We start from the raw sequence: 72,089 nt of genomic DNA, 5'->3' as shown, positions 1-72,089 counted from the left end.
TTTACTGTACACACTGTGACAAAGAAAAGGGAAGATGGAGCCTCCTTGTTGAACACGCCTGGCCCTCAGTTAGCCCTGTTCTATTGACACAGCTGCCAGCATTCACCATACAAGCTTTCAGCTTGCTTATCTATGTTTGCAGTTTGATTTTCTGGGCTGCCCTTTGTTAGAAAAGAAATGACTTAGGGGCTCCCTTTTGTTAAAAAGGGAAGCCTTGCCAAGGACTCCTTTACCCTCACTGTCTACCTAAATAATTTCTTTCTAGCTCCTGTTTCATTTCCTTTATATATTTAGGTGTTCTGAATGTTGAATGTGTATATATATATATATATTTATATATATATTTATCTTGATGAATTGATCCCTTTATTATTACATAATGACCTTCTTTTTCTCTTTTTACAGTTTTTGACTTAAAGTCCATTGTATCTGATATAAATATAGTGATTCCTGCTCTCTTTTGGTTTCCATTTGCATGGAATATCTTTTTCCATTACTTCACTTTCAGTCTATATGTGTCCTTAAAGATGAAGTGAATCTCCTGCAGAAGGATAGAATTGGGTCTTGTTTTTTTATAATCTACTCAACCATTCTATGTCTTTGGGGTAGGGAGTATAGAAATATACCGTTTTATTACAGTGTCTCACAAAAATAAAAATAGTATCTCAAAACTCCCCCAATTCTGCAGGTAGAGGAGGGCAGGAGACTAGCCTACCATCCTCCACCTGCACAACTGGGGGAAGACAGATGGCAGTCAGTGTGAGTTTTTTGGCTCACTTGAGGCCAGTGAGAAGGTATGAGAATGGAACCAAACTATAAATGGCTGATGTTACTTTAGGAGCCTGAAAAGAACAGGGCATCCTTGAAGACCCAGCCACCCCTTTTAGAATGCGCAATAAAGGCACCTTTCCAAAGCTACTAAGCAGGCACTTGGCATTTCAGTATTTTGTCTCATGTTTGCACAAAAGTATTCCTTTCACCCAGACCTGGCACCCTTTATGCTTCGGAGTTAAGACCTGCAGAGGGATGGGTGGCAAGGCAGTTCCTAGAAGAGATCACCCAGCACAGCTGCCCTGGGCTCAGGGTCTTGATTTCTGTCTAGTCCCTGGAACTATTTATATTTAATAAATTTTATATGAATACCTGGAGAAATAGAAAACATAAAATCTGAGGGTTTGGGAGAGAAAGACTGGGGACTAGGCAGGAAGCCAGAGCTGGAGAGCTTCCCTCAGGCCGGCTTGACCTGGTCCTTGACTTCTTTGGCTCCTGGCTTCTTCTCCTTTGTTTTTCTCCTCTTCTGTGAATTCTTTCTGCATCTCCAAGTCTCTCTTTCTCATCCCGTTTTAACCCTCTTGGATTTTCTGAAGATGGGAGAGATCTTGCGGCCACCCTCTCCCTCCTCATCAGAACCGAAGAACTCTTCCTCACAGGTAATTCGTCTGTCAGAGAAACAGATGGAGATGCCTGTCAGGGTCTTCTTCATTCTCAATGCCACCCTCTTGAGGGACAGCATCCTCAGGAATCACCTGCATTTGGACTGCAGGTGGATGGGGCTGCATTACTAGGTTCTCAAACAGCCATTATTTAATCTTCTCCAGGTACTCATTAGTGTTCTAGTTAGTCATATTGGAAGGACTGATGTAGGGCTTGAAATATGGTCTGAAGTATTCAAAGTAGTCATTGTATGAAGGCTCATTAGAAATCTCCATATCCAGAGCCACAGCTATTTCTTATTTCCAGCACTGAGCAACATTATAAATGGTGTAACCACCTTCTGCCATCAACAGTATAGGCAGGTTGAAGCTCTTGACAAATTCCATACACTTGGCATGCGCTTTGATGGTCAGATTAAAGCAATCTAACTGATCCCTAAACAAGGCATCTGAGACATGCCATAAGACCACCACACTAGACAGGAGCATCTCTATTACTTTGGACATGACCAGTTTGAAAATGGCCTCAAAGGACTCATCATCAGTCCCATCTAGGAATAGACAGTTAACAGCATAATATCTGCCTTTGCCAGTCCCAATATCCCATAGGTCCCCATTTCCTGGGAAGTACTCTCCATATTTATGAAAGGACACAGTCCTGACCTGGCCTGTAATATAGAAGGTCTCTTCCATGCCATCATCATGGTGAATATCAATGTCAACATACAGCACCCTCTGGTGATATTTTAGCAGTTCCAGGGTGGTCCAGATTGTATCACTGACATAACAGAAGCCAGATGCCTTGAACTTCTTTGCATGGTGCAGGCCCCCAGCCCAATTCATAGCAATGTCCATCTGCTGCTTATTAAGTTTCACAGCACTTGCCACAGAGCCACCAGTAGACAACTGACAGAAGTCAAACAGGCCATTAGATACTGGACAGTCCTCACTAAAATTAAATCTCCGCATCTGCTTGCTGTGCTCGGACACGTAATCTGGACAGATGGAGCACAATAATTTAATGCAGTAATCACTGTGGTACTTGGTCATCTCCTCGGCATTGGCTTTGTGAGGGTGAGGGTTTCCATTGTTCAGTAGAACCCATAGTTGAGCAGCAAACTGTGAGTCATGCAGAATCAGTGAGGCTTCCTTGGGTGGGCTTGTCCATAATAGTAATTTCCAATATCCCTATCATAGTAGTAACAGACTTTCCTCCTGGTGCCCTGCCTTTGTGCCATCTTGCTCACCTCCTGTCCTTCTGCCCCTCCCATCAGTCAGTCTCCATTCTACGTCTTTTTATTGGATAATTTAAATAACATTGATAATAGTATGTAAATAAATATTGAAAATCATAATAAGTAAAAATGACAGGAACAGGAACTAGGAACAGGTTAATTTCATAGCATGTTATACTTCCTCTCATTTCAGCTCAGGTATGCTCTAAATTTATCCATCTCATATCACATTTACTGTCATTTCAGATTCGGTCTGCTCTAAACTTATCCATCTCCCTCCATCACTGGAACAATTCCATAAAGTCCTTATTCCTTAAAGCACCACTGATACCATTAAAGCCACTAACAGAGACTGAACTCAGAATAAAGGAAATCATAGAGAAACTAGATCAGCAAATCCCACCTAGACCTTTCATCCACATGAACACCACCACCAGCGCCACACACAGCACAGCCACCATCCTCAACCCTCGAGATATGTACTGCAGGGGGGATCAGCTGGACATCCTGCTGGAAATGAGGGACCACTTGGGACACAGGAAGCAATATGGTGGGGATTTCCTGAGGGCCAGGATGTCCTCCCCAGCCCTGATGGCAGGTGCTTCGGGAAAGGTGACTGACTTCAACAATGGTACCTACCTGGTCAGCTTCACTCTATTCTGGGAGGGCCAGGTCTCCCTGTCTCTGCTGCTCATCCACCCCAGTGAAGGGGTGTCAGCTCTCTGGAGGGCAAGGAACCAAGGCTATGACAGGGTGATCTTCATTGGCCAGTTCGTCAATGGCACTTCCCAAGTCCACTCTGAATGTGGCCTGATCCTAAACACAAATGCTGAATTGTGCCAGTACCTGGACAACAGAGACCAAGAAGCCTTCTACTGTGTGAGGCCTCAACACATGCCCTGTGCTGCACTCACTCATATGCATTCTGAGAACAAGAAAGTTTCTTATCTTAGCAAACAAGAAAAGAGCCTCTTTGAAAGGTAAAAATAATTACTTCTTGAGACTACGTGTGCAAATATTGTAATTTGGCCTATATACTGATCCAAAGAAAAGTCTTGTGAGTGCATCAATTTTGGGTGTCTTTAGTAAGAGCCTTTTGGGAAAGGATCTGTGAATTCATTTAGAGACAGTGCCCATTCTCTAGTAATCCACAAACTTTTTGAATATTTAATTCTTATCAATGAGATTAAAATATATACAGAATGAAAACTAAAAGAAAATGAGAAACGCACATTTGTATATGTGTGTGTGCTCTAATACATTTTTTCTGCATCTCAATAAATCCTCTTACATACCTTCTGGGTAACTGTACCGCATAGCCTAATAGGCAAAGAAATGGAAATTTACTAAATGGCCTGAAACTGTAGGCATAATAATTGACTTATCTCTAAGAAATAACTGAGGCACTGGATAAGCTAGTGTCTGTATGTTTCCTGATTTGAGGCCACCTACAGATTAATTTCTGTATTTGTGTCTTTAAGGTCAAATGTGGGTGTAGAGATTATGGAAAAATTCAATACGATTAGTGTCTCCAAATGCAACAGTAAGTACTCCTGTGTTTGGTGGGTGGTGCCTAGTTCTAGACCCATTTAAAGGGTTTCTTCTTTCTACTGGATTTGTTCACTGTTTCAGTCCTATCAGCACTCTGTTCATTTGGCTTATCTAAGGTTGGCCAAGACACCAGTTATCTAGGTGAGTGAATAATTGAATCACCGGGATATCATAAGCGTATTTTAGTAACTGTAACTCTCATCATCAGTCTATTTGTCAGTCAGTGAATTCCCTGCCCAATTTATACAATAACCTTTAAGCGTTAACTCTTTCCCAATTCTGTACCTAGTTCTTTACCTCACCACAACACCCCTCTTCATATCACTGCCATCACCTCTTCCCACATCACCACTAGCCCATCACCATCTAGAGGTTTCCAACCTGCCATCTGGGCGTCAATTTATTATAATCCTTCCCTCTGGATCTTTGCCACCTTTCAAACAATTGTTAGCATACAAAATAGAACTTCCACACTTATATTAACTAATTACTCTCCAATTTCTTTGAATCCAAATAGCCTAGGAAACTCCTATCTAAAATGATTCAAGGCAAGAGCTTTTATGTCTCTGCAAGTTCAGCATTAAAACCTTGCTAATCACACAAAAAAAAGAAAGAAAGCCTTGCTAATCACTAATAAACCTATCTACACTGAAGTGTAAATACATACCTACATGTAGAAATGTTGTTTTTCACTACACATACACAAGTACACTCATACCAGTTATTAAAATATTAAACTACTTCTCTCGGTTGATTAATAATCATTGCCCCAAACCTGCCATGGGCTCCTCACCATCATGGCTTCCTCACCATCATGGCTACCTCAACACTTGGATTCCAAGACTCTTCTAAACCCCTCCAAGACTAAGGGGTTAATCCCTGGCCCATCTTGGACCTCCAAGACACTGTCCAGCCTATAGCCATATTCATTTTGATTGGCCAGTTCCCAAGTCAAACTAGTTGTTAGTATTTTTTATATCACCTTTATTTAACTCAAAGGATTTGTATTTTGATGGTGGCATTTAAGACACTTACAGTGTGACAAACTTAGGGGTAAAGTGAGCTAAAATGATAGGATAATTGAGCTTCCATTCCTATGCAAGAATTGATGACTTTACTTTCATAGAAAGGCTAGAAAATACTTAAATTTTCCCCCAGAAAGCCATTTTTTTCTAGGAGGAAACATATACTCTTATAATGAACATTAATGCACATTATTTAGGAAATTCACATCACAGAAAAATTTTTATTAAAAAAAAATCTGTTCCATTAAGAGAATACTTCAATAAGACTTTTTCCACCATTACCACCACCCTTACCCCTCTTAGGATACTTAGAGGATAGAAGGCTCTTAGTAAATACTGATGGGTAATTTGATGTTTTGGACGATCCTATCTTACTGATTCTTTGGCAGAAGAAACAGTTGCAAAGAAAGAGAAGTGCAAGGTTGGAATGACATCCACAATCCCTAGTGGGCATGTCTGGAGAAACACATGGAATCCTGTCTCCTGTAGTTTGGCTACAGTCAAAATGAAGGAATGCCTGAGAGGAAAGCTCATATATCTAATGGGAGATTCCACGATCCGCCAGTGGATGGAATACTTCAAAGCCAGTATCAACAGTATGCCTCAGTCTAAGTTATAATTCTTACCCCTTTCAAAAACTTCTTTTCCATTTCAAAAAGGAGAAGGGAATATGGGAAATGCCTCTTTATTTTTCATATTCCTCAATCACAACACACCAAAATTTTTCACAAGGCATTGTTATCTTTCCTTAAAAAAAAAAAAAAAATACAGCTATCTAACTGGAAGGAAACCCGTGTAGAAAAAGGTTTACTATATCCCTATCTCTGCAGAATTCACACTTCAGTATGTACCCAGTAGGCTCAGAAAACTATTGATGGAGCCAAAGATAACAAGATATTAAATTGTCCAGCTTCTAGAACCAGCATAATGATTAAGGGTATGATTCTAAAACCAGACAGCCTGGGTTCAAAACCTGACTTCCCTACCTCCTATCTGGGTGACTTTGAACAAGTTACATAACCATTCCATCTGTCAGTTTTCTCATCTGTCAACTAAAGATGAAAATAATTTCTATCTGGTAAAATAAGGTAATGCATACAATGTATTTAGAATATTGCTTCTCACATGGTTAAGTTCTCTTTTGTGGAAGGTATCATTACTGTCATCATTACCTAAGAGAACAGATGTCAGAAGTGAAGTAGACTGCATCAGGTAGGCACAAGTAAAGCATGGGCTTGGAGTCTAACAGACCTAGGCTGTGCTATTTAGAAACAATGACTTTGGGCATGTTATTTATTTTCCCTGCCTGGTGTTTCTCATCAATCAACCAGGAATAATAATAGTGATATGGTTTAACTGATTGTCCCCTCCAAATCTCATGTTCAAACATGATCTCCAACACCAGAGGTGGGACCTAGTGGGAAGTGTCTGGGTCATCGAGGTGAATCTCTCATGAATGGCTTGGTGCCCTCCCCATGGTAATGAGTGTGTTCTTGCTCTGTCAGTTCATGTGAGAACTGGTTACTTAAAAGAGCCTGGCATCTCTCTTGCTTCCTCTCTCACCATGTGACACACTGGCTCCCCTTCCCTTCCGCCATGACTGAAAGCTTCCTGGCCTCACCAGATGCTGAACAGATGCTGATTGTACAGCCTGCAGAAACATCAGCCAAATAAGCCTCCTTTCCTTATAAATTACCCAGCCTCAAGTATTCCTTTATAGCAATGCAAACAGACTAATACAAGCTTGTATAGAAGATTAAATGAAGTAATGGATATAAAGTATTTAACACATTATAAGGTGTAGTGGCACATAGAAAGTACCCCCCAAAAAAAAATAGCCGTTGCAATTGTTATCATTACTTAATTTAAGGGTCAGGGATAGAATCCAATTGCTAAAATCCTAGTTCAGTTGCTCTATTTACTAAACCAAGAATGCACCAGTAATAACTCCGAATTTGCTAGTAGACCTTAGCAACCTCACCTACAAAACCACTATTGGCTGTCCCTCTATGACCCCAGATCCTGGCTCTCATCACTGAGAGAAATGCAGTAGCTGTGGTTCCATCCTGGCCTTCCCAAAATGAGGCCACTCATGATCTCAAACTTAGAAGGAAAGTTGATCCAATAAAAGTAGGAAAATTGGTAGGGCCTTAGTTCTAAGTTATAAGAAAAATTCTCAACAGAAGGGAGAGCTTTAAATTGTGATCTCTGGTAAATGACTAAACTCCTAGGGAAACCTCAATTACCTCATCTACAAAATTCAGGGTCTAGTAACAGCCTTTAGCATCATATTCCATAACAGTGATTCTCTTAGGTCATATAAAGGACTGAGTTATGGAGTGACCTACCTCTTCAACTCATCTTTTAATTTGTCATAGAAAAAAAACTGTTGTACATTGTGTTAAAAGTTCAATTCTATGCCCAGAGTATGATTTGGAAAAGAAAACTGAAGTAAGTTGGAAGCAGAGTGAAGAAAATAGCTCTGCCATTTTCCTCCAACTTACCCTAGAGCATCTCTGTTTTCCAGCCTCACTGGGTTAAGTCTTCAAATGTAGCCCTTTGCTTCTAAGACCATCCCATGTTACAAAGCATCAATAATCCTTCTCTGCACATTTTCCTCAAAAGTTCTAACTACAAAGCAGTTAGCCCTGATGTTCTGGTAAAAGTCTAATTAATATGATGAAAATGGAAGAACTTCATTTCATTCTATTCATGTGTCAATTAAATATACATGAATGGATCCTTGAGGTGAATGGATAGATCAGTCCAAATAAATGCTTTGTATATTGTAAAGGGTTCCACAAATGACTAGCAGTACTTATTATTATAGTAAGGCACTTAATATTATCCCATGCATATGTGAAGGAAACACAGAAGTACAGAAGATAATTTCAGTCTTGAGGGAATTTAAACAGTGGCTGGGGAAATAGGGTTTACATTTTTTTTATGAAAAGACCATCAATTAGTACCATTCTCTATCCTCAAATGAGTTTAGTCTACAGTCAACAAAATGTACAAAAATAACATCTACAAAACTGACCACATAATCCTCCAAGGAAGTTACTTCACTACCTTTCCATCCCCACTCCACTAGATTCCACATGATTCTATAAGGTAGCATGAACATAATCTCTCACATTTACATAACACTTTTTTAATTTTTAATTTTTTTATTTCAATAGGTTTTTGGGGAGCCAGTGGTGTTTGGTTACATGGATAAGTTCTTTAGTGGTAATTTCGGACACAGTGATGCACTCATCACCCGACCAGTGTACACTGAGCCCAGAGTATAGTCTTTTATCCCTCGTCAACCCTGAACCTTTCCTCCGAGTCCCCAAAGTCCACTGTATCATTCTTAGGTCTTTGCATCCTCATAGTTGAGTTCCCACATATGAGTGAGAACATACGATGTTTGGTTTTCCATTCCTGAGTTACTTCACTTAGAATAATAGCCTCCCATTCCATCCAGGTTGCTGCAAATGCCACTATTTCATTCCTTTTAATTTAAGTTGGACTTCACCTTTCTCTGGTGCCTCCTTGATTAGTTTAATAATTGACCTTCTAAATTCTTTTTCTTACAAGTCAGAGATTTCTTTTTGGTTTAGATCCATTGGTGGTAAACTGGTATGATCTTTTGTGGGAGTTAAAGAATCTTGTTTTGTTGTATTATCAGAATTGGTTTTTGGGTTTCTTCTCATTTGAGTAGACATGTCAGAGGGAAGATCTGGGATTCAAGGGCTGCTATTCAGATTCTTTTGTCCCACGGGGTGCTCCCTTGATGTGGTTTAATTCTCCTTCCCATAGGAATGGGGCTTCCTGAGAGCCAAACTGTAGTGATTGTTTTTGTTCTTCTGAGTCTCGCTACCCAGTGAAGCTACTGGTCTCTGGGTTGGTACTGGAGAGTGTCTGCAAAGAATCCTGTGATGTGACCCATCTTCAGGTCTTGCAGCCTTGGATACCAGCACCTGCTCCAGTGGAGTTAGCAGGGGAGTGAAGTGGACTCTGTGAGGGTCCTTGGTTGTGTTTTTGTTTAGTGTGCTGGTTTTGTGTTCGTTGGCCTCCAGCCAGGAGGTGGCACTTTCAAGAGCACATCAGCTACTGTCCTATAGGCAGGATGCAAACTTGCCCTAGGGACACAGTTTTTCAGCATCTCAGAGAGGCTGCAGTGGTCATCCTGTTCGTTCAAAGGGTCTATGGATTCTCCTGACTTTCCTGGTATGTTCCTGTGGTAGTTACTGGAGCAAAAGTTCATGATGTGAGTCTCCACATGCTGCTCCGTCTGTCCAAGTGGGAGCTGCAAGCTAGTCGTGCCTCCTATCCACCATCTTAATCCAAGAAACTACGTAACACTTTTGACTGTTCAAATAATTTTCAAAAACATCCCCTCATCTAAACCTATAATAAATTAGACATGATTAGCTTATTTAATTATACCAATTAAATCTCTTCTATCTTTATATCTACTCAATCTTGGTAACTATATCCTCATTTTATTTTGGGATTGCCTATTTGTTATCAGCACTGAAGTCAGTGGATCTGCATGAATCTGGAAAACTGCAACACCAGCTTGCTGTGGATTTGGATAGGAACATCAACATCCAGTGGCAAAAACATTGTTATCCCTTGGTAGGATCAATGACCTATTCAGTCAAAGAGATGGAGTACCTCACCCGGGCCATTGACAGAACTGGAGGAGAAAAAAATACTGTCATTGTTATTTCCCTGGGCCAGCATTTCAGACCCTTTCCCATTAATGTTTTTATCCGAAGGGCCCTCAATGTCCACAAAGCCATTAAGCGTCTTCTTCTGAGAAGCCCAGACACTGTGGTTATCATCAAAACAGAAAACATCAGGGAGATGTACAATGATGCAGAAAGATTTAGTGACTTTCATGGTTACATTCAATATCTCATCATAAAGGACATTTTCCAGGATCTTAGTGTGAGTATCATTGATGCCTGGGATATAACAATTGCATATGGCACAAATGATGTACACCCACCTCAACATGTAGTGGGAAATCAGATTAATATATTGCTAAACTATATTTGTTAAATAACACAAAAGTCTGAAATTCATTCACTTAAGTAAAAAAATTTATTGACTGTCTACTAGCAGGCCAGATGCTAATTTTGGCTCTGAATTCCCAACTAGCAAGAGCAGAGAATCTACATTATGGCTGATCCATAAGCCACCAATTCAGCTAAATGAGATGTTTTTAATCTGGGCTTTCACTTAAAAGTAAAACTAAAAATACTCATGAAAAGAGCCTACCCTTCTTGATCAGAGCCATACCACTCTTCACCAATGGGAAGTCAAGATACCTATGGGTAAAAGTTCTCTCTGATGCATGAAAATTCAGAGTAATAAAGTAATTTTAAAATAAATATTTGGAGAAAGCAGTCCTGTTTGTTTATTTCTATCACTAAAGACAAGCTCTAGATGAATTTCCAAGTCAGAAGAGAAGTCTTATGAGGCAATTCTCCCATAGCCATAGAGAGGATTCTAAGCAAGGACACGTGGGTCCTGAAAACCTTTAAATTTTCTCTCTCTGTAGGAACCCCTGATACTAGGCTCTAATCTGATTCTATAGTACTTTTCATCCAGGTTTATAGGATAACACAGGTAAAAGCATGGGGTATTAGAATTCAGGAAGTTTGTCTTTAGTCTTGTTGCTGTTGATCATTTGAAGACTTTGGAGGGTTGGGTGCAGTGGCTCACACCTGTAATCCTAGCACTTTGTGTTGCAAGACAATCAAAGACTGGAGAGGCCAAAAAAGGTTCAGAAGAGTTTATTAAATTAAGGTGATCATAGGCTCAGCCAGACATATGTCCAGAAGGTCTGAGCCCTGAACAAAGGGCTTTTCCTACTTTTAAACACCTTCAGGCGGGAACCATGTGAGGCAGGAAGCGAGTTACAGAAGCAAGAAACAAAGGCAGCATTACAACATTTCTTACATCTTGAGAGAAACAGGTCTTTCAACCTAAACTTATCAGTCTTGTGACCCTGCAGCCATATAGGAAGGTAAGCAGGAACTCTCTGGGCCTGTAATAAACTTTGAGGAATGTGCAGTTGGGGAGTATAGATAAGATCCACTGTCCACAGAGAGAAGACAGGCTGTTAATATTCCCTTTTAACTTGAGTGTGGGGTTGGGGGGGGTCACACTTTGCAGCAGCTTTAAGAGGATTTTAAAATTGCTAATACTACTATTATTAAGTTGTAGTTGATTCCATTAATTCCTTCTTCATTTGGAGGCTGAGGTGGAAGGGTCACTTGAGCCCAGGGGTTTGAGGCTGCAGTGACACACCCCTACACTACAGCCAGAGTGACAGTGCAAGACCCAGCCTCAAAAAACAACAACAAAAGACTGGATAAGTAACTTCAGCTCTCTGGCCCTCATGTGGTACTTTGGGTACTACCTGGAGGGGCAGGAGTCAGGAGAGGTACCCCCATGGGGCAGAGTACTAGTTCCAATACCACTGCTTCAGCCAGAATATCAGTCACTCTTACCTATATGTATATGGAATCCTGGGTCAGCTTTTTGTTTGAAAAAATTCCACGGCTTAAAACATGTTTGAGAGCTGCTATTGTCTGAAAACGATTATGTAGATAATCAATAACAATGGTTCCCATAATCTACACATGTAGGTTAACATTTTAATCACTTTCATTTGCATTTTAATAGGCCTTCCCAAGACTTGATCAAAAAAGAGGGTTGGATATGAGAATTTCAGTTGAAGAGAGCAATGTGATTATTGTCAAGCAGTTTGGTACCATATTCTTCCTTAATTTTCTACTCTTCACCGTGCCCCAGATACCACTGGGCCCCTGACCGAATAGACAGAATGGCAAGAGTAGCTGCATCTGGAAAAAAACAATTACAATAGGGCAGCTTAAATATGTTTATCCAGGTTTTTTCAGGGGGTCAGGAGATAATACATTTTCTATTTATTTGCCAATAATCACAGTTCATAGTTCAATGCCCCATATACACTCAGATGGTCAAAATTTTTTTTAAAAATCCCTACCATATGCTAGAAATTGTTCTAGTCTTTAGGTATACAGTCATCAAAAAGACAAAGATATCTCACCATCAAAGACTTTATATTCTAATAAAGGAAAAAGATAATAAACAAAAAAGACATAAAATGATTCCATAATTCATGATAAAGTCATATGAACAAAGAATATCACATCAGTGACAGTGTAATAGCATGGTGGTAATGGAGGTGACTAGATATTTAGAAAAGCATCTCAGAAGAGAAGCATTGTAAGCAGGACAAAAAAGATTTAAAAAGGAGGCAGCCAGCCATGAGACAAAATGGAGGAAGACAGAGGCTTGAGAAGTTAGAGAAATAAGCAGGAGCTAGATCTTATGTGGCCTTATTACCTATGGCAAGGAGTTTAAATTTTATCCTAATTACAATGGGTAGGTAGTTGAGGGAGGAAGGAAGGGGAGAGGGAAAATAAGAAAGAGGGAATGAAAGAGAATAAGAGAGTGAAGAAAAAAGGAGGAAATAAAGGGAGGGGGAAGCAGTACCTTAACTCAAGAATCACCAGGGACTACTATAGCTGCTAAGATAAGAATGAACAAGGGTTTTGAAGCTCCAGGAATGGTAAAACAGCACCTGCTTTCTTCTATTAATACAGTGATTTTCCAATACCCCTTTCTACTTGAGGTAAGGATGGATAAAAGGTATTGAAGATCTTGCAAAACGGGCAGAATGTTTAAAGGGAACACAGAGCACTATAATTTTAGCACAGAAACTGAAATTTGAATGTGACCCAAAGATTTTTTTTTAAGAAAAGAAAAAGAAAATATATATTTGTAATACGTGAACTCTAAGAGGGAATGTAAGCTCAGATAGAAAGTTACATTCAGAATGATGATTCTCAGAAGTTAGCACTTTCTAGGGGCAATCCATGAAGGTTTGATGGTTCTTCTGAAAACCAAACCAACATACACACAGAGTTAGCTGTGGCAATGTCTGTGTGATGTTTTATATGTTTATTTCCTGTCTGAGATGATTGGCCAGTATATATATATGGCAAGTACAAGTTGCTCTTCCAACAGAGGGGAAAAGTAAAAATGACTGACATATAACCCTTGGAGGTGAATGGATTCTTCAACATTTTGGATAAATACTCCACAAAGAAAAAAAATTGTAAAAATGTCCAAGGGAAACTATTAACAAGAGGCAAGCATATTAAAGAATATACTGAAAAGAAACTGACAAGGTGAGGTATTTTTTTTCAAGAGAGGGTATTTAAGAAAATAAAAAGTATATTCTAAGTACCAGTTTGTGTTGAATTCTTGCAGTTATAATCTTTCTCATCATTGTAACTAACAGTCTGGGTCCAATGAGGAGGTAGAAACCACCCAGTGGGCCAAACAGGGGAAGTCTGATATAAAGAATTACTAAACGCTGATAAGTGAGTGACTATCAGATAAAAGAAATCTCTATGTGGTATGCCTAAGGCTGAGGGATGGTGTCCAAAAGGAACTTGGAAGAGGGTCCCTCCCCAAGGCTGCAGTTCAGCCTTATTGGGAAATGTATAACAGAGAAGATCGTTGGTTTTCTCAGGCTAGAGCTGGTGTGCAGTTGCTGGACAAGCAGAAGGGAATCCTCTGTAGTCCAGGCAGGGTGCAGGCAACCAGGAACCAGGGGTGTGGACAAGTGGGTGAGGGCCCAGGACAAAGATGAGCTGTACAGGGGGCCTGCATGGGGAATCGAGTGCCCATGCAAGCAGTAGGCCTTCACAGAGAGTGAGTGCTGGGGTGCTGTAGCTAATGTGGAAGGCCAGGAAAGGTTATTGCCAGGCCAGGATGAGGCTGCAAGGTTGCCAAAAGATTGCTTATTCTGGGAACGTGGCTGGGGAAGAGCCCCACTGGATGGCCCTATACCAAAAACACTAGCCCACTGCACCACCACCAGAAACAGCAGGAGAGTTCCTTCTTTCTGCAATGCCCCTCCAAAGTCCTCTACTGAGAAAGGTTAGCAATGTGCTTACTATACAGGAGGGTACTCAAGGGAATTCTGTCCATGATTGCAGAGAATGTATAGAAGGGCACATTTGGAGTCAAGAGGCAATAAATCATTAACTGACACAGTCATCAACCCAATCCTTTCTACTGGGTCATTTCTTTAGGAAACAAATAGACTGCTCTCTAATAGTTTGCATCTTAAAAAAGAAAACATAAATTTAAATATATATATGTGTCTATAGAGAATATATTCTCCATGTGCGTGCAAATATGCTATATATACAGAGAGAGAGAGAGAGAGATCCCCTGATACTATATGTTTCTCTTGAGGTATAGCCACATATCTTCTCCCCTTCTCATAAAATCTTCTTGAAAACATGGTCTATATGTTTTTGTCCTTGCTACCTCCTATTGTCTGTTACAACACATTCCAGTTGGGCTTACGTTCTAAATCACTCCTGCCAAGGGTACTAATGGCCTTTGTGTTGTCAAATCCAGTGGCTACTTCTTTGTCTTCATCTAACTCAGTCTCAGTAGTGTTTGACCCAATTGACTGTGCCTTCTTTATTCACTCACTCACTTTCCTTTGTTTCTGTGCCACAAATTTCTCTGTGTTTTCTTCCTGCTTCCTTGGTCACTCCTTCCCATTTTCCTTGGCCAATCCCCACTCTGCTGCGTGTCCTCTAAAGTTGGAGTACCCTGGGGTTCATTCCTAGGCATCTACTTTGCTCTACCTATATGCTAATTTGGGGTGATACCCACTCCCTGGCTTAAATACCACCTATGATTTCTGTAACTTCTAGGTATTTGTCTCCAGCTCTGATTTCTCCATTGCGCTTAAGATTTGCATATCTAATTGCCTACTTAATTTCCCATTTACCTATCTAAGAGACATCTCAAACTCAATATGATCAAAAGTAGAACTCTTGATTTATATTCCAAAATGCATTTGTCCCTAGTTTTCTCCAGTTCAGAAATGTTTCCAAGATTCATACAGGCAGTCATAAATTGTCCTTGATTCATCTACTTCTCTCATTCCTCTCAAAGTTCTGCCATATTTTTTTAGAATATATGTGGAGAGTCTTTCTCCTCTTCTCTATCACCATTGCTACTATCTTAGTCTAAACTATATCACCTCTTTCCTGTACTCAGGCAATAACTGATCTTTTGCTCATAATCTTGTAACTTCTACAACCCATTCTTCACCCAGTAGCCAGACTGAGCTTTTTAAACTGTAAATGAGATCCATTTGACATCCCTAGATAAAACCCTGTAATGGTTTCCAAACTCCTTTCCATGATTTATAAGGATGAGTCTTTCTTGTCACTTAAATCTCAGATAAGTTTTCCTGACCACACAATCTAAAACTAGATCACTCCATCTCCCTATTATTCTTAATTACTTCACTGTTTCCTTTTCATGAGTGTATGCATCACTATCCAAAAAATCTCATTAATCTAGTTGTATATATTATTTTTACCTGTTCTACTCACAGTAAACTCTAGGTTCTCTAACAATAAGGACCGTGTATTTGTTCACTAGGTGCCTTGTTCACAGCACCAGGAATTATGTCTAGTATATGTTAAAGATTCAGTCTATAGCTAATAAACAAAATACAATGATTCATTTTACATTTGCCAGGGAGTAAGTGGAATGTAACAAGCACCCATTTAAACAGATGGTTTTGTGTAAAAAGGGCATGGCCTACAATAAAGACATGTTCTCTGCTAGGAGAATATATCAAAAGTATGATAGAGAGGCCCCAAAGTTCATCAAGCCTACAAAAGTGCCCCACAAAAAAATAATTCTCAATCACCCACCAGTTCTCTGCATGGTGTCCACTGACAAGGTGTTCTCGTTTGGAGTTGTCGCGAGACTTCAGATTTTCTGAGGAAAGCCTATCCATAGAGTCACTTGGGGTATTTTTACACTATGACCTCAAGGACCACAGCTGTTTCAGAACTAAGGGGTTTTCCATTCCCAAGGGTCACCAGTAACACAGAAAGAGAAGGAATCTCAAAGAATACCCGAGAAACACCCAGTTAACAGAAGCTGTGGAATTATCTAATTGTCATCTAATTGTACTACTCTTTATTGCCTCTTCAAATCTACACCCCAAGATAAGCCAATTGACAAGGAAAACTGCCAGTTAAGAACTCACAGGTACTTTTCCAGCCACCCAGATAGGAGAGATCATTAAAACAGGTGCGAAAACAAAACTATGGAGACTGCCTTTCTCTATCTCTAATCTTGCCAGTGGTCCGTGGAGGGCAGGGAAGAAGAAAGCAAAAGAAATTAGAAAGGCTGTGTCTGCCGAGGGGTTCTCCCAAGTCAGAGAAAGAGAAGAAAAAGGAGAGAGCTCAGAAGAAAGTGTGGGAAACAAAAAAAAAAAAACTGATAGTGAGAGCCTCTCTTACTGACAAGGATAGGCTGGTTTTGATGGTGAGACAGCATCAAGATAAAACATTTCTCTAATAACCGACCAGCAAAATCCCCAGTGCTCTGTGGGAAGCAAGCATGGATACAGTCACTCAACCTAACATCTAGTTGGAGAGAGGAAGAAGGACATCAAAAATACCTGTTTACGGCTGATATTTCTTTGCCTTGTTTTATGTATGACATTGTTTGGGTGGGAAATGTATGAATATGTCACAGGAACTCAAAATATGGGAGAGATCATTGTGGTCTAGAGTCATACTGGAAAGCTTCCTGTAGAGATTGCCCCTGAGTCGGGGATTCACTGACTATAGATTCTAGATTGGTGCAGGAGCAGGCTATCCCAGGTGGGCAGCAGGATGAGCCATAAACAAAGCCAGAAAAGCTGGAAGAATTCCTTTTTAATTTGTATCTTTGAATATGGGTGTATCCATGTATTGTGCTTTGTATGTGTATTTTTAATTTACATAAAAATGTTGTGATAAAGATTTATAATGTTTCTTTCTTTCTTCACTGAGAGCTGTTTTAAAGAGCTCTTCATGTTACAGGTAAATCTAGTGAGTTGCATCTATCTGCTGGATAGTGTCCCACAATAGACATCCACTACTTGTTTCTTAACCATTTCATAGTAATACATATTAAAGTCTATTTAATTCCCTACAACTACACCTATATATATAATCAACTGAAAACAAACTTTGTCTGTGATTCTTTATGGACCTGACTGAGAAGTCCTCTGTAATGTATCCAGATTGAATTGCTTGGACATAGGGCATAGATAAACACAAACTAACAAAAATATTGCCATTCTGCTTTCAAAACGATCATGTTAATTTGGACTCTTACATAGTACAACAGAGTTATGTATAAAGATCCAATCTATATTATGACCTAGTTCAGCTGAAGTCAGTAACAGGAGGATTGTTTAGCTTTAGAAAATATACTAATGTAATATATCACATTTAAACATAAAAGTTTAAAAATTCATATAATTACCTCAATGAATCAGCAAAGGCCTTTGTCAATAACTCAACTTCCATTAGTAATAGAAACACTTCACAAACTCTTTCTTAAAAGAGAACTACCTCAATCTAATAGAAGGCATTAAGAAAAGCAAATATCATATATCCAACATCATATATTTCATCACACGTAGTAAAACATTGAAACTAGCAATGAAAACAAGGCAAACGTATCCAATATGGCCACTTCTAATCATCTTTGTTCTCTATGTGTGCCTATATAAAAGCACCATTAAAATGAAACACTTGTATTTCTACATATCAGTCACAGACATTTGTTATGAAAAAAAAACATATAGAATGTGCATATATATGTGTGTATATATATATATACACACACACATAAACACATATACATAGATGGGTGTATAGTTTATATTTATAATTATAAATACAATTTATGTTTCCCAAAATAGCAGACTCGCTTATAATCTCCTTTTGAGAGCAACTAGAAAAGCTAGAGAATGTTATATTTGATCTGTTAAGCATCACAGAGCAACTGGGGCAGTGAGAAGTTGAGAAATCTAGAATCTAGAGAGAAAGTAAGAGATGAACAAAGGGCAGTTAGGGAAATAGAAGGAAAATTAGGTAACATACTCAAAGTGCTGATATTCTTAACCACCAAAAACAAAAACAAATAAATAACACTTGTCAATCTAGAATTGTATAGTCAGCAAAAGTAACCCTCAAAATGAAAGCAAAATAAGATTTTTTAAAATGTAACCTTGAGAATTTGTCACTAGAAGATGTCTTACAGAATATTAAAGATAGTTCTTGAAGCAGGAGATAAATTCTCCCAAATGACAGTAGAGAAAGGCAAAGAAGAATGAAAAAGAAGGAAACTAAATGTACAAATCTAAATGAACAAGGATTATATATACATATACATATATATATATACTGTGGTGTTTTAAATATTCCTAGAATTAAACCAGTCAGTGGTGAGTGCCTATAGTCCCAGCTACATGGGCGGCTAAGGTAGGAGGATCACTTGAGCCCAGGAGTTCCAATCCAACCAAGGCAACATATTTCTTTTCCATCTCTAAAAGAAATAAAATAAAATAAAATAAATAGTTCTAGAACTAAAATGCCTGACAATAGCAAGAATATGTGAAGAAGTTAAATGCAAATGGAGTACAGTTTTCTAAGGTCCCTCATTTCCTAATAATTAGTAAAAGTACCAAGTTATATTAGACTTCATTAAGTCAAAGATGCATATTGAAATTTCCAAAATAGAGTAGAAATTGTTAAAGTAGTTTGTATAACAAGCTAAATGAGAGTGGAAATAGAATAATTTTAGAATTTTTGATTAATACACAAGAAGTCAAAAAGGGGGCCGGGCATGGTAGCTCACGCCTATAATCCCAGAACTTTGGGAGGCCGAGGCACGCAGATTATTTGAGGTCAGGAGTTCAAGACGAGCCTGGCCAACATGGTGAAACCCTGTCTCTACTAAAACTACAAAAAAATTGGTCAGGTATGATGGCTCATGTCTGTAATCCCAGCTACTCAGGAGGCTGAGGCACTATAATCGCTTGAACCCGGGAGACAGAGGTTGCAGTGAGCCAAGATAGCGCCACTGCACTCCAACTTGGGCAACAGAGTGAGACTCTGTCTCAAAAAAAAAAAAAAAGTCAAAAAGGGAGAAAATGGAATGGAGAAGCTGGGACAAATAAAAACCAAATAGTAAGATAAAATTACATAGATATATCAATGATAATATGAAATAAAATGAACTAGGAAGTTCCAGCTGCAAAAAAATGGCAGAGTGGCTTAGATGAGACTAATATTTCTCATAGAACAGTATTAAACTCTGGAAAAAATACATTTTAAAAATGATATGAAAGCACTAGAAAAAGGCCAACAACTGGCAGAAACTGGAGCGAATCTGACACTTAAAAGTAGCAAATTATGATGCCTGGGAGTCAGCTTTAAGGACTCTTATCCTGACAATATACCTCAGTGTACATTGTGCAAAGCAACTTGAATTCAAGGAGAAAACTGCAGACTTGCAGCCTGGAGATGTCATAGGGTGGAGTTCAAGGCAATTGACCAGGGAAATTCCAGGAGAAAGGCCTTAGAAGCAGCAGTCCCCAAATCTACTCTCAAATCTTTGACTGATCCCTGAGCTCTGTGTACCCAAGGAAGACTCCACAAAGTATAGCACACAACAACAGATGGATGAGTGGAGATTTAATCTGTTGCTCACTGAAGGAGGAAACAGTTTGTTTTGAGTTCCAGTAAAAGAGAGGAGCATGGTAAAAAGCCCAGGCTTTTCAAGACCCACCTTAAAGTACATAAAACCAAGTCTCCATAAATTCAAGCTGAGAGGTATAAACTGTTTTCATGAATTGGAAAACTCAATATTGTTACTACAGCAATTCTCCCCAAATTTACCTACAGATTAAGAGCAATAAATTCCAGTAGGCTTTTTGCAGATTTGTCAAAAGTTAAACATTTACTTACCATATAGCCCTGTTACTTACCATATGGCCCTTGGGTATTTACCAAAAAGAAATTAAAACATTTGTCCATATGGAGAACCATATATCAATATTCAGAGCAGCTCTATTCACAATAGCCCCAACCTTGAAACAACCCAAATATGTATCCAATGAGGAACAGATAAGATATTATAAGATATTGCTCAATAATGAAAAGGAATAAACTACTGATAAATGCAACATCGATGAATCTTCAAAAACATAATCCTAAATCCAAGAAGTCAGACACAAAAGAGTACATTCTACATGGTTCTATTGATGTGAAACTCTAGAAAAACAAATCTAATCTGTAGTGCCAGAAACTAAATCCGTGATTGTCCAGGGCCAGAAACACGTTAGGCATGGGCAGAAGGGCATGCACAGGAGGAGGACAGAATTGACTAGGAAATGGAACTTTGGGGTGGTAGTAATATTCTACCTATTGATTGTGACACCAGTGGGTACACTGGTGTCTACATTTGCCAATGTTCATACAATAGTGTGCTTAAAACGCATGTATTCTTGGCTGGGTGTGGTGGCTCATGCCTATAATTCCAGCACTTTGGGAGGCCAAGGAGGGCAGATCACAAGGTCAGGAAATCGAGACCATCCTGGCCAACATGGTGAAATCCTGTCTCTACTAAAATACAAAAAATTAGCCGGGCATGGTGACACATGCCTGGAGTCCCAGCTACTCAGGAGACTGAGGCAGAAGAATCACTTGAATCCGGGAGGCATGGGTTGCAGTGAGCCGAGATCTCACCACTGCACTCTAGCCTGGGCAACAGAGCAAGACTCCATCTTAAAATAATAATAATAATAATGTATTCTTATTGCATGTAAATTATACCTCAGTAAAGCTATAAAAACAAAGCTGAAATAATTCCCAGTTAATGCCCCAGCAATACCTATACCAGACAGCAACAGTGATGACAAAAAAAGAACCACAAATTGAAAAGATACTTAATAGGTTAATAGGTAGATGTAGACAGGCTGGATTGCCATCAAAAAAAAAAAAAAAAAAAAAAAAAATAGGACTCCCAAAATGCAATGACTTAAATAAGAAAACAAGATAGGGATTTATGTCTCATGTAACCATCTAGTTAGGGTGTGCACCTTGAAGCCATACATCAAGCTCTGCTATCCTCTGCCAGTGGTCTTATTCTAGGGTTGGCAGGCCCACAAATGGGCCTATGGACAGAATTTAGGAGGCCTGTGAACCTGAGAGGGAAAAAAATTACATCTTTATTTTCACTAGCTTCTAAATGAAGTTTAGCAATTTCTTCAATGATGAATAGTAACAACAAATCACAGTAGTATTAGCAATGCCTGTGGCTTAGTCAGCAAGTTGAAATCACAGATATTTTCATATCATAATATAGGTAATAAAGAATCTTGAAATATCACTCATAATTATTGCTTTGAAATTACTGTAAATAAAAGACCTGGCTGCTAAATTTTGTTATTTAGTGTGTTAATAAAAAATTGCTATATGACTATATAACAAATTAGGTTCTTTAAAATGTTTATAATTGTACCTCAGTATAATTGGCCTTAGTTGTAACTCTATACATTTTATTTTATGCATTTGGAAAAGAGGTCATAGGACTGCAAACGGCCCATGTCACAAAGAATTTTTAAGAACCCCCTGTTCTGGGATATTGTCATCACCTCTGTGGTCTAAGCTAGGCTGCTGCCCCCTCTATTTTACACAAATAGGAAGAGGAAAGAAAACCTGGAGGAGGTATGACACACATGGCCTCTGCTTACGTATCAGAGAACTCAGTGTCCTGGCCACACTCAAATACAATGGAGGCCAGGAAAGGTTATGTATCTCAGCTAACATATGCCCAGCTACAAGTTTTATTACAACTGATGAAAGAGACAACTAGCAGGCTCTGTACATTGATTCAATCCTGTCTGAGGATGACCATATAGAAGCTTAAGGAGAGGAGACAAGTGAGTCAAAACACAGTGGCCAAGTTTCTGATTTGGGATACCATTCACAAAGACGGGGAGAAGAGGAAGCAGGAGACATTTGGAAGAAGAAAAAACACTCCAATTGGACAAGTTGACTTTGAGATTCCTACGAGCAGGGGTATACTGACAAACCTGTTCTCCCAGAAAACAAAAACAAACATCCTGTTTACAGCCTTTGATGATTTCCATGACGCAGATGTACCCATCATGGCCTATTTCAAGCTACCAAGATGATGTCACTGAATAAGCAGTTGGAAAGAAATGTGCATGAACAGGCTTTCATAAGCTAGCAAAAGCTGGGTTCAGCTCACCTCCACCAGTGAGGATTTCCAAGTGGAGACTTCTTAAAGACACTGGGATATGCAGAGCTCATGCTAAGGAGTAGAATCTAAGTGAGACATTGATTTTGGAATAAATGAGATTATCTGGCCATAGGATTCTAAGAAAAATTCTGATTTGCAGTTACTTATGGTTTAAACAAATGTGATCTTGATTAAGGGTTCCAAGTAGAAAGTAGATGCAAAAATAAGTATGGTATAGAGGATGGGGTTAATAAATTTCCAAAACTCTGCCATCAGTAAAATTCCTTCTGACAAAGAAGCTCTCTGGCCACTCTCAAAGGAGCCAACTCTAACCAAAGCTGGTAGTGCATCAGTGGAAATGTCAGACCAGGGATATGAACCACAGAACTGCTTGGTTGTCCGGACTGGAATCTTGTGACGTATCAGCAATCCAAAGTAGGTGGATTCAGCCTGAGGTGATTCTCCTCTCAAATGAGGGACTCTCTGAAGGAATCTCCTCTAGAATGTCTATCAGTCTAATGAAGGCACAGACGCATAAGGAGATACAACAATGTAGCACATATTATTACAAAGCTACACATATGAGACTATAAGAGCACAAAGGAATAAATTATCAATGAAAACGATGGAGGAAAGAACAGTTGGCATTACTGTTTCCCTTACAACATGTTTCTGGGTGTTAAGTCATAGTTAGAAAGTTTTTCCCGCTCAAAGATTATACAGGTATTCATCCACGTTTTCTCATTTTTTTACTTGTAAAGTTACATTGTCTATAAATATCTGATCTACTTGGAATTTATCCTGTTGAATGGTATAAGATACCAATTTCATTTAACTTTTTCCATATGGCTCTCCAATTATCCTAATCCTCTTATTAAAAATTCTATCCTATATCCTCACTGATTTTTAGTGCGGCCTCCATAGCATACTAAATATGTATATATAATGAGGTCTATTTCTGATTTTCAATTCTGTTACATTGTCTTTTTATTCATGCATCAATACCATCCTACTTTAATTATAAAGATTTTTACAAGTAAGTTTTAATATCTAGTAGAGCTAATCCTACCCACACCCAACACTTTTGGCTTTTCTATTCCCCATACATTTTGTAACTATTCTCTCTATTTATCCTTTCAAGCGAGCCTTCTAACTGGCCTGTCAGGCCCAAAAGATATTTAGGACACTGTTATTGTGATTTTATTAAATGTATAAGTTAACTTTGGAAGACTAAACAAGATCCTTATGATGCTAAGTTTTTCTATCCAAGGACATGGTTTCCTTTACATTTGTTCAACTTTGTTTTCTTCAGTAGTGTTTTGTGAGTTTTCCTCATATAAATCTTGGATACTTGTGCTAAATGTACACTTAAGTATTTTATTATCATTTTGCTAACATATATTGGATTGTCCCTTCCATTTTAGCTTCTCTCTCTTTTTTGTCTATATACACAAAAGCTATTGTTTTTTTATATATTAATTTTATTTCCCACTATTTTACTAAATTATTTTATTATTTGTAGTCATTTCTCCATTGATACTTTGGGGTTTTTCAGATAAATAATAATTGCATCTGAAAATAAAGATTATTCTATTTCCTTTTCAATTCCAGGGTCTCGAATTGCTTTCTCTTCTCTAACTGCATTAGCTAACACCTCCATCCCAATGTTCAATGTAATGACTATCTCATTACATTGGCATCCTTGTCTTGTTCCTGATTTTGGTGACAAAGCCTTTAGTGTTTCCCTTAAGTAAAATGCAAGCTTTTGAGTTAAAGTATGTATTTTATGTGTAGAGGAAATCCATAAATTTCTTTTTGTTGTGTTTTTCAACATGAATTAGGACTCCCAGGCTAGAGTGCAGTAGCGCCATCTCAGCTCACTGCAACCTCTGCCTCCCAGGTTCAAGTGATCCTCCTGCCTCAGCCTCCTGAGTAGCTGGGATTACAGACATGCACCAGCACACCCAGCTAATTTTTATATTTTTTGGTAGGATGGGGTTTCACCATGCTGAGCAGGCTGGTCTCAAACTCCTAACTTCAAGTGATCCACCTGCCTCAGCCTCCCAAAGTGCTGGGATTACAGGCGTGAGCCACCGCACCCAGCCAACATTACATTTCATTGTCGCTTCTCTTTAGACTTTCCTTGTTTTTGATGACATTGACAGTTTTAAGGAACAGTGGTCTGGTATTTTGTAGACTGTCCTTCCATGTTCATTTGTCTGTTGTTTTGTCAAATTTCTGACCTGGGACTAATTTTGTCAAAGTCCTTTTGTGCAGTTATGAAGATAATTATGTAATTCTTCTCATTAGCTGTATTAATGTGATGAATTACATTAAAAACAGAACAAAATGTATATTCCTGGAATAAAACTCTCTGAATTATGATGTACTATTTTTTTCTAATGTTTATTTGGATTGCTTGCCAATATTTTATTTAAGATGTATATCTCAATATTCATAAATCTAAAGTTCTTGGTACAATATCAGGTTTTAGGAAATACATTATACTGATTTCAGTAGAATTGATTTGGAAGCTTTTTGTTTTTATTTGTTTCTAGTGCTCTGAACTTATTTAAGTAATGTTGGGATTGCCTGATCTTTAAAGTCTGGTAGAATTCCACTAGCCTGGTTTGGTGCATTCAGCAGCAGTGCTCTACTACTTTTTTCACTGTTCTCTATTTTTTTGATGTCTCTCAAGTCAATTTTGATAGGTTGTATTTTCTGAGTTATCCATTTTATCTAGATTCTCATCTGTAGTTGCTTAAAATTGTGAAAATCATCTTGTGACTTTTAAACTTTTCCCCCTTTTCAGGTTTTCCCCCCAAAGATGTCTAATTTTGCATATTTGTGTTTCATTCCTTTTAAATTGATTAGATTCACTAGTGGCTTATCTATTTTTTTATTTTGTTTAAAAAAAAAACCAGGTTTTTGTTTATTCTACTATTTTTCTATATTTTAATGCATTACTTTTGCTTTTACCTTCCCATAAATTACTAGCTTTTGCTTTCTTTTGATTTACTCTGTTTTCCTTTTTCTAACTTTTTAACTGGGTGTTTAATTCATTGAGTTTTATCTCCTCATTTACATAGGTAATTAATGCTACAAACTTAACTGATAATTGTTTTAACTGTATCTCATAGATTCTAATATAATATGCATTAATTATAGTTACTTTCACAATACCCTATTGATTTTACTTGGTATTTTTCTTTGAGTCAAGAGTTGTTTAGAAACATTATTAACTTCAGAGTGGAATGGTATTTGGGGTTTTTGTTTTACAAATTTCTATTAAATACCTGAATTCTAAGAATGCTGCCTTTATTATTATTTCCACCAATTAGCATTTATTGAGGTTTTCTTCATGACTTAAAATATAGAGAATATTTGTAAAGGTTTCATATGTTCCTCTAAAGTTATATTCTCTATTATTAGAATTCAGAGTTCAGTATATATCTACATGATCTGTCTTTATTGTTATTAGTTCTTTTATAACCTTACTAACTTCGTTCACTTGGTATGCCATAAATAAGTCACATATTAAACATGGCTATCCTTAAAGTGAATTTCTCTAGGTCTTCTTGAATCTCTTATATTTTCTGCTTTAAGCATGTATCTCTGTATTCAGTGCATAAATATTCATTGCTTGTGTTTTAATTATGCTTTTGCATATATGGTATCCCGCTTCATCTCTTAATACTTTTTTGGCTATGAATGTTACCTTATCAAATACTAAGATTTCCTTTCCCTTTTTTTAACCTGGTATATAATTGTTCAATCTCTGATTTTCTTAAGATTTAATAAACTTTTTACTTTAGGATAGCTTCAGGTTTACAGAAAAATTGGAAGAATATTACAGGAAGTTCTTCTATACCCTGTACCCAATATCCTCCATTTCAACATTATTATAGCATAATTTGCCTCAACTAATAAAACCATACTGATACTTATAATTTGAAGTCCATACTTTATTCAGAATTCCTTAATTTCCACCTAATGTGCTTTTTCTCATCCACAGTCCCATCCAGGGTACCACATTAGATCATTTCTTTTCCTTTTTGAGGCAGAGTCTTGCTCTGACACCCAGGCTGGAGTGCAGTAGTGCCATCTCAGCTCACTGCAACCTCTGCCTCCCAGGTTCAAGCAATTCTCCTGCCTCAGCCTCCTGAGTAGCTGGGATTACAGGCATGCACCAACACACCCAGCTAATTTTTATACTTTTTGTTAGAGATGGGGTTTCACCAAGTTGGCCAGGCTGGTCTCAAACTCCGAACCTCAAGTGATCCACCTGCCTCAGCCTCCCAAAGTGCTGGGATTACAGGCGTGAGCCACCGCACCCAGCCAACATTACATTTCATTGTCGCTTCTCTTTAGACTTTCCTTGTTTTTGATGACATTGACAGTTTTAAGGAACAGTGGTCTGGTATTTTGTAGACTGTCCTTCCATGTTCATTTGTCTGTTGTTTTTCTCATGGTGAAAAAGAGTTCATGGGTTTAGGGAAGGAAGAGCACAGAGCTAAGTGGTCTTCCACTCATCACATCACATCAAGGATGCATGCCGTCAGTATGACATCACTGATGATGTCAGTCTTGATCACTTGGCTGAGCTGATGTTCGTCAGGTTTCTCCACAGTAAGATTACTCTTCCTTCTGCCCCACCCTGCTCTTTACTGTACTCTTCCAAAAGACGTCACTAGTTCAATTCCACACTTAAGGATTGGGCAGTTCTGTTCCATCTCCTTGAGTGGGGAGAATCTGCATATATTATCTGGAATTCTTCTGTACAAGAGATTTGCCTATTATCCCTCCCATATTTGTTTATTCAATAATTTATTTACATCAGTGTGAATTCATAGATATTTATTTCATACTTTGGGACATAATCCAACAGTACATTATTTTGTTACTCAAACTGTTCTACTTTGGCCATTAGCTCTTTCCATTGGTTCCTGTGTTCCTTTGTTTGTTTGCTTCTTTTGAGTATTTCTTGCTTTCTGACACTCTTCAGAAAGAGTGTGCTTCAGGCTCATCTTGTATATTCCCTATCCCAGCCCTAAAATCAGCCATTTATCCAAGGAGCCCTGATTCCTTTTACTGGAGAATGATATTGGAAACAAAGATCTAGACACTGGCTTTGTTTGTTACGATTGGGGTGTCTTTGCTTCTAGGCCCTCTCAGAAGACAGTGCTCAGAAATACTGGCCAGGCATGGTGCCCCATGCCTATAATCCTAGCACTTTGGGGGGTTGAGATGGGAGAACTGTTTGAGGCCAGGAATTCGAGATCAGTCTGGTCAACATAGCAAGACCCCATCTCTAAAAAAAAAAAAAAAGAAAAAGAAAAAAAGAAATATACGTATGATACTAGCCAGTAATACATGCGTATCTATAATTATACATAAAACATCTGTTTCAATCTATATTAAGCTATGCATGGGCTCATACTGATATTTCTCTCATCTATTACCACACAGTTCACACACTAGTCTTCACCTACCACATCGATAATGAGGAATCTGGCTCCCACTATCTGTCATCTATTTATTTATTTATTTATGTGTTCACCCCCCAGCATACACGTACAATGGTTTGAGACCTGTTAACTGAGAGTACAGTGTTTATAAGCAGTTCTTTTTGTCTTTCATCTTACAGACTCTATAAATTTCCAAAGCAGCTTAGGTCAGCACCTTTCTCCAGCAAGGTTATGTCATACATTTGTAATACAGTTAAATTTGTAATACAGTTAAAACACTGTGTTCTACCCTTTAGTCCCTCAATCTCCTAATTGATTTTTTTATTTTGCATACATTAAGATTCACTCACCCAGGGACAGTGGCTCACGCCTGTAATCTCAGCACTTTGGGAGGCCAAGGTGGGTGGATCGCGAAGTCAAGATATCGAGACTATCCTGGTCAACATGGTGAAACTCCATCTCTATTTAAAAAATACACAAATTAGCTGGCGTGGTGGTGCACCCCTGTAGTCTCAGCTACTTGGGAGAGTGAGGCAGGAGAATTGCTTCAACACAGAAGGTGGAGGTTACAGTGAGCCAAGATCACGCCACTGCTCTCCAGCCTGGTGACAGAGCAAGACTCTGTCTTAAAACAAACAAACAAACAAACAAACGAAAAAAAAGATTCACTCTTTGTGTTATAAGATTCAAAGAACTTCTGCAATTTCATGTATACACAACCGTATCATATGCAATAATTTCACTGACCTAAAAAGTCCCCCTATTCAACTCTCTCCCCTCCCCAAACGTCTGGCAACCATTGATTAGTTTTTGATCCTATAGAACCACCTTTTTCCAGAATGTCATAGTAATGCAATCATACAGTGCATAGCCTTTTCAGATGGGCTTCTTTCTCTTAGTATTATGCATTTAAGATTCACCTACGTTGTTACATGAATTGATAGCTCATTTTTCTTATTGCTAAATATTATCCCACTATATCAATGTACTACAATTTGTTTATCTATATTCACCTACTGAAGACCTCTTGGTTGCTTCCAGTTTTGGGCAACTGTGATCAAAGCTGCTATAAACATGCATGTGCAGGTATTTGTGTGGACATAAGCATTCAAATCAACTGGATACGTACACAGGGAAAAAATTGCTATATTGAATGGTAAGACTATGTTTAGCTTTATAAGATATTATCAAAGTGTCTTTCAAAGTATCTGTGCCATTTTGGATTCCCCCCAGCAATGAGTGAGAATCCTACTGCTCTACATTCTCACCAGCAACTGGTATTGTCAGGTTTTTTATTTTTTAGTTTTAGAGATTCTAATTGATATGTAATAGTATTTCACTGCTGTTTTGTCTCCCTGACAAATAAAATTGAATGTCTTTTTAATATATTTAGTTATAATTTGTGTATCTTCTTTGGTGAGGTGTCCATTCAGATCTTTTGCACATTTTAAAATTGTTTTGTCCTATTGTTGAATTTTAAGAGTTCTTTGTTTATTCTAGATGAAGTCCTTTACCAGATCAGTGCTTTGAAAATATATTCTCACCCTCTATGGCTTATCTCTGCATCCTCTTAACAGTGTCTTTCACAGGGCAGAAGCTTTAATTTTTAGTAAAAGCTAACTTACCAGTTTTTCTTTCATGGATTGTGCTTTTTATATTATTTCTAAAACCTCAGCAACAGCTCAAGTGCACACAGATTTTCATGCATGTTTTCTTCCAGAAATTTTAGATTTTATATTTAGGTCTGTGATCCATTTAGAGTTAACTTTTCTGTCAATTGTGAGATCTGTGTCTAGGCTCATTTTTTTAGTATGAACGTCTAATTGTTCCAGCACTATTTGTTGAAAAGACTCATTTTTTCCATTAAATTGCCTTTGTGCCTTTGTCAAAAATCAGTTGATAATTGTATATGTTTATTTATTGGCTACTATGTTCACTTGATTAATGTGTTAATTCTTTCACCAACACTGCATTGTCTTGATAACGGCAGCTTTGTAGTAAGCCTTGAAGTGGGACAATGAGATTCTTCCAATTTTGTTCTTCTTTCTCAGAATTGGGTTAGTTATTTTGCTTTCTTTACCTTTCCATATAAAATTTCAGTCAGTTTGTTGATGGCTACAAAAAAATTGCTGGGATTTTTATTGAAATGGTATTGAATCAATAAATTAAGTTGGGAAGAACTGACATTTTAACAATATTTAGTCTGTCCAATTCATGAACATGGAATATCTCTCCATTTATTTAGATTTTTAAAAATTTCTTCCATTAATGTTTCATAGCTTTCTACATACAGATCCTGTATATATTTTGTTAGATTTATACTTACGTATTTCACTTTTTTTGGTGCTATTGTAAATGGTTTTCTTTTTTGTAATTTCAAATTCCAATTGTTCATTGCTAGTATATAGGAAAACAATTAAATATTATATATTGACCTTGTTTCCTGAAACCTTGCTATATTTACTTAGTAGTTCCAAGAACTTTCTATAGATTCTTTGGGTAGATTCTATATAGACAGTCATGTAATTTGTTAATAAAAACAGCTTTACTTTTTCCTTTCCAATATCTATGTCTCTTATTTTTCCTTCTTGTTTTATTGCACTGGCTACTACTTCCACTACATTGTTGAACAGGAGTGGTGAAAGAGGACATTCTTGACTGGTCCCAATCTTGGGGAGGTGTTTAATCTCTCAAGTACCATTCTTCTTTTTTAAAAAATCTTTCTGAATCTGTGTTGTAAGTATGTCTCTTATGTAAGCCACAGCGTTGGATTTGGCTTTGTTAACCAATCTAAAAAGATTTTCCTTTTTTTTTTTGAAACAGGGTCTCACTCTGTACCCCAGGCTGGAGTGCAGTGGCACAAACATGGCTCCCTGGGCTCAAGTCATCTTCCTGCCTCAGCCTCTTGAACGGCTGGGGCTACAGGCACACACCACCACATCTGGCTAATATATAATATATATAATTATATATAATTAAGAGTCTTGCTCTGTCGCCCAGGCTGGAGTGCATGGAATGCAATGGCACAATCTTGGCTCACGGCAACCTCCGCCTCCCAGGTTCAAGCAATTCTCCTGCCTCAGGCTCCCAAGTACCTGGGATTATAGCTGCCCACCACCATGCCCAACTAATTTTTGTATTTTTAGTAGAGACAGAGTTTCACCATGTTGGCCAGGCTGTCCTCAAACTCCTGACCTCAAGTGATCTGCCCGCCTCAGCCTCCCAAAGTGAATTATTTATGTATTTTGTAGAGACAGAGTCTTGCCATATTGCCCAGGCTAGTCTCAAACTCCTGGCCTTAAGTGATCCTCCTGCCTCAATCTCCCAAAGTGCTGGGATTATAGGCATAAGCCACTGTACCTGACCTGAAAATATACTTTAATTGGTGAGATAAGCTAATTTATATTTATTGATGTGGTAAACATGTTTGGTGTCAGTATGACATATTGTTTTATGTTATAATCATATATATTCATGTCTTTATAGGGTCTAGTTTATTCGCTTGATTTTTTACTGTTATTTAGTGAAATTTATATTTTTGTTCTAATGATTATGTCTATTTTAATCCATTTATATAACCCTTCTTTACTTTTTTTCTTGGTAAATGACTATTGTTTCCCTCTAATGAGCAATATTGAAAGTAACTATAAACCTCTTTTGCCCCAACTCTCCCTTTTCCTCAATATCTAATTCGAAGTAATGTCCTTTTACTTCTGTTAACAACTATAAGGCAAACAACAAGCTAATTCTACTTTTCATAGCTCTCCCCACTCCCCCACCAATTTTTTATGGTTGTACTATATCTACATTGTCAGAGCACACAACCATTGCATACTATTCTCTATTCCTTGTAAGCATAATTTAGACTTATTTCTGTAAATAAATATATGATTCATTCTTACTATAAATCCTTATATCAAACTTTTCAATTACGTTGGTTGTTTAATGTTCATGCTGTTTAGTAGATTCCTTAGGAAGGATCTGGGCAAAATAGTCCCTGAATTCTAATGTTTTCATTAGAACTTGCCTGTGACTCTTATAATGAAAGGTCAGTTTGTCTTCTTACAAAATTTCTGGCTCATATTTTCTTTCCTTGATTTTCTTAAACATTTTACTCTACTAATGTTGACAAAATATTGATGTTAAAAAGCAAAGAAAATAGAATTTAAGAAAAGACATAAATAAGGATAAAGTGAGATGCTACATAAGGAACAATTTACAAAGAAGATATGATAATAATAAATGTGAATGGCCCTAGCAAAAAATCTCAACATACATAAGTGGGAACAGTCAGAATCACAAGCTAAAATTGATATAGCCACAGCTATAGTGGGAATTTTTATTAGCCCTCTTTCAGAAACTTATAAATCAAAAAGACCTTAACTTAGTAAATGGAGACAAGGTCTAAACACAATTGATAAACATAAACTTGATCTAACAGATAAACACTGAGAAGCAGGGGGACAGTTTAGCATAGTGAATTAAGAGATATATTTTTATCTCAGATATTGTTTGTTCTTTTGTAAAATTTGTTTGGTTCTTTCTGAGGACTAAGCTCTGATTTTTTTTATCTTGCTCAAATGCTTCTATTAATTCCAGGTCTTTAGACAAACTCAACCAATTGTCCATCCGAAAATGATTAAATTTACCTATAGCCTGGAAGCATCATTCCCCCGACTTCAAATTGTCCTGCCTTTCTGGAACAAACCAATGTATTTTTCAAATGTATTTGATTGATGTCTCATGCCTCCCCTAAATGTATATAACCAAACTGAACCCCAACCGCCTTGAGCACATGTTCTCAGGACCTCCTGAGGGCTGTGTCACATGGTCACTCATATTTGGCTCAGAACAAAGCTATTCAAATATTTTAGAGTTTGACTCTTTTCATCGACATTTCTAAGTATCTCTCCACCCTTGCTGAGATTTCTTATCTTCCATTCATTACAACATATTTTCTTTTACCTCACTGGGCATAGTTATAATAGCTGTTTCAAAGTCCTTATCTGATCAGGCCAACATCTATGTTTTCTCAGGGTTGGCTTCCATTAATTGTCTTATCTTTTGCAAAGGACTACATTTTTCTGGTTCCTCCTACGCTGAGTAATTTTGAATTGTGTCCTGGACATTGTGACTGTTACGTGGTGGAGATCACGGATTCTGTTTTACTCCTCAGAATAGTGTCGATGTTTTTGTTGTGACAGGCAATCGATTAACTTGGTTCAACTCAAACTGCAAACTGACCCAACCTGTGGTTATAAGTAACTCACATTTCAGTTGAGTTCTGACTAGCTGCAGACTGCTTTGTGTCTACCCCATAGGTGTGCTTCAGGGGTCAGCTAGAGATCTAAGCAAAGTTCATACTCAGAAACTGGGGCACGACCTTCTCTGTCTCTCTGTGTTCTAGGATTTCCCCCTCCTTCCAGTGACTGTGTTACTGCAGACTCTGCTCTCAGGTTGTTGAAGCCAAAAAAAAAAAAAAAAAAAAAAAAAAAAAAAAATGGCTTTCTATTGTGTTTTAGCTACTCTCTTAGTGGACTGCCCTCAGGTTAACACATCAAAAACAGGAAACTTACCTCCTCTTAATGGCACCTTCTTCCAAGTTTCATCTTCCCACCAAAACTTGCCTGCTTTTGTTCACTGTCTTTAGCTTTCAGGTACTTGTTTTTGGCATTTCGTTCAGAGTGGAACATTGCTGTCTGAAAGAGAGCCAGAACTCTTTTGTTACACTTAAACAAAAATTATTTCCCACCCATACTCTCCTTCCTCTTTTCCCAATACGCACCCATTCTATACTAGTTATTTCTCAGTGTTTCAATTCTTATTCAATACATGTATTTATGTATATATGTGGACTAGGAAGATATATAGTTACGAATTAGTGTTTGTATTTATTTTAATTTACATAAATACTTTAATTTTTTCATTCAAAATAGCTTTTTGAAATCTAATCATGTTGCTATACGTAAATGTAGTTCATGATGTCTGAGAACTGCATGTATTTCATTCTATGAATATACAAAGTTTAATTTATTCAGTCTCCTAAATAAATTGGATTAATCGGCCGGGTATGGTGGCTCACACCTGTAATCTCAGCACTTTGGGAGGCCGAGGCAGGCAGATCACTTGAGGTCAGGAGTTTGAGGCCAGCCTGGCCAACATGGTGAAACCCTGCCTCTACTAAAAATACAAAAAATTAGTCGGGCATGGTGGCATGGTGGCTGGTGTCTGTAATCCCAGCCGTTCAGGAGGCTGAGGCAGGAGAATCACTTTGGAGGTCTTATTTAAGAACTACTTGCTGATGTGAGGTCATAAGGAAATTATAAATTTCTTTATATTGAACTTTTAGTTACAATATTCCTATTTAGGTCTTTAATTTATTTGGATCTTTAGTATGTAGTGTGTGATAGGAATCTTTGGGTTTTTTTCAATATAGTGAAACCAGTTTCTTGATACAATTTATTAAATATAATTTTCTGATTTCTGATGTTACCATTAACCTATAATAAATTTCAAGTCTGCTTCAAAGGTATCTACTCCTTTTGATTGGTTTATTTGATTGATATTGCACTTTTTAAATTTTCTTTAGATAATTTACACTAGGGCTAATATTTTTTAAATAGTTACAATTTATAGACAATTATATTCCCTAAAATTTTAGAATTAATCAGATTCCATCTTCCACCTTAAGAATTTGATTAGAAATAAAGAAACTTTTTAAATTTTTTGAGAGAGAATTAACAACTTTATCAAATTAAGCCTTACTACATTTCAAAGCGCTACATCTTTTCATTCATTCAGGCATTTTAAAACTAATCCTTAAAAGAGTTTTCAAAATACCTCCATTAAGGACAGAGCTTCTTCAATTGTATTTTCTATAACTGAAATGCTTTTGAGTTTGTGAGTTTGTTTTGTATTCCGCTCCTTGCTGACTATCTTCATGCTAATAATTTGCTAACTCTGGTTTCTTTGTAGACAGTCACAACACCTACAAAAAACAAAGAAAAGAAGGGAAAAAAGGTCGCTTCTCCCCCATCATTCTCATACCTTGGATTTTTGTTTGCTTTATTTTATTGTTCAGGACTTCTAACACTATGTTGAACATTAATTGAGTCAATGGTGGCTAACGTCCTTGTCTCCTTGACTTTTAAAATGTTTAAGATTTCCTATTACTGAATTTTAATGCTAAGTAAATGTTGAAATACATCAAATGCTTTTATTGCAACTGCAATCCCAATCAGATAAGCCTGAGAACAGTGAAAAATCATAAGATTTTGTCTTTAATCTATTAATATATAAATGATACTACAAGATTTTTCACTCTAGAACCATTTGTACAACACTGAATTCACCCATAATCAACCACGACAAATGCACACACACCTGTATATATTTATCTAATCTACCTATATACCTTTGTATGCATATATATATGCACATACACACAGAGAGAGATAGAGAATTTAAAAATCATGTCCATGAATAAAATGGGCCTGTACTTTTCTTGTATCATACTTACCTAGTTTTAGTATAAAATATATTCCAAGCTCATAAAATTGATTGGATTGTTTTTCCTTGTTATATAAGTTAGGGATATCTGTACTCGCCAATAAAAGCATCTCAGCCTGTGACTTGCGGAGGTGGGAAAAATAGAAAAAGGTTTATCATCATGATGATTATATTCTTATTCGTACTGTTATTTATATATTACATGATTATTTTCTATTCTATTTTTAAATTGTATTTTTATCTATTTTATAATGTGAGATTTTTATATTTTCCAGAGATCTACAAAAAGCTTCTTTAGGGGGATTTCATTTATTTGCATCTCTATTTCTTGGTTGGCATTGCCAATGATTTGTCTTTTGGCTTTGCCAAGGTTTTTTTCAAAACTTCAACTTGGGTTCTGTTCATCTTTTTTAAATGATATCTCATTGTCTTGTTTCTCCTCTCCTTTGGCTTATTCTGCCACTTTGTTACCAATCACAAGGGTTTTATTGCCTGATGCTGGGGTTCAGTGCAGCCAGGCCTGAATTTTTTTCAAAGCTTTATATGTGTTCTAAAGTGTGAGAGGGGTTGACAACTACTGGTCTACAATCTTTCTTCTCAAATCTATCTGATCCTAAGATTGCTTTTGAGGCTTTTGGAAAACATATACTCCTGGACAACATAATGTAGTGATTATGACTCAGTTGATCTAGACTGAAGCCTAAGAGTTTGTATTGTTAAAAAAACTTGGCAGGTGTTTCTGACTACCAGCAAGATTTGAAAATCACTGAATTTGAGTGCCTATAAAACACTGTATAGTGCCAAAAGCATAAGTGACCTCTGAGGTTGTAATGATTTCTAAGGTTAAGAGATGTTTAGGTGGTTTGGGGGAATTCGGGGGTTACTCAGCAATCCAGGAAGAGGAGAACGTATTAGTAAAGAACAAGAGCTGAAAAACAGGAAGGTCAGCTCCTAAAAATAAAAGAAATCTTATCAAGACATCAAAAGCAAGGAAGAGAGTAGCAAGAACTAGAGTTAAAAATAGGCCACAGACAAAGCCATATTACGAATGGACTTTTACCCAAGAATTACAAGAAGCCATTGAAGGGGTTTAAGCAGGGAGACAATACAAATAGAGTTTTGCTTTAAAACGACTGGTTTAGCTACAGAAGAGGAAATTAAATGGAGGGAAAGCAGGACTGTCTTCCTTGAAGTCTGAAGACAGTCATCATCCTTCAGGTGGCCACCATAATCCAGGAGATAAATGAAGGTGGCTTGAACTATGATACATTTGGAGAGAAAAGGACTATTAGGCATGACTAAAAGATATAGATGTTACTGGATGTAAGGCATATATGAAAACAAAGAGTAAACTTATCATCACCAGTTTATTGCTCATAATTATTCTCTGAGCTATATATTTTGGATCAAATATATCTACAACTGTTCAGACATTCTCTAAAATATTGAGGTAAAAGTGTAAATGTTTATATGTTATACAAAATTGTCACAGTTTAAATAATATTGATAATAATATATAATACTATATCATCATCATCATCATATCTCATTTCCTTGTTTCTCTTCTCTTTTGGTTTACTCTGCCACTTTGTTACCAAATATTCAATTTGGTAACAAATTGAATTCAATTATACAAATATTCACTGTAAACAAATCTTCAGACTCACAATAAGTGAAAATGACTAGACAGATTAATTTCATAGTATATCACAATCCTTGTCATTTCAGCTTTGGTCTGCTCTAAACTTATCCATCTCCATCCATTACTGGAACAACTCCGCAAAGTCCTTATGCCCTAAAACATCACCGATACCATTAAAGTCACTAACAGAGACTGAACTCAGAATAAAGGAAATCATAGAGAAACTAGATCAGCAGATCCCACCCAGACCTTTCATCCACGTGAACACCACCACCAGCGCCACACACAGCACAGCCACCATCCTCAACCCTCGAGATATGTACTGCAGGGGGGATCAGCTGGACATCCTGCTGGAAATGAGGGACCACTTGGGACACAGGAAGCAATATGGTGGGGATTTCCTGAGGGCCAGGATGTCCTCCCCAGCCCTGATGGCAGGTGCTTCGGGAAAGGTGACTGACTTCAACAATGGCACCTTCCTGGTCAGCTTCACTCTGTTCTGGGAGGGCCAGATCTCCCTGTCTCTGCTGCTCATCCACCCCAGTGAAGGGGCATCAGCTCTCTGGAGGGCAAGGAACCAAGGCTATGATAAAATTATTTTCAAAGGTAAATTTGTTAATGGCACCTCTCATGTCTTCACTGAATGTGGCCTGACCCTAAACTCAAGTGCTGAACTCTGTGAATATCTGGATAACAGAGACCAAGAAGCCTTCTATTGTGTGAAGCCTCAACACATGCCCTGTGAGGCTCTGACCCACATGACCACCCGGAATGGAGAGGTATCTTATCTTACGGACAAGGAAAAGAGCCTTTTCCACAGGTAAGTATACTTTTCATCTATACTGAGAAGTGTTCCCTGAAAAGTGCCCCAGTCAGAGCTACATTGCCCATTGCAACACTGAGCATGACTCAGAGGCTTCCTCTACTCAAGGTAAGACATGTGGTGTCTTCATGGGGCCTCTACTCACCACTCTATGCCAAAGTTTGCATTTTCACTATATTGTCCATTCAGTCATGTGTTTTGCTATATCTGTTCTTCTGTGTGTTCACAGATGTTCCACTGAAAAAAAGATTCCTTGATAAGTGTATGATAAAATCCATGCTCCTTCACCTCCCATATCATATTTTGTTGTTTTTGCTCTTAAATATCTTTGCATTGATCCATTTTCCACTATGCACACAGACCATAATCATCTCATCTAGATTACCCGTACCCGCTTCCCAACTGGTCTCTCTCCCAGCAGTCATACCCTGTCTCATCCATTCTCGACACTGAGTGATCTTTCTGAAAAGCCAGTTCCTACTGGTTTTCTCCAGTTGCTCCCATGATCAGATATTCCTCAGTATATACCTCTCAGGGTGGAGAAGTCCTTCTTACTCCTCATGTTGTGACCTAGTGATTCCTGCAAACCCCTAGTTCAACAGACCGCCACAAACCGGGGTGGAAGCATGTTTCCTCTATCAATCATGGCTGCAATAATGCCAAGCTTTTCTCCCCCGACTCACAAACAGATGCTCACTTTTTGGTTTCCCTGTTATCCACTAACCTGAAGACCACTTTGTTGATTAGAATGAACCATCAGGGTTGCTACATCGGCCACTTTGAGGATTTGCAAAGGGTAACTATCTGTTATTACAAATCCCAGAACTGTGAGGCAATCCCTAAGACATCTATCAGTTTCAGAGACTTCTGCTCATTTGGTAACTTTCCATAAGTCTCACAGGCTCAGTCCATTTCCTTTTTTCTTTCAATTCTGCCAGTACCTTTTTATTTTCCCCTACGAAGATTTATTTCTCCTAAGCTTGGTGACAGAGTAGAATGCTAGGTTCACAGCTATCCCATTCTAGCAGTTTTCAAAGTCAAGTTTAGAGTCTTTTTACCACAATCTTTCAAAAAAATATGCTAAGAGTAGGCACCAAACATGACAAAATAACACGCATTCCAGAATCTTATCTCATTATCTAAGTTTTGGCTCCTGATCTAGTCCCTGGCTCCCTTCTGAAAAGTAAAAGCACAGTTAAGTTTCTGTTCCCTCCTTTTTATCTCTCATGGTACAGCTCATCAAATCACTTCCTACCTGTCAACCATCCTTATGCCTAAATCCTAGAAAGGATGAAAACATGCTGATCCTTTCCTTCTCAGGATGGCATGTGGAGAGACATCCATAGCAGGGAATCAGGTACCACTTATATCTGTTATACTTGGCACCTAGGTCCCCATTCTCCCCTTAATCCTTTTCTTCCTTCCTCCACTTACATGACCATATACAGAGGTTTGAAACAAAGTGTGAGTTCAAGCTTTCAAGCAGGAAGAGAGTCATCTTTCATCAGTTGGAGGAAAGAAATGTAAGGTACATTTATCAACACATGAGATGCAACAATACTTTCTGCCAGTCACTTTGATAGATATCAAGGATACAGCAGTGAACCAGACACATGCATTACCTTCCTTCATAAAGCTTATGATCTTCAGAAAGCAAGTTTGTTGGAAAAGTCAAAGGTAATCATAGCAGGAAATGTGGATTAAAAATGAAGCAGAGGCCCTCTGGTCTACCTACCATCTAAAAAGGCTGGATTCCTTGGGTACATGATGGGGAGACAGTAAAGGGATGTAAGCAGTAGTGCAGTTGGATTTGCAATGAGAAAGGGTGCTCTGGCAGTCAGATTGAAAAATTTAGGTGGGATAAAACTGAGACCTGCATGGCCAATCAGAGGCTCACAGTAATCCAAGGAAACTATTCTGCAAAGTTGAACAGGAGATGTGGAAGCAGAAAGAGAGAAGAGAACTTGTAAATTAGATAAATATTTTGAATCTAAAATTCCAAGACACACTGATTACATGTGGCAGATCAGTAGAGCTGCCCTGGACTTCAGGTGCTCTCAGCAGGGTAGAAAGCCTTTCAAAATCTTCACTCATTTACAATACCCAATATATCTAAAATTTACAACAATAATAATAGCTTCCAGTTATAGAAAATTAAAATTTTTCCTTCACTCACAAGGAGATGATTCACTTTGATGTTACGTGGGCATAGAGCAGGCTAATTTATTGTTCTATTTTTTTTTTTTGAAGGTCCAAAGTGGGAGTTGAAATGATGAAGGATCATAAACACATTGATGTCGCTAATTGTAACAGTAAGTTGGCTCTGTCCTGAGTTAGTTGATGCTCAGAGGAAATTTTATCAGCATTAACCTAAGTAATTGTAGTTCTCCTGGAGCACAATTCCTGGCAGATGTCTATGATGTCAATTATGCTGGACTTTAAAGGGAGAAATTAACTCAACGAAATGATATTCAAAATGTTTATAGGAGATGACATCTTGACATATCCAAAAGCAGAAAGTATTAGTATCCTACATTCGTATTTAAACCTGAGAGTTCATCTCCTAGAGTCTAAGGCACTGTGCAAATGTCTTTGAAGGATGGATACCTACAGCTTCAGAGTAGGAACGCTTTCAGTTCTGGTTTCCTAACTCTCTGTTGGCATAACCCCCTAACATTTAGTTGATGCAATTACCAATTTTATATGGAGTTTTCATCTTATTATATGTTTTAAAGACAAACACAAAGCCATGTTACTTATGAAAGAATATTTACACTACCTTAGCTTTAAGATAACTTTTTATAAAGTCTATCTTAGTTTATCGATAACATCCATCATGATACTTACTTCAACTTATAATAATTTATTGGCACCATTTATTCATTTATTCTGCAAATGTTTATTTATTTTTCCTCATATCATATGGATAATGTGCTGATGTCATAACAAGATTTGAGGGAGACACATCTCACACATGAGCATGAAAACCCAATCATCTTGCTTCTGAACTACAAAAGGATCAGCAAACATTTACTGAGCACTGAATAGATATCAGGCATTATGGACAAATGGAGAAAAATAAATGCTCAGTTAGCTTGCAATGTGAAAGACATTCAACCTATGAACTCTATGAAGACAGTAAAGAGGCAAAAGAGCTTATGTTAAAATTGGTATTTGACTGAGTCCTGAAGGATATGTGTAGTCAGAAAATGAAGAAAAACCTCATAAAGATCACGGGTAGTGTTGCTGGATTTAAGCAAATAATAATACAGGGAATCAAATGAATATGGGTAATTTGTAATTGCCTGTCATATATACATTGAGAAAAGGGGAAAATGTTGCATGGGCCATACTTACGCTAAAAAATTATTCCTTGTTAGAAGTCATACAAATTTTATATGGTGTCCTGTATTTTTTATCTAACTCTTTTTATCTGATAATTCCAGTCATGAACTAAGTCATCATGGCCTTGTTCAATAGGCCAATGGGGTGGGCATATTGTGGAATGTAGCAGAGGAAAAGCCTAGAAAGAGAGGAAGAACCTAATCATGAAGGTTCTTAAGTGCCATGCTGAGGATTTCAGTGACTATTCAGTAAACTTGAAAGCCACAGAAACCAACTGAGGAAGAAAGTGGTATAATCCACTTTGTGCTTTAAAATGCAAATTCACAAATTAACAAAATGCATGATCTGTAGAAAAACAATTTAAAATGTCACTAAGGAATATAAAATAAAATTCATATAAATAGAAGGAAAAAACACTGTCTCTGGATGGGATGACTTTATATTTAAAAGAATGTCAGTTGTCTATGTATCATTTTCTTATTGCTGCTATAATAAAGTGGCTTTTAAAAACAAAAATATATCATCTTATAGTCTGTAGTCCAGAAGTCCAGTGTTGGGCTCATTGAGCTAAGCCCAAGGTAGAGTAGGAGCATGTTCCTTACTGGAGGCTCTAGGGGAGAATCTGTTCCTTTGCTTATTCCAGGTTTTTGAGGCTGCCCACATTCCTTGTACCCCTCTTCCTCTATCTTCAAAGCCACAGCAGAGGGTCAAGTTTTCCTGTCACACCTTTGACCCACTCTTCTGCCTCCCTCTTCCACTTCTGAGGACCAGTGACATTAGATTGGGCCTACCCATGTAATCCAGGATAGTCTCTCCATCTGAAAGGCCATACCCTAGTCATATCTGGAAAAGGCAACATTGTTGCGGGAATTAAGGGACAGGAGAGACCAATGGATGGAACAGGAGGATTTTATTTAGGTGGCTACCTGGCCAGCAGATTAACATCCAAAGGCTGAGCCCTGAACAAAGACAGGGCTTGACTCTTATACATGTACCTGAAAGGGTATTGGCTAGCTTAAATATACACTTCACTAAATGGTGTAAAACCTACAAGGTGGCCAGCAAGTCTACAGAAGCAGAATAAAAGCAGTTTATCAAACAGTGACAGGTTTTACCACTCAAGCCAGGTGTTGCAACTCAGCCATATGTTGTGACCTTTGCTGTGCTGCACAGAAGGAAAAAACAGGAACTTACAAAACTTGCGAAGATAATTGTGAGAATAGTAAGGCGGGAAGGGGGAAGCTGAATGAGAAAAACTTGTTTTTCCCAACCTTGCTTCGGGATGGGAGGGAGAGACTCTGGAGCCCATCCCTTCTGGGACCTGGCTCTGCACATAATGCTACCAAAGCTTCAACAGAGCCCTGCCCTTCCCTGGGTCTTGGAGTGGGTCAGCCTAGTACAGGAAAAGTTGGTTTTCTTTTTATATCTTCTGCTTCAACATATTCACAGGTTTTAAGAATTAGGATGTGGATATCTTTGGGGGACTATTAGTTTCCCTATCTAATCAAAAATATAATGGAATCTATTTCTCAGTGGGCAGGTCTGTGCAAACCTACTCCCAAAGTTTGCGGAAGCTGAGAGGCCAAAGAAGAGTCTGACACATCCAGTTTCTCCAAAAGAAACATTTAGTAGGGACTTATAAGCAGAAGCCATGTTTATGTCTCCATTGGTGAGAAAAGATGGTGGATCTTCATACCATTACCCCCAGACCCAGGGCTTACAGAGCACAAGGGAAGGGTGGTTCAGATGGGATGTACAGGACAACTGAAGTACAATACCACCAAGGCTGTTTGACCGAAGGGCAAGATTTACCATAAGTACCTGCTGTTGTACAACAAACAATAGATAAACTGGGGTTAATCAGGAGCCAACATAGCAGATTAGCATCTAAAATGGAATTGCTTTTGCTGATATACAGAATCCTGATATTATTACCCACATACTGTTCAAAATGCTCAAGCCTATTCTAAAATTATTAAGTAAAATAAACATGTAAGAGTAATCATAAGCAAATTTGTTACAAGTCTGAGACATGGCAAAATGAACACCTGACACATAAAGATTACACAACATAGGATTTACAACAATACTATGTTGTATTTACAACAAAGGCTATGTTCTCAGCAAAGTGTGCCAGTACATTATTAGGATAAAGAATACTTACTAACTATGAAACTCAAGTTTCCAGGGTCATGGTATTCAATCATCTAGGGTGCAATGCTATCAAGCCTCATAGAAACCCATCAATATGACACTGTAATTCCAACATAATTATAGGATTATACAAACTCCCTTTAGTAAGCCAAATCACCAAGACTTAAGAGCTATTTCAGGTGCACTTTCCAATTCTGCAACCAGCACCGTTTTATCACTTTGTCCATAGGTTACAAACACAACACAACCATGTAATGATGCACAATTCTGTGGACATAGGCAGCCAGAGACTGCAAGGCCTCTGAGGAACTAAGCAAGGAGGGTAAAGCAGAGACTGCCAATGGTTCCCCAATATTCACTGCCTCCTCCTTCTTTAGTAATAGAAACCAGTTTGTGGCTAGACCCATGGCCATCCTTCCTTATATCTAGTTGTGACCATGACTAAGTTTTTTCCAGGAGTGTGAGTGGGAAACTTCTAGGTCATGCTTTAAAAGCAAAAAAACTTGCCCTCCTTATCCATTTCCTCCCTAACTACTAGCTGAACTTTAGATGTAACGTGAGAATGGCAAGAGCCAGGTTAGACCATGAGATTGAAGCCACATGGTAAGAATGGTATAGCCATAACATAGAAGAAACAAGAGTCCCTAACACCATGCAATGGCATATTAGCCCTGTCCTTCTCACTCCAGGCCTGTTGTGTGAGACAGAAATAAACTTTTTTTTTTTAAGTCATTATTATCTTGGTCTTTCTTACAGCATTCAAACTGGTTTCCTATCTCATACACAACGTAGTATCAGTACAGAAGTCCTGATGTAACAAGTCCTAAAATACAAGGCATCGGCTCAGTGATGGGATGGCAGCATAGATAGTGGCAAGGAAACATGACAGGAGAAATTGGATGACCTTTGTTATGCTATAACAAGACATTTGCTGCACTGCTACCTACTCGTAATAGAAGGCAGACCATGTGCAAACAGAGCCTGAAACTCTAGTGAAACTTCCTGGAATATCTCAGAATATTGGTTTGTAATAGATGTTGCATGGTGCTTTTAGCAAAGTCTAGTTTTTAAAAAAAAATTGTCAAGCTAGGTGACTAATATACTATTTGAGGTTTTTATTTTTAATGTACTTATTTTAAGCCATTTTTTGAACACGGAAAAAATAAGATTATTCATTCCTTCATTAATGAAACAAAGGTAAAGAATTTTATACAACGGCACCAACTGGCAGACCACTAACATCATTCGGGTAAGAGACAAAGACAGAAGTCACCACAGAATCAGGAAGAAAGGACAGAACGTCAAAGAAAGGATAGAACGTCAAGATTTAGCTAATGACCAAATTTAAGAGAAAAGGAATTAGACAGGAGGCAAGATGACTCAAAATCTCTCAAAAGAATAAGTAGAAATGCCTGAAGCAAAGCTAATGATCAAAGAATAGGACTAGAAAGGGACAGAGAAAGGACATAGGCATTACAGGAAGGGGAAAAGACAGCAAGAAAACAAAGGACCAGGAAAGAAGGCTAGATGTCTAACTTATGCCAATAAAATCATTTACAAGTGTCTTTGTTACCAGAGAGTGAAAAAATAGAAGAGAAATGCCAAGTTGGAATGAAGCCTCCTGTCCCTGGTGGGTATACTTTACAAAGAAAATGGATAACAACATTTTGCAACCAGGTTCAGTTAGACACAATTAAGATAAACGGCTGTTTGAAAGGCAAACTCATTTAGCTCCTGGGAGATTCCACGCTACGTCAGTGGATCTACTACTTACCCAAAGTTGTAAAAAGTAGGTAGTTACTTTATATTCTCTTAGAAATTCAGGCTGGTTTTAAAGTACTTTTAATGAAGTCTCTATTCTCTGATTTGAACTATTTTGTTTTTTACTTCATTTAGCTTTCTGGATTTGAGCCTTTAAATTTAAAATGTATTTTATTCCCTCTTTCATAAGAAATGTTGGTCCTCTTTTAAAATTCCAATGAAAACTTTACATTTTTTATTGACATTTTACATGTATGAACTGGGGGTACCGTACCCCAGAGAGTAGAAAGACTCCAGTGAGCAATTATCTAGGTGGGGTATTTTAAATAATTGATAGGACATTCTTTTTCATGAATATTAACCATTATCTTCTAATTAAAACATCTATTTATTTTTTTATCAGCACTAAAGTTTTTTGATCTTCATGAAACTGGACTTTTTAAGAAACATTTGCTTCTGGATGCAGAAAGACACACTCAGATTCAATGGAAAAAACATAACTATCCCTTCGTCACTTTCCAGCTCTACTCTCTGATAGGTCATGATTATATCCCTCGGGAAATTGACCAGCTATCAGGTGACAAAAACACAGCCATCGTCATCACCTTTGGCCAGCACTTCAGACCATTTCCCATTGACATTTTTATTCGCAGGGCCATTGGTGTCCGAAAGGCTATTGAAAGACTATTCCTAAGAAGCCCAACCACTAAAGTGATTATTAAGACAGAAAACATCAGGGAGATGCACTTAGACACAGAGAGGTTTGGAGACTTCCATGGTTATATTCAATATCTTATCACGAAGGATATTTTCAAAGACCTCAACGTGGGCATCATTGATGCCTGGGACATGACCATTGCATATGACACTAATAATGTCCACCCACCTGATCATGTGATTGGAAATCAGATTAACATGTTCTTAAACTACATTTGCTAAGGGATAAATACTATACAAAATCACTAGGAATCAATCTCTGCACATAATCCCACATGTATTGTAAAGTCAGTTTTATTCATTTTAGGAGCTAAGGAAAATAAATTTAGAAGAATCTTTTTTGGGAGGAAGGCTATGTAAGGACAATGACAACTGATATGGGATGCAAAACCAAGAGAATCAGACATGTAGAATGACTATACCATGCCTGGTTCTGATGCTTCTTTAAAATATTAAAGAATTTTTTTAAAAGTCATGTTATTAAGCTGATTTGAAAATATCTGTACAAATTCATGATGCTTTCTATTTCCAATATAGATATTTCCTAGCTCTGTCTATTGAAAAGGCCTAGAAGCAATAATAACCCATTAGCAATAATCACTCCAAGCACCCTGACTGTGGTCTCTAAGAACCCTTCCTTAACAAAAGAAAACAGGCATCCTTGAAGGAAAGGCTTATTCCAGGACTGGAACAGAAAATATATATATACCATGAGCCTGGACATCTTGTTATGCCAGAAAGCAAATAATCAAAGACAAATGGAACCATATCATGGAACAGAGGAGGTAACCCAAAGGAATCTCTTCATTGGCCTAGCTAGATTTAGCATCAAAAAGACTAATGACTGCAGTTAATTGAAATACATAATATATAAAATCCATGAGCTCATAATAATACAAAAAGAGACATGCAAGAATAAAAGCAAAATCTCTCATGTGTCATAAGTGGAGTTGGGTAAACCCTTATTTTGAAAATTGGCAACAAAAGGCAAATATGTGAACATTTATCCTCTTTCCTCTTAAAGGGAAAATCAATAACCCTAATAGATAAAGGAAATTTCTTCTTTTTGGAAGAATTACAGCTAATGAATACAGAAAGAATGACAGAATTAGGAAATCACCATTTAAATACTTCTACTTATATAAGTAAGTAAGTAAGGCAGAGATCATCAGTGAATGAGCTTTTTTAAAAGTTTGATTGGAACTTTACTATGGATATAGCAGGCTGTCACTTCTGAATCTGCTGCTCAAACTTAGCTTTATTAACAGCAGGACAACCTGTCATTATGTCCTACATGATCTGATGCAATGTAAAGTATACAACACCAACTATGAAGCAGTATTCTTGGAATGCTTTTTACCCTAGATCATCTCATCCAATGACTCCAAAATTTTTATTTTCAGCTTTCTAGTCTAATGCCAACTTTACATGAGACATCTCCACTTACACTTGACAGACCTCAAATACAGCATGTTAATGCCGAAAGAAATATCTCCTCTCTACCAAATTTTCACCTCTTTCTGTGTTCCATTTCTTGATCAATGATATTAGTATCCACTCAGTTTTCAAAGCTGGAAAACCATATTTTGTTTAAGTAAACAATTATTGGCATCTACTCTGTGCCACATGCTATGTTAACCAATTTTGATACAAAGGAACAGGGCAAAACAACCATCATCCTCAGTCTTGTGGAGAAGACCAAGCAGGTAGATTCAAAGCAATGCAGTATCACAAGAGTCAAGAAGTTATAGAAACACACCAACAAACAAAACCTGAACTCTGTGATAGAGAGATGCTATCAAGTTTTATAAGAGGAAGTATTACCTGGACTCATTCGTGAAGAATGAGAGAGTCCAGTTGACAAGAAGGAAGGAGAGAGAGAAGTGGGACAAACTTGTTGAAAAAAAGGCTCATTCAGGAAATGGCAAAAATTACGAACCTTTAGTGACACAAAACAATGAGAGAAAAGCGGGGAGGCAGCACCCAAATGATGAAAGATTTATATGACATGCTAAGGAATGTGGGCTTTATCTTAAAAGTAATGGGGAGTGGTTAAAGAACCATAATACAGACAGGACATGATTAGATTTGCCTTTCAGAAAGAGAAATGAGGCAAGATATTTAGAACTATGGCCAATGTGGCATAACAGAAATAAGAGAGATTGAGGTCTGACCTGGTTTTGAATTCCAGTGTCTTCATTTGTCAACTCAGCCAATTTAGGAATTTAATCTCTGAACTTCAATTTCCTCAATGTTAAATTCAAATAATCAAATTAGATGATATATGGAAAATGTTTACCTAGTTCTAGCACATGGTGATATTCAATCATTTTTCCCTTGAGGCAGCTGGCTTAGAAGTTTCAATGATAGCCACAAACTGGACACAAATAACTTGAAGGAGAACCCCAACATTCACTGAAGAAAATAAAGGGGAAGGAAGGTATTGGGGCAAAGGGTAAAATGAATTTAGGTTTTAGTTAAATGAGGTGAAGATTTCCATACAAATATCAAAATGCAGATGTTCTGTAGATAGAATATGAGTCTCAATTCAGGAGCGAGGTCTGTAAGACAGATGCTCAATTTGGAAGTCATCAGTATATATAGGTAGCTGCTAAAAATGAGATGTTAATATTTTCTCACACACAAAGGGAGCTCTCGTACACTCTTGGTGGGATGTAAGCTGGTACAGCCATTATGGAAAACAGTATGGCAGTTCCTCTAAAAACAGAACTACCATATGACCCAGCAATTCCTCTGCTGAGTATCCCAAAGGAAATGAAATCAGTCCTTCATAGAGATATCTGCATTCTCATGCTCATTACAGCATTATTCACAATAGCCAAGATACAGAAACAATCTAAATGCCCATCAATAGATGAACAGATAAATAAATTGCAGTATATATGTACATTGGAATATCATTCAGCCTTACAAAAGGAGATGCTGCTATATTTGCAACAACATGGGCGAACCTGGAGGATGTTATGCTAAGTAAAATAACAACATTGAAGAAAAGAAATAATACTGAAAGAAAAATATTGCTTGATCTTACTTATATATGGAACTTAAAAATTACACACAGAAACAGGGTAGAATGGTAGATATCCAGGTTGAGAGGAAGAGAAAACGGGGATACGTAGGTCAAAGGGTACAAACTTGAAGTTGTATTGGAGGAATGTCTAGAGAGCTAATGTATAGCATGAGGACTATAGTTAATATAGTATATGGAAAATTTGCTGAGAAACTAGATTTTAGGTATTCTACCTCAATTAAAAAGGTAATTGTGCAGTGATGAATATGTTAATTTATTGACTATAGTAATCATTTCCCTATGCATATGTGTATCAAAATATTACACTGTATACTTTAAATGTATGCAATAAAAAATAAAAGATACATACATAAAATTTTTTAAATGTCCGACACACAAGACAAATACGTGTCCAAATACATCAGTCTCTCAAGCCTCTGCACCACTCTACATGCTGCTCCTTCTGACTTGAATGCCCTCCTGCCCCTCCTTCCACCTGTCAAACTCCCAATCACCCTTTAAAACCCAGTTTGGATTTTATTTATTCTGTGAAGCTTTCCCTGACACCCCCAAAAAGAATAATGTTTCCACAGTGTTTTGTCATTTACTCTATAAAAGAAACAAAAACATGTATTTTAAAAAGTATCTGTCATCTCTAATAGCTTGTAAACATCTTGAGAAAAGAGACTAAGTTTTGCTTCTTTTTCCCCCAAAGAGAACTTTATTAAAACATTTACCATTTCTTTAGAAAGACGTTTTACCATCTCTTTAGAAACCTCCAGAATCTATAACCAGGAATAAGTGTTAATGGGATAAGAACCAATGAGAGGACAGCATATGATGCTGAAATGTACTTTCTTATTAATATGAATTCAATGGGCTCATGGAAGGAACCCTTTTACCAAACTGGATAGAAAGCATTTTCTGTAAAGTATCTTTAGAAAATATGTATAATTTGAAAAATGGTTATCCAAATTTAACAACGGTCATATAAAAGGCTCATAAAATGTATGTGGCTGTGTTTCTCAAGATTGTGCGGTCAACTCTGTCACCCCGTCAGCAAACTTTGTCACATTATGCCTAGACATTGTGGTTTTGTTCTTGGGGTTCTTAATAATGGTTGTGGTCTTATAAGAAAAGGAAATCTGGAAATCTTGTCCCTGTTATTAATACTCATGTCATTACTAATAAAAGTGGTTTGTTAATATGCTAAACAGGTTGTAAAAGCTGTCACTTTGCATGAAATTAACTAGGGAAATACTTCTTTATAGCATGAATATGTAAATGTTCAAAATTTCACAGTAAACTCAAGAAATCAATTTCCAGTTCTCTCACCTTGTATCCAATATAAGTGTAAATTAACTTACATTTAACCTTCCTGGGCTGAGGTAAGTAAATTTGCAAACATAGAGTTAAAAGCTTCCTTTTTATTCCCCAAAAACATTTCTGTTAATTCACAGCCCTTCCCTGGATGAGTCAAGATTTTTGACACTCTGAGGTGTCACCACAGAGCAAAGGACACCTCAGAGCAAAGTGACGGTCTCCCCAAATCTCAATTCCTCCTTCCATCTATTCAATTTCCAACAATAAAGATTTCAATTTCCAAATATATCCAAAAGATCTTCAGATATGCGGACAAGAACCCCATTCACAAAAACAAGGTGCTCTTACATAGAGTAAAAAACATTCCCTTTTTGTCAAGGTTTATTTTTCCAGTCTTCACCTGAGGCTGGTAGCTAGCAGCATCTTCTTTAAAGATAGGGTTTTCCTTCACTGAAATATACCGTGTGGCCCTTTGGCTATCTGGGCATGTTTTACAGCCTAAAGGTATAACACCGAGAGCACAGTGCAATGGCTATGGGGCTGAATGTGCTGAGCTAATCCTAACGTTTTCTGTACCTCTCAGCAGATCTCGGAGAGGCAAGGCAGATGTTGCTGAACACAGTGTTTCCCGCCACTGCTCCTGGTCTCAAAGCCTGAACTGTGTTATTTGCAGCTCTTGGTATGGAAAAAGGAGTGCTGGTGTGAAGATAAGCACCAAATAGCAGAGGGCCACATTCAACCCGAAATTTATACCCAGCGTGTGGGAACACTTGGGTTCCGTCATTGCACACTACAGAGCCTGCTCCAACCTCACAGGAGGCCAAGACATCCAGGCACCTGTGTACCTTGTGAACCTGCTCCCAGCATTCCTAAGGGTCACTTTAATCCATGGCACGTGCCTCCCCCTGACACCTGTGTGGCTACAACAAAGAGGAGGACTAGCAGATACAAAGCTGTGGGAGCAGAGCCATCAGCGGTGCAGTTGGGGCCTCCATCAAGGCATGGTTTATGAAGGCCCCTAAGTGGTCTGTGTGCCCCTTTGATGTCAGCTTCCCACCACCCTTCCTTCTCCCCTTACTTCCTGACCCCCAGCCTCTGGTTTCTCTATTCTCCTCCAACTCACCAGAGTGGAGGAAGCATCCTCCATGGAGATGCACAGCTGTGATCCTAGCTCCATGCTTGGAACCATTTTATTCATCTTTAGTCCTTAGCACTGGGCCCAGCACATAGTAGCAAGCAATAAATATTTGTCAAATACATGACGCTGTATCTCTGTGTATCCAGAACATGACATAAAACAGAAGATAAATGGTAGTGTACATTAAAAAGGGACACAGTACATTTCAGAAATTAATCAAAAATAAATCTTCTGTGAACTGAGGGAAGGAAGAATCAAAATAAAACAGAGCAGCATCATGATCATCTATGAACAAAGGACCAAAATGCTGTGTTTATAGTGAGAATAATCATGGAAACTTCTTTCCACCTCCTGATTTCTGGGTAAAGGAGGAGGGATACGGAGTTGACATTATTGTGTGGGGAAGGGACAAATAATCTAAGAAGGAGGAAACCTGGGTCTTCCAAAAAATTTACATACAGTCACTAATTGCCTTGTCTTCAAGTTCCCTCCTTTTTGATTATGCTAATGATACATACTGACAACCTGGACGATCTCAATGGAGAAGACATTGAAGCAGCTGTAAAGAAGAACAAGGTTCTGGTCTGAGAATCATTTATTCAATAAATATGTATTTACTCATCAACTATTACATGGTAGGCCTTGAGATGGGGACACAGCGCTGAACAGGACAGGTGTGGTCCCTGTCCTCATCAACGATGATAGAGAGAGAACACCAGTAAGTAACAGGCTATTGGAATACTGCACGATGCCTGCTACGGAAGGGTACCAGGATGAACACATGAGTCACCCACCTCAGAGATGGGGGCTTGAGGAAACTGTCCCAGAGGAAGTGATATCTAAGCCAAGACTAGAAGAAGAAGTAGGGCTCAGGGAGGTGGAAGAGAAGGGACAGAGAAAGTAACCCAGAGGGAAATGTGGGAAAGCATTCCAGAAGGAACAGCATGTACAAAAGGGACCATCTTTTCATGTGGCTTTGTGTCCAGTTCCTCTCCGTGTGTGTGCTCTTATTTTCAGATAAGATGATTTGTAAAATAATGTGGTACTTCTGTTAAGGCTCATTATATAGATCATTTTTACAACTGTCAGAATTCCAAAAAAGGTTTTTAAATAATAATAACAATAATAAGGCTTACTTTCTCCACTTACGGAATAAAATCTATCTCAGAATTCAATCTACCCCAGGTCAGACCAAAAACATAGCATTAAATTGTCTGGTGATGAATTATGGACAGGTAGGTTTTCTAATTGGGAAAGATTTGATACTCCATCACTTTATCTATGATTTTCTAACCTGAAAGACCATGGTAAGGAAGATGGATAGAGTTAAACCTGTTTTCTCTTAACTTGTGGCTCCTACTAAATTTTGAATTGTTCTTGAGTGTCCTACCCTTGCCTGAATGTCCCTACTACACCTAGTATAAGACAAGAGTCTAGGAGCTTTTGTGTGCTCCTCAGTCTCTCCACCGACCCTAGGATTGCATTCAAATAAAATTAACAGCAACAGCGCACCCCACGCCAAACACAACTGGGAGGTAGGGCTGCAGAAACGTTAGATCACAGGCTTAGCAACAGACTGCCTGGATTTGAATTTTGAGTCTGGTAGTTACTAATTGTGTGACTATAGGCAAACTACTTAACATCTTCTTGCTTAATTGCCTAATCTGTAGAAGGAACATAAGATAGGACTAACCTCATAGCATCGATTGCCCCAAATTCACCGAATGATCAGGTATCTGGCTAAATCTTCATCTTTTCCCAGAACCCTTCCATTAGGCCCCCTCCAAGTCAATTCAAAATTGAAGCTTTATGGTGATTTTTCTTTTGAAATACCAGTACCTGCAAATCTAATGTGTTTTGACAACCCACTTCGAGGGCTACACCTTGAACCTTGTTATCACCTGAATTGCTCTACTTCAGAAAGACTGCCTTTCACATTTACTTTCTAACCACAGCCTCTTACTCTTCTTTATTTCCTATAAGCTTATTCTCATTGCACCTCCCAGAAACTCTGAATTCAGTCACAGATTCAGTAAACAAAAATAGATCGAATGCCAGGCACTGTTTCCTTGTTTCTTCCCTTTTCTTTCATCTTATCAGATCCCTTCTGGTCCCAATTTCCTTTTCTTCCCAACCAGGGCCCTACAGTTAATTATATGAACTATTTTCTCTGCTACACCCTCAAATTCAGTGAACACATGTTTTTCTGTTTGAAGTCTCAGTTTCCTCTCAGTTTCAATGAATGTATGCACAGGAAAGCATATATTAATTCTTAATTTGTCTCTTGGACAGTTTCATCTTTCTGAAGGTTAAAGAAGTAATCAGCAAAAATTGTTTCTCTAGATCTTGTACGTTACTGGAGGTTACAATTTAATTTGTATTCTCACCCCATACCACATATCAAATAGGTCCCAGGTTATTTATAGATTCAACTTTTTAAAAAATCCAACTATTACAACAAACTCAGGGGATATAGTTCTCATAAGCTCTTCTTTAAAAAAAATACAAAAGACTAGCTTCAGCTAAACAAGAGATAAATGATAAAGACTCTTATAAACAGAATGACAAGTACTGAATCCACTTAATTATAGTACTAACCAAAGAACAAAATAAAACAAAACTATGGAGACTATAAAGAGAAAACAATGTAAATATTATATACTATGACAATATAGAAATGTTGTAAATAAAAAAAGTTGGTGGAGGACAGGTAGAGATACTTCCTTATCATTTTTAGCCTCGTGTTAAAAGATACTACTTAATATATTAACAGGATATATGTAAATATAGACATAGTTTATTAAAACATGTTTTTAAGAAAATAGATGTAAACGCAAAGATAAATAAGCAACAATATAGTCATAGAGAGAAAAAATTGGAGCAGGGAAGTATAAATAAATATTTTAGTCACTGTCTATGCTAGGGAGTCAATAAACACTGCCGAATAAAGAAAAGATGAAGTATTTTATGTAAATATATTATATGTATAAATTTTTATGTTATGTAAAGAAAATCATGACTGGGCATGGTGGCTCAGGCCTGTAATCCCAACACTTTGGGAGGCTGAGGTGGAAGGATCACTTCAGCCCAGGAGTTTGAGGCCAGCCTGGGCAACATAGTGAGACCTCATTCCTACAAAATATCAAAAAATTAGCTGGGTGTGATGGTGCATGCTGATGGTCCCAGCTACCTGGGAAGCTAAGGCAGGAGGATCACTTGAGCCCAGGAGATGGAGGCTGCAGTGAGCCATGATTGTGCCACTGCACTCCAGCCTGGGCATTAGAGTGGCCCTGTCTCAGAAAAGAAAGAAAGAAAGAAAATCACTAGAACAAAAATGCAAACCTTCCTATTTTTCAGAACAGGGCATGCTTTTAAACTTCAACGTAGTTATTCCATTTCCAGGGTGCAAACACAAGATTATACTTTCAATACTGTAATAGCAAAAGATTGAGAAAATCTATATGTCCAGCAATGAGAGACTGCTTAAAAAAATCTATACAGTGAAATGCTGTGTATCCATCTTAATGGATGACTGAGGGAGTTCAATATGTGCTGAAATGAAAAGACATTAAAAATACATCATTACACAAAAAAGCAAGGTACAGAACAATGCATTTTATGTAAAAAAGAAAATATAAGTGATATATGCATGTACACATACATATGTACACATAGGCTCTAGAAAGGTATTTATAAGGAGGATAAGAGTGATTAATTTGGGGAGGAAAACTATGTGGCAGGAGGCAGGAATGAAATAGAAATTTATTTCCACACTTCATTCCTTTTTGTGTCTTCTGAGTTTTGTACCATGTTTACATGATACCCATTCAAAATTTAACGAATTTTTACAAAATGTCTTTGCATTTCACTGTTGAAAATGTTAATTTTTTCATTATGACTTTTCCTTTCATTCTATTAAGACTCAGAAATATCTCAATATTTCTTAATAATTACTTCCTTCAATTTGCTATTGTAATCATTTTTTAATCAAATAATTTTTTCTTAGCCATATATTTTTAGGTTCAATGGGTTTTTTAAATGGATTTTTAACATCCTATGGAATAAGTGGTTAAAGTACAAATGGAACAACTGACTCATGTGATTTACTCAAAACTTTCAGCATTTTAATTATGGCCAATTTCTAGATTGAACACTTCAGTAGATATATATGAATAAAGATATAAATGCATTATTAAGGTTAATGAAATAAGGACAGGTTCAGCTGCATACACATAATAAGTCACATTCTTTGTCATTTCAGTTTTGGTGAGGACAAGAGATGCCTATCTTTCTTCATCACAGGGATCCCTTCCTAATATTCTCTCCTACCATGAAGCACCACTGTGTCCAGAAGTTTCAGCAGCAGAGACTAAGCTGAGAATAAAGGAAATCATGGAGAAACTAGACCAGCTGACCCCACCCAGACCTTTCACCCACATGAACACCACCACCAGTGCTGCACACAGCACAGCCACCATCCTCAACCCTCGAGACACACACCACAGGGGGGACCAGCTGGACATCCTGCTGGAGGTGACAGACCACTTGGTGGGACATAGGAAGCAATACAGCAGGGATTTCCTGAGGGCCAGGATGTCCTCCCCAGTGCTGACGGCAGGTGCTTCAGGAAAGGTGATCAACTTCAACAGTGGCACCTAACTGGTCAGCTTCACTTTGTTCTGTGGGGGCCAGATACCCCTGTCTCTGCTGCTCACCCACCCCAGTGAAGGAGCGTTGGCTCTCTGGAGGACGAGACACCAAGACTGTGACAGGATCATCTTCACAGGCCAGTTTTCCAGGGGCACCTCTCAGGTCAATACTGATTGCACTCTGGTTTCAAACTCAAATGCTGGATTGTGCCAGTATCTGCATACCCAAGAAGCCTTCTACTGCTACTCAGGAGTCAGGGACCCACTTGAGCAGGCAGTCTGTCCTTTCTCAGATCTCAGCCTCGGTGCTGGGAGATCCACAGCTTTCTTCAAAGCTGTCAGACAAGGGCATTTACCTCTGCCAAGGTTTCTGCTGCTTTTTGTTTAGCTATGCCTTGTCCCCAGAGGTGGAGTCTACAGAGGCAGGCAGGCCTCCTTGTGCTGTGGTGGGCTCCACCCAATTCCAGCTTCCCAGTGGCTTTGTTTACCTACTTAAGCCTCAGCAATGGTGGGCGCCCCTCCCCCAGCCTCACTGCCGCCTTGCAGTTAGATCTCAGACTGCTGTGCTAGCCATGAGGGAGGCTCTGTGGGGTGGGACCCTCTGGGCCAGCTGTGGGATATAATCTCCTGGTGTGCCCTTTGCTAAGACCCTTGGTAAAGCAGAGTATTAGGGTGGGAGTTACCCAATTTTCCAGGTGTTGTGTGTCTCAATTTCCTTTGGCTAGGAAAAGGAATTCCCTTTCCCCCTTGCACTTCCCAGGTGAGGCGATGCCTCGCCCTGCTTCAACTCTCACTGGTCAGGCTGCACCTGCGAACCAGCACGAACTGTCGGACATACCCCAGTGAGATGAACCCGGTACCTCAGTTAAAAATGCAGAAATCACCCGTCTTTTGTGTCACTCATGCTGGGAGCTGGAGGCAGGAGCTGTTCCTATTCGGCCATCTTGGGCGTGCCCCTTGTTGCTCTTTTGAAGGGTTTTTTGTGTGTGTGACTCAATCTCCTTCACTTCAGCTCTGATTTGGTTATTTCTTGCCTTCTGCTAGCTTTGGGATTTGTTTGCTCTTGATTCTCTAATGCTTTTAGTTGTGATGTTAGGTTGTTAATTTGAGACCTATCTAACTTTTTGATATGGGTGTTTAGTGCTATTAATTTCCCCCTTGACACTGCCTTAGCTATGTCCCAGAGATTCTGGTATGTGGTATCTTTGTCTTCATTGGTTTCAAAGAACTTCTTGAATTCTGCCTTAATTTCATTATTTACCCAAAAGTCATTCAGGAGCAGGTTATTCAATTTCCATGTAGTTGTATGGTTTTGGGTGAATTTCTTAGTCTTGATTTCTAATTTGATTGTGATGCGGTCCAAGAGTCTGTCTTTCATTATTTCAGTTCTTTTGCATTTGCTGAGGAGTGTTTTACTTCCAAATATGTGATCAATTTAAAAGTATGTGCCATGTAGCAATGAAAATAATATATATTCTGTTGTTTCTGGGTGGAGAGTTTCATAAATATCTATTAGTTCTATTTGATCTGGTGCTGAGTTCAGTTCCTGAATACCTTTGTTAATTTTCTGTCTCAGTGATCTGTCTAATATTGTCAGTGGGGCATTAAAGTCTCCCACAGTTATTGCCTGAGAGTCTAAGTCTCTTTGAAGGTCTCTAAGAACTTGCTTTATGAATCTGGGTGCTCCTGTGTTGTGTGTATTGTATTTAAGTTAGCTAGATCTTCTTGTTGAATTGAACTCTTTACCATTTGAACTCTTTACCTTCTTTGTCTTTTTTATTTTGTTTGTTTTATCTTTCCTGGCTTAAAGTCTGTTTTGTTAGAAATTGGGATTGCAATTCCTGCTTTTTTTCTGTTTTCCATTTGCTTGGTAGATTTTTCTCCATTCCTTTATTTTGAGCCTACGTGTGTCATTGCATGTGAGATGGATCTCCTGAAGACAGCATACCAATAAATCTTTGTTCTTTATCCAACTTGCCACTCTGTGTCTTTTAATTGGGGCATTTAGCCCATTTACATTCAAGGTTATTATTGATATGTGGGGATGTGATTCTGTCATCACGATGTTGGCTGGTTATTTTGCAGACTTGTTTATGTGGTTGCTTTATAGTGTCACTGCTTTGTGTACTTCAGTGTGTTTTTGTAGTGGCTGGTAACAGTCTTTCCTTTCCATATTGCTTCCCTCAGGAGCTCTTGTAAGGGAGGTCTGGTGGTAAGAGATTCCCTCAGCATTTGCTTGTCTGAAAAGGATCTCATTTCTCCTTCACTTATGAAGCTTAGTTTGGCTAGATATGAAATTCTAGGTTGGAATTTCTTTTCTTTAAGAAATATTGACTATTGACCCTCAGTCTCTTCTCAGTTGTAGGGTTTCAGCTGAGAGGTCTGCTGTTAGTCTGATGGGTTTCCCTTTGTATGTGACCTGGCCTTTCTCTCTGGCTGCCTTTAACATTTTTTCTTTCATTTTGACCTTGGAGAATCTGATGATCATGTGTCTTGGGGATAATCTTTTTGTGAAGTAATTTACTGAGATTCTCTGCATTTCCTGAATTTGAATGTTGGTCTCTCTAGCTAGGTTGGGGAAGTTCTCATGGCTGATATCCTGAAATATGTTTTCCAAGTTGATTCCATTCTCCCCATTTCTTTCAGGTATACTAATCAGTTGTAGATTCAGTCTCTTTACATAATCCCATATTTCTCAGAGGTTTTGTTCATTCCTTTTTATTTTTTTGTCTCTATTCTTGTCTGCCTGTCTTATTTCAGAAAGCCAGTCTTCAAGCTCCGAGAGTCTTTCCTCTGCTTGGTCTATTCTGCTATTAATACTTGCATTTATGAAATTCTTATAGTATGTTTTTCAGTTCTATCAGGTCAGCTACATTCTTCTCTGTACTGGCTATTTTGTGTGTCAGTTCCTGCCATGCTTTATTATAATTTCTAGCTTCTTTGTATTGGGTTACAACGTACTCGGTAGTTCATTGAACTTCATACCTGTCCATATTCTGAATTCTACTTCTGTCATTTCAGCCATCTCAGCCTCAGCTGGGTTTCAAACTCTTGCTGGAGAGATGATGCAATCCTTTGGAGGAAAGAAGGCACTCAGGCTTGTTGAGCTTTCAGGATTCTTCGCACTGATTCTTTCTCATCTTTGTGGGATTATCTACCTTCAATCTTCGAGGTTGCTGACCTTTGGATTTTTTTTCCTTTGTCCTATTTGATGACTTTGAGGGTCTGATTGTGGTATAAGGCAGATTAAGCCAGCTGGCTTCACTTCTGGGAGATTTTAGGGGGCCAACACTCAGCTCCCAACTCCTGGAATGCATGCTTTAACTGTGGGGGACTTGTACTGGGCCTGACTTTGTTCTCTGGGCTGGAGACTGTGTGTGCTATTGCACTAGGGGTGGTATTGGCTTGGGGTGGCACAGGTCTGGGTGCCTTCTCTGTGCCCCACAAGCAAGAGTGATCACTCAGGGTGTGGGAGGATTCCCTGTTTTCTGTACAGGATCAGTGCAAGTGTGGGGCACTGGCTAGGTGGGGCTTCCTGGCTCTGTGCCAGCCAAGGATTTGTCTGCAACAACCATCACTGGGGGTTAGTGGGGATGCATACTACACTACTACTGGCAGGGCAAGTGAAGCAAAACCCACCCCTGCAGACACACATCAACCAAGTGATGTGGGGAGTTGCCATGGCCTCAGGGGAAGCTGCAGTATGGGGAGGAAATTTGCAGGCTGATGTGTGGCCATAGAGGCCACCTCTCTGGAGCTTTCCACTGGTCAGGCACAATCCACAGGCACAGAAGCTATAGTGTGGGCCTCCAGAGCCCCCCGAGACTGCCCTATAAGCAGGTAAGGCCAGGCTGGGGCCCTGTCAGGAGAGGCCAGTAGACCAAAGAGTGCTCAGGTTGGATCAGCCCTGTCTGATGTGCAAGACTACCCTGCAGAGATCAGGTCTGACAGTATGGACTTTTTCATTTATTGTGTTGGATACACTATGGATCTCTTCAAACTAGAGACCAGTGTTCTTAATTTCAGAAATATTGTATTATTATTTCTTTGATAATGGCCTCCCTGCCAATTTCTCTATTCTCTTCTTCTGTAATTCCCAATACTTCAAGATTGTATCTCTTGGATTTATCTTCTAAGCTTCTTAATTTTTAAACTTTATACCTCTTTATATTTTTGCTATATTTTCTGCAAAATTATCTTGACATATCTTTTGGCACTTCTATTGACGGTTTTTTTTGTCATCAATTTTTTTCATCTTAAAAAGATCCTACTTGTTCTTTGAATGTTCTTTTTCACAGAATTCAGTTGTTTCCTGGATACAACATTTTCCCTGATTTCTATGAATATATTCATTTTATTACTAATACACATTTTATTTGAAGTTTTATTTTATTCTTGAAATAGTCTCTGTCTCTTCTGGAGAGCCTTGAAGACACATTAAACCAGATCAAACCAGACCGAACCAGATCAAACCAGATCAAACCAGATCAAACCAGACCAGACCAGATCAAACCAGATCAAATCAGACCAGACCAGATCAAACCAGACCAGACCAGATCAAACCAGACCAGACCAGACTAGACCAGATCAAACCAGATGAGACCAGACTAGACCAGATCAAACGAGACCAGACCAGACTAGACCAGACCAAACCAGACGAGACCAGAGCAGACCAGACCAGACTAGACCAGATCAAACCAGACCAGACCAGACTAGACCAGATCAGACCAGATCAGACCAGACTAGACCAGATCAAACCAGACCAGACCAGATCAAACCAGACCAGACCAGATCAAAACAGACCAGACCAGATCAAACCACATCAAACCAGATCAAACCAGACCAGACCAGATCAAAACAGACCAGACCAGACTAGACCAGATCAAACCAGATGAGACCAGACTAGACCAGATCAAACGAGACCAGACCAGACTAGACCAGACCAAACCAGACGAGACCAGAGCAGACCAGACCAGACTAGACCAGATCAAACCAGACTAGACTAGACCAGATCAGACCAGATCAGACCAGACTAGACCAGATCAAACCAGACCAGACCAGATCAAACCAAACCAGACCAGACCAGACCAGATCAAACCAGATCAAACCAGACCAGACCAGATCAAACCAGACCAGACCAGATCAAAACAGACCAGAACAGATCAAACCAGACCAGACCAGATCAAACCAGACCAGACCAGACTAGATGAGATCAAACCAGATGAAACCAGACTAGACCAGATCAAACCAGATCAGACCAGACTAGACCAGATCAAACCAGACCAGACTAGACCAGACCAGACCCGACTAGACCAGACCAAACCAGACCAGACTAGACCAGATCAAACCAGACCAGACCAGATCAAACCATATCAAACCAGACCAGACCAGATCAAACCAGACCAGACCAGATCAGACCAGACCAGATCAAACCAGACCAGACCAGACCAAATCAAACCAGATGAGACCAGACTAGACCAGACCAGACTAGACCAGATCAAACCAGACCAGACCAGACCAGATCAAACCAGACCAGACCAGATCACACCAGACCATACCAGACCAGACCAGACCAGACCAGACTAGACCAGATCACACCAGACAAGACCAGGCTAGACCAGATCACACCAGACCAGACCAGACCAGATCAAACCAGACTAGATCAGGCCAGACCAGACTAGACCAGATCAAACCAGACCAGACCAGATCAAACCAGACCAGACCAGACCAGATCTAAACCAGACCAAACCAGACCAGACCAGACCAAACCAGACCAGACCAGATCAAACGAGATCAAACCAAACCAGATCAAACGAGATCAAACCCGACCAGACCAGATCAAACCAGACCAGACCAGATCAAACCAGATCAAACCAGACCAGACCAGACCAAACCAAATCAAACCAGACCAGACCAGATCAAACCAGGCCAAACCAGATCAAACCAGATCAAACCAGACCAGACCAAACCAGACCAGACCAGATCAAACCAGACCAGACCAGATCAAACCAGATCAAACCAGACCAGACCAGATCAAACCAGACCAAACCAGACCAGACCAGACCAAACCAAATCAAACCAGACCAGACCAGATCAAACCAGGCCAAACCAGATCAAACCAGACCAGACCAAACCAGACCAGACCAGATCAGACCAGATCAAACCAGACCAGACCAGATCAAACCAGAACAAACCAGATCAAACCAGACCAGACCAGATCAAACCAGACCAAACCAGATCAAACCAGACCAGACCAGATCAAACCAGACTAGACCAGACCAGACCAGACTAGACCAGATCAAACCAGACCAGACCAAACCAGACTAGACCAGATCAAACCAGAAGACACATTTGTCTACTGAGACTCAGTATTCACTGTTTTTCCACTCCTAGCCACTCTCAGTGGCTACATAAGTAAATAAATAAGTAAGCAAGCTGGGGATAATAATTCTCCCAGGGAAACTTAAAGGAAACAAATCAAACTCGGAATTCACACCCAAAAGCCAAACCACATAGGTTTTTCATGTAACGTCCTACCAATCATAAGATCACAATATAGAATTACACAAGAAAACCATCTACCATAAGCAAAAATAGAAGGATTTCATGGAATTCGATCTCCAAGAAATTCATATGCGAGTCATCATTGAAGACTATAAGCATTTAAAATTACAAAATAGAATCAAATCTATGTGAAAGAAGAAACTAGGAAAAACATCACACAGGTTGGCAAAAGTACTAAACAATAGTTCCAGATATGAAAAATATAGTCATTAAAATAGCAAATAACAGTAATATTATAAAGTCCCATAATCTTAGAAAGTCCCTAATCTTATAAATTCTGTGGATGGGTCAAACAGCATATTAGACAAAGATGAAGAGAGAAATAGTGAAACTGCAGATAGGCCTGAATAAATTACTCAGAATATAGTGCAAAGAGGATGGAAATATAAAATAGAAGGCTAGAGATATAAAGTATATAATGAGAAAGTCTAAAAAGAGCCTTTTTTGGGGGGAGTGGAGAGAAGAATTTGAAAAGATAATTAAGAATTTTCTATAAGAAATATGTGAATCCTTAGATTAAGATTCCCAATGAGTCCCAAGCAGTATAAAAAGAAGTAAATCTACACCTAGGCACAGTACAGAACACCCAAGAGATATAAAATGAGTCTAAAATTTCTTGTATTCACAATAGAATGAATGCTGGTACTTTTTCCTGAGATAGAGAACAATGAAAGAAGCCCAGTCTTTGGCTGGAAAGAACATGAACTTGATATGGGACATTTTACTTTGGGAAATCTCTGGGCTATCAAAAGTAGAAGCCAAGTAGTCCCTTGTGGAAAAATCTTCTTTCACATTATTTGTCTAAGACAGGGTTTCCTAACCATTGCACTATTGACATTTTGGGCTGAATAATTCTTTGTTGTGGGAAGCTGTCTTGTGCACTGTTACATGTTTAGCAGCATCTCTGGTCTCTACCCACTAAATGCCAGTTAGCACTCCTCCTAATTGTGGAAAACAAAAACTAGATATCCCCTAGAATACAAAATCACCTCTAGTTGAGAACCACTGGTCTAAGAGAAGATGGTGATTTGGTATATACAGTATCTACTGAGAAGCTACAGGTTTTTGTTTTGTTTGTTTGTTTGTTTGTTTGTTTTTTATGTTCTCATGGATACACTGAGATACTAACTCTCTTCCAAAGACCTTCTTTCCTCCAAAGCCCTTCTCTCTGATCTTGAGCCACAGTGCACTTCATTTGATAGCTCTCTTGGCTTTCTTGGAGCTTTTCTGATCCATTAGCCCTGGAATAAATAAGGCACTGACTTTCATAGTCCCAAAGATTCCTCCCTGAATCTTAAAGTCCCTATATTTGAACAGCAGAACAGTCATTCAGAATTAAATGGTTTTTGTAACTTGTAAAATACCTTAAATATACTACAATAACCATAAATATTATATTCTCTCAAGTTAAAAGGTCATTCAAAGATAACCTAAGATTTGTGGTGATTTCAATGCTTGAGGGAAAAACAGGCTAATTGTCTCTTCTCCTTTCTTGAGGGTTGATTCTGTACATTGAAATAATGCAAAGCTTTGAATCCACTGAGGGCTTAGAGAGTAACCCTAAGTCTGCTTTTTGCTGTAAGGGGTAGTGCTTAGAGCAATGGCTTCCAAATTGACTGGATGTCTCAGAATCACCTGGAAGAGCTTTCTAAAAACAGAAACTATCCAGTTTCTACACTGAAAATTAGGTCTGGGGTGGGGTTCCAAAATCTGTATTGTTTTAAAAAACTTCCCATGCATACTGCCAGGTTTCAGAACTACTTTAAAGAATGGACATCCCTACTCAGGTGAATAACTATTCGGCATCATTACTGACATGGCCCTAAAATAATGGTTTTCTGTGTTGTAAGTTAGAGCTGTTGTTAAAGATGTCAGCATATTCCTAAATAATTCATGGTTCAAAGAGAGTATCAAATATAGAAACCTCAAACTGCAAGTATAGAAACAGAATAGAAAGTCCAGAAAAAGACCAACAAAATACACTCAACTGATTTTCAACAAAGGCACCAAAATAATTCCATAAGGAATGGACAGTCTTTTCTGCAAATGGTGTTGGAACAACTGGATATCCAAATGGGGAAAATAAAAATGAACCCTGACTTCTCCTTCATACCAATTCATACCACTTCACACCAAACATAAAAATTAATTTGGGAAGAATGATGGGATCAAGCACAAAACTGTAAAGCTGTAAGAAGAAAACAAATTTACAATATTTATGTAGGTAAGGATTTCTTAAGTAAAACACAAAAAGCAATAACCATAGAAGAAAAAGTGACAAAAATGAACTGCAATAAAACTAAGATCTTCTATTCTTCAAAAGACACTGTTAAAAGGATAAATCACAAACTAGAAGAAAAGATTTACAATACATAAATATGACAAATAGCTTATATCCAGAATATGTGGAGAACGCTTACAACTCAAATAACAAAGAAAACAGACAACCCATTTTTTTAATGGACAAAAGGACTGAACTAACGCTTCACCCCACAAAAGTATATGAATGGCCAATAAGCACTCAAAAAAGATGTTCAATATCATCATCCATCAAGAAAATACAAATTTAAAACACATGATATGCTACTTTGTATCCAACAAAGTTACTAAAACTTAAAAGACAGACAATACCAATTATTAATATCGATGTGGAATAAGTGGAAATCTCATGCATTTCTGTACGTGTTATATATGGTACAAACACTGGAAAACATTTTGGCAGTTTCTGATAAAATTAACCATACCCCTTGGCCCAGAAATTCCAGTAAATACCCCAAAAATGAAAACATGTCCACAGAAAGATTTTTAAAGGAATTCCTATAGCAACTTTATGCATAATAGCCAAAAAACTGGAAACAACCCAAAAGTTCATCTAGAAACAGGGTAACAAATTGTGGTATAGTCATACCACGGAATGCTGCTCAGCAATTTAAAAAAAAAAAAAAAAAAGAATGAACTGCTGATATAAGCAACACTATGGATTAACCTCAAAATCACTTTGCTGAGGGAAAGAAGCCAGACACAAAAGAGCACATACTATAAGATTTCATATACACAAAGCCCAATAATCAATGAAATGAATTAGTAGTGACAGAAATCAGCAGCAGTTGTCCATGAGGAGTTGGAACTGACTGGAAGGTGATGGGAGACAACATTTCGGGTAATGAAAGTTTCTGCGTCTTGGGTGGTGTGTTGGTTACACAGACACATGTATTTGTCAAAACTCACCAAATTGTACAATTAACATATGTGCATTTCACTCTGTATAAATTTTACTTCATGAAAAAACTAATCTAATTGTACCCTTAAGATATGTGTATTTTATTGCTTGTAAATTATACTTATTTGTTACAAAAGCTTAAAAATGCAGTTACAGGCTATTAAATCTATAAAGACAACAAAATCTACAAATCAAAACTGATATGAGGACAAATATATTCAGAAGAAATTTTACAGTCATAAATATATTCATTTTAAAAATAGAAAATCAAAATGAATTTGAAAAATGGCAAAAAAAAAAAAACAAGATGAGAAACCTAAGATATCAAGAGAAATTATTAGAAAATAAAAATACATTTGATAAATACATCCAAGAGTTAATTTCTTTGCAAATATCAATAACATGGACAAACCTCTTATATATTTAAACAACAGAAAACACATTCAAAACATTAAAAGCACGAATTAGGCTTTATTCATAGATATAGAAGTATGTAACAATGGTATAAGAAATTTAAACACAGTAACCTAAGCTAAAAATTCTGAAAATAAGGATAAGACACATGATTTTCTAAAAACACGTAAACTTACAGAAAAGACTTGAGAAAACAGTTCATCTGGATATCAATAATCACGGGAGAAGTTGAAATTTTTGCCTAAGAAATAACTCCAAAAGCTGTAACATGTCCAGACAATTTTACAAGTGAGTCCTATTGAAGCTTCAAGGAAAGATAATTAACATGCAATTTAAGTTGTTCCAGAGCAGAGAAAAAGATGGCACACTTCCAATTCATTTTCCCAAACCACCAATACTCTAATACCAAAGCCCACACATAAATACAGCACAAAAAAGGAAATCACAAACTAATCTCACTATTAATATAAATAACATGCTAATCCACTAGCATGTTAAAAACACCAGTCAATTAATTAGTCACATCAATACCTCTGAAGATTAAAATTAATTATTTCAATAATTGCAAAGATTAAAAATAATTAAACTGAAAGCAATATTAAAATAAATACAAAAGCCTCCTGAAAATAGAAGAAAACTTCCTTAATCTAACAGAAAATAGTTATTGCATATTGATAGCCAATATTACGGTTAATGATAAAATATAGAGTGTAGTCTCATTAAATTCAGGAAGAGCAGTGTGTTCATTATATTTTTCTGTAAGTTATAGCCAATGTAATAAAGGACAATAATTTTAATCGATTATTTTGTAATTAATTATTATGGATACATAATAGTTACACACATTTATATAGTACATGTGACACACTGATACAAGCATACAATGTCTAATGATCAAATCAGGATAATTGGGATATCTATCTCCTCAAGTATTTATCATTTCTTTGTGTTAGAAACATTCCAATTTCACTCGTTCAGTTATTTTAAAATATACAACAAATTATTCTTAAATGGGGACAAATGACTCTCTGTTTTCAAGTGATTCTTCTCTATATGGAAAAACCTGAGTAAATAAAATGAAAATGTACTAGCAGAAGTCAGTAAGATAACTAGTTTAAAAAGATACAAAAGTCAGCAATATAGATACAGATAGTGACATCAATACAGATAATAGATAGAGACATAGATCTCAACGGTAATCACTTAAGAAATTTAACAGGAAAAAAGTTCCATCTTAAACAGTAATCAGAAACATGCAATACATAAGAAACATCCTAACAAGAAATGCAAAACGTCTTATATAATGAAAACTACCAAACTTCACTGAGGCCCAAAAAAGACAACCTGTTTGTTAGTACGTTTAAAAACATGAACATAAGGCAATTTAAATGAAGATACCAATGAAATCCTTAAGAAGTAAACTCAATTATTCCAATGTTCATGTGAAAGAATAAACAAGTTATAACTGACATAAATTATTTTAAAAGATGCTTAACAGCATAATAAAATACGTGGAATATCTTTGTATTTTACCAAATACAGTTGTTCATTGCTTAATAACAAAGATATATTCTGAGAAATGCATCATTAAGCAATTTTGTTGTTGCATAAGAGTGTACTTACACAAACCTAGATGGCATAGCCTACCACACACCTAGGCTATATGATATTGCCTATTGCTCCTAGGCTACAAACCTGTACAGCATTTATACTGTTTTTATGCTATATTTATACAGTATTGAATACTGTAGGCAACTGTAACACAATGATAAATATTTGTATATTTAAACATATCGAAATATAGAAAAAGTACAGTAAAAATATAATATAAAAGATAAACAATGGTACCCCTGTATAGAGTACTTACCACAAATGGAGCTTGCAGGGCTGGAAGTTGCTCTGACTGAGTCAGTGAGTGGTGAGTAAATGGGAAGGCCTAGGACATTACATACACTATTATAGAGTTTATAAACATTTGCACTTGCTGTACAAAAACACTCTTTTCTTTATATCTTTATTCTATAAGCTTTCTGCTAATTTTAAATTCTTTTTTTTTTTTCTTAATTTTGCTGAAAATTAAGACACAAACACACACATTACTCTAGGCCTACACAGGGTCAGGATCATCAATATCACTGTCTTCCACCTTCACATCCTATAAGACCGTGAGTTGCACAGCGGCAGTAACATGGGGGGGGTCATCTCCTATACTAACAATGCCCTCTTCTGAAATACCTCCTGCAGGACCTGCCTGAGGCTGTTTCAATAAGTAGAAAAAGTATATTCTGAAATAATAATAAGAAAGTATCATACAGTAAATACATAAACCAGTAACATAATCGTGTATTATCATTATCAATAATGTACCATACATAATGTATATATATGTTATACTTTTATATGACTGGTAGCACAGGTTTGTTTACACCAGCATCAGCACAAAGACATAAGTAATATTACACTACAATGTTATGACGGCTACTACATCACTAGGCAAGAGGAATTTTTCAGCTCCATTATAATCTCACGAGACCGCCATCATATATATGGTCCGTTGTTCATCAAAACATCATTATGCAGCAGCTGACTATCAAAATATACTATAAAGACACACATATTAGAGTAATTGGGTATTGTAACAGGGATAAAAAATCAAGAATCAGAACAAATTATATATAACAACTACTTCTACGATTAAAAAACAAAACAAAACAAAAAACGTTGAGGAGGTGGAACAAAATGGCCAAATGGAAGCCTCCTGTGATCCTCCCCCACTGCAGGAACAACCAATTGCACAACTATCCATACAATAAAGAACCTAAAGAACCAAAAATCAGGTGAGGGATATCACAGTACCTGGTTTTGTTTGTTTGTTTGTTTGTTTGTTTCTTTGAGACGGAGTCTCACTCTGTCGCCCAGGCTGGAGTGCAGTGGAGTGATATCGGCTGACTGCAAGTTCCACCTCCCGGGTTCAGCCATTCTCCTGCCTCAGCCTCCCCAGTAGCTGGGACTACAGGCGCCCACCACCACGCCCAGCTAATTTTTTTGTATTTTTAGTAGAGACGAGGTTTCACCATGTTAGCCAGGATAGTCTTGACCTCCTGACCTTGTGATCCACCCGCCTCGGCCTCCCAAAGTGCTGGGATTACAGGCGGGAGCCACCGCGCCCAGCCCACAGTACCTGGTTTTAACGTCATATTAAGGAAAGAGAAACTGAAGAGGGTAGGAACGACAGTCTTGAATTGCCTATGCCACCCCTTCCCCAGTAGCAGTGGCATGGGATGGAGAGAAAAATCTGTGCACTTGGGGGAGGGAGAGCACAGTGATTTGTGGGACATGGCATTGGAACTAAGTCCTGCCCTGTCACAAAGGAAAGCAATGTAGGACAGAACTCTCAGCTGGCACCCACAGAGGGAGCATTTAGACCAGCCCTACCAAGAGGCAAATTGTCCATCCCGGAAGTAAGGACCTGAGTTCCAGCAAGACCCACCAACATGGGCTAAAAATCTCTGGAGTGGGCTCCTAAATTAATTTGAAAGGCAGTCTAGGCCACAAGGATTGCAACTCCTGGGCAAGTCCTGGTGCTATGCCAGGCTTGGAGCCAGCTGACTTGGGTTACACATGACCAAGTGAGATACCAGCTGCTGTGGCCAGGACAGGGCTTGTGTCATCTGTCTCCCAACCCCAAGCAGTGCAGCTTGCGGCTCCAGGAGAGACTTCTTCCCTGTGCTCAAGGAGAGGAGAGGGACAAGTAAAGAGGACTTTGTCTTGCAACTTGGAAACCAGGTGAGCCACAGTAGGATAGGGCACCAGGCAGAATCCTACAGCCCCCATTCCAGGTCCTAGCTTCCAGACATTTCTAAACACACTCTGGGGAATAAGGGAACCCCTTGTGTTAAAGTGAAAGATCTAGTCCTGGCGAGATCCATCACCTGCTAACTAAAGAGCCCTTGGGCCCTGAATAAGCTAATAGTAGCCAGGCAGTATTCATTCAGGGTGAGACTCAGAGCAATGCTGGCTGCAGGTGTGACCCAGCACATTCTCAGATGTGGTGGCTATAGGAAGACACTGCTTCTGCTTGAGGAAAGAAGGAAGACTAAAGGGAACTCTGTCTTGCAGCTTGGGTACCAACCTGGTAACAGTGGGGCAGAGTACCAAGTGGGCTCCTGGGGTAGGGGCGGCCATGAGGAGAGACCCTTCTGCTTGAGGAAAGAGTGGAGAAAACTTTTGTCTTGTGGCTTGGGTCCAGTTCAGCCACAGTAGAACAGAGCACTAAGGTTCTCAACTAGAGTCCCTGGTCCCTGAATGGCATCTCTGGACCCACCAGCAGCCAGAGAGAACTCATCGCCCTGTAAGGAAGGACATAAGCCTGGCTGGATTTCTCACCTGCTGACTGTAGAAGCTCTTGAGCCTTGAATGAACATAGGCAGTAGCCAGGCAGTGGTCAATGCAGGCCTTGGGTGAGACCCAGTGCTGTGCTGGTTTCGGGTCTGATCCAGTACTGTCTCACTGGTGGTGGCCACAGGTGTGCTTGTGTCACTCCTTCCCCAGCTCCAGGCAACTCAGCATAAAGACAGAGATTTTTATTTGTTTGGGGGAAAGTAAAGAAAGAGAACAAAAATGTCTGCCTGGCAATCCAGAGAATTCTGCCAGATCTCACCCAAAACCACTAAGGTGGTACCTCTGAGTCTACAAGAGCCACAGTATTACTGCGTTTAGGGTGTGCCCTAAAGCCAATATGGCTGCAGTGACCAAAGACATCACAACATCCAAGTTCCTCTGAGTACCTGGAAAGCCTTCCCAAGAAGGACAGGTGCACACAAGCCCAAACCATGAAGACTACAATAAATACCTAACTCTTGAATGCCCAGACACTGAAGAACATCCACATGCATCAAGAACATTCGGGAAAACATTAACTTACTAAATGAACTAAATACACCGTGACATATCCCAGAGAGGAAGAGATACGCGACCTTTCAGACAGAGAATTCAAAATAGCTGTTTTAAGGAAGCTCAACAAAATCCAAGATAACAGAGAAGAAAGTCAGAATCATATCAGATAATTTATAAAACAGATTGAAATAATTAAAAAGAATCTAGCAGAAATTCTGAAGCTGAAAAAGGCTATTGGTCTATTGAAGAATGCATCAGAGTCTCTCAGTAGCAAAATGATCAAGAAGAAAGAATTAGTTAAGTTTGAATACAGGCTATTTGAAAATACACAGTCAGGGAGACAAAAGAAAAAAAAAATAAAAAAGAAAAAGGTATGCCTACAAGATCTAGAGTCTCCAAAGAGCATATCTAAGAGGTATTAACCTTAAAAAGGAGGTGGACAAAGAGATAGGGGTAGAAAGTTTATTCAAAGGGATAATTACAAAGAACTTCCCAAACCTAGGGAATATATCAATATTCAAGTACAAAAAGGTTATAGGATACCAAGCAGATTTAATCCAAAGAAGACTACCTAAGGCATTTAATAATTAAACTCCCAAAGGTCAAGGATTTACAAATGATCCTAAAAGCAGCAAGAGAAAAGAAACAAATAACATATTATGGAGCTCTAATATGTCTAGCAGCAGACTTCTCAGTGGAAACCCTACAGGCCAAGAGTGAGTGGCATGACATATTCAAAGTGCTGAAGGAAAAAACTTTTACCATTGAATAGTATATCCAGCAAAAATATCCTTCAAATATGAAGGAGAAACTAAGACTTTTCCAAACAAAAGCTGAAGGATTTCATCAATATCAGACCTTTTCTATAAGAAATGACAAAGGTAGTTCTTCAGTCTGAAAAAGAGGAGGTAAATGAGCAATATGAAATCATGTGAAGGTATTCACTAATAAGAGTAAAAACACAAAAAAGTACAGAATAT

At 38.2% G+C, this 72,089-nt stretch overlaps 2 protein-coding genes, 2 long non-coding RNA genes, 1 other non-coding gene and 1 pseudogene across 5 annotated transcripts in view; 2 read left to right on the top strand and 4 right to left on the bottom strand.

Annotated features, from left to right (window-relative positions):
* Positions 1-10,646, top strand: part of NXPE4 (neurexophilin and PC-esterase domain family member 4) — a 20,476-nt gene extending 9,830 nt beyond the window's left edge. The window contains exons 3-6 of the mRNA XM_023208279.2: positions 2,915-3,648; positions 4,150-4,211; positions 5,634-5,840; positions 9,764-10,646. Coding sequence (XP_023064047.1) covers positions 2,915-3,648; positions 4,150-4,211; positions 5,634-5,840; positions 9,764-10,299 — 1,539 coding nt within the window. The 3' untranslated portion in view covers positions 10,300-10,646. The remainder of the gene's footprint in view (positions 1-2,914; positions 3,649-4,149; positions 4,212-5,633; positions 5,841-9,763) is intronic.
* On the bottom strand, positions 1,229-2,671 carry LOC111540163 (annotated as a pseudogene).
* Positions 10,647-28,324: 17,678 nt separating the features above from the next.
* Positions 28,325-35,554, bottom strand: LOC111540164. The gene is made up of 4 exons (XR_002730905.1): positions 35,443-35,554; positions 34,764-34,911; positions 33,500-33,622; positions 28,325-28,384 (listed from the first exon to the last, which is right to left on the bottom strand). It is a non-coding gene; the product is annotated as an uncharacterized LOC111540164 (long non-coding RNA).
* Positions 35,555-35,701: 147 nt separating this feature from the next.
* On the top strand, positions 35,702-46,096 carry NXPE1 (neurexophilin and PC-esterase domain family member 1; the record flags this gene model as incomplete). Its single annotated transcript, XM_023208198.1, is given in 5 exon segments — positions 35,702-35,720; positions 37,162-37,894; positions 40,148-40,209; positions 44,973-45,185; positions 45,561-46,096. Coding segments are annotated over 5 exon segments (1,563 nt in total), but the record flags the coding sequence as incomplete, so codon positions are not given.
* LOC111540383 lies at positions 40,814-40,917 on the bottom strand. Its single transcript, XR_002730967.1, has one exon. It is a non-coding gene; the product is annotated as a small nucleolar RNA U13 (small nucleolar RNA).
* A 21,987-nt stretch (positions 46,097-68,083) lies between the features above and the next one.
* LOC111540166 overlaps positions 68,084-72,089 on the bottom strand; it is a 12,623-nt gene continuing 8,617 nt past the window's right edge. The window contains exons 2-3 of the long non-coding RNA XR_002730907.1: positions 70,600-70,774; positions 68,084-68,149 (exon numbers count right to left, since the gene is read on the bottom strand). This is a non-coding gene — a long non-coding RNA (uncharacterized LOC111540166). The remainder of the gene's footprint in view (positions 68,150-70,599; positions 70,775-72,089) is intronic.

Source organism: Piliocolobus tephrosceles, chromosome 13 (genome assembly GCF_002776525.5).
Source record: "Piliocolobus tephrosceles isolate RC106 chromosome 13, ASM277652v3, whole genome shotgun sequence".
Classification (NCBI taxonomy): domain Eukaryota; kingdom Metazoa; phylum Chordata; class Mammalia; order Primates; family Cercopithecidae; genus Piliocolobus; species Piliocolobus tephrosceles.
The sequence above is the reverse complement of the archived record's forward strand: the minus strand, read 5'-3'. Positions and strand labels throughout refer to the sequence as shown.